The sequence below is a fragment of the Camellia sinensis genome, chromosome 6 (assembly GCF_055761805.1).
Source record: "Camellia sinensis isolate YWXY chromosome 6, ASM5576180v1, whole genome shotgun sequence".
Lineage (NCBI taxonomy): Eukaryota > Viridiplantae > Streptophyta > Magnoliopsida > Ericales > Theaceae > Camellia > Camellia sinensis.
The window spans coordinates 74,379,720-74,451,808 of NC_138966.1; the positions used below are offsets into that span (position 1 = coordinate 74,379,720).

Here is a 72,089-nt window from a genome sequence, read left to right on the forward strand (position 1 = left end):
ACAAAAAATAAAACATTCAATTTTCAGAAAACTAAATTCAAAACACTGAAATATATTATTGCCATGTGAGATTACAATGATATATTTTTTTTCTTTTCTTTTTAGAACAAATGATGGCACTCAAGCTTGGAAAATTATTCAATATTTTCGAAATACTATCGGTGTGTTTGGTTTGTATTTGTAGAGTAGTTATTGAGATAAAAAGTACGAAAACTTGTTTGGTTTGTCTTTTTTCAGAAATGATTTTGAAAAATTATTTTGGAGAGAGAGTTTTAAAAAAAAATGATTGATTTGATGTGTATAAGAGAGAGTGATTTTGGAAAGTAGGTAACCAAATAAAATTTTAAGATTTTTTTTGAAAAAATTTGTTTGGTTTAATTACTCTTGAAAATTTATTTGTAGAGAATTTTTCTCAAAAAATTTTCTCAAAAATAAACCAAATAAGGCCGTGTGTCGGTAAGCCAATCATTATTTATTATGCCTTGTCATGTCTCTTAATTGCCTAACATAATACCCTACATACCCATTTCTTCACCAATTACAATATTACGTATTTATACTTTGAAATTACTGAGTAATTATCCTCAAGCTCACAAAATTTGTTTCATAAGCCTTCGTTTGTGATGTGGGTTGGTTTTTTGCTTTTTAACTATTTTAATCTAGAGCTAAAATGTCTTATTTGGGATAAATTTTTTAACTTTTTGACTTTTATGAGAGAAAAAATAAAATTATTATGATTTAGATGTGATATTTTATTTTATTAACTTTGTAATATATTTTATCTTTTTATAATTAAAATAGTCAAAAAAAAAAAAAAATAATAAAAAATTTGCATTCTTTTTGAGAGGAAAAATTGTATTCCAAACATCACCTAACAATGAGTGAAAGTATTTGGGATTCCGAGGTATTTCATCATTTGATCCACAAATAACAACAAAAATATCACATCAGAAAAAGTAGACTCTATTTTTCATTTTTTATTTATTTTTGGTAAAAAGTAGACTTTATTTTACCTTATAAAGGTGAGACTTTAAATCACTTTCTTATTTTTTTTTAATGTAAGGTACTAAGAGTTCGTTGAGACAATTTGAAATAGTGATTCCGAGCGTCTTCACATGAAGATGCAAATATTTAGATTTTTTTTTGGTTTTATTTTTTGGTTTTTAATTTTTAGCATTGACTGATTATTTTATTTTTCTAAATATATGTATATAAAAAGATTAATAAAATACAAGGGCAACAAACAACAAACTGGTGTAGTTACACAAAAATACCTAACCCATGCCATGCTCACTAGTTGGATGGAATCTTAAACAATCTTCCTCCATGTCATCTCCCTCTTACTAGAAAAAAAAAATAAAATAATAATAATAAATATGCACAATTTGATTGGATGCAGTCAAGTTGAGAGATTACCTAGTTAAAATTGTATTGAAAATTACCTAATTACATCCAAAATTGACTTACAATATAAACTTATAAAAAGAACTAAAAATTTAGATAAATTACAATGACACTTCTTAAGATTTGATTCAATTACATCTCACTCATTAATATTTTGGAAATTACATTCTCATCTCTGTAATTAATAGTCTCATTTTACAAACCATCTACTTATATAAAAAATAACAACTCCTAATAGAAAAATAGTAGAAATTATATTAGAAAAAAAAATAATGCAAAAGAAATGAAAAAAAAAAAATAAAGGAAGTAAACCAAAGTAAGAAAAGAGAGAGTGTACAAGTTCAATATATTCATTCCGTCTAAATAATTACAATGGCAAGAGAGTTAGTATAATTTTTCAAACGTTAGAGAGTGATATGTATTAAATCCAAACCTCAACGGGTGTAAGTGTAATTTATCCTAAATTTTTAAAACAAAGTTCTACATGACCAAAACAAGTGTGTTACATGCCCAATACTAACTAGATATATAGGGGTATTTTAGGAAGATGGTTAAAAGTCATATTTCAGCTTTTAACTTATTTTAGATCACATGATCTCTCTCATTTTTTATATATATTTTTAAAAAAAATCAAAAAAAATTAAAAAATTAATTTTTAATCATATTTCCAAAGTAGGCCATAATACACAGATGTGACCAAAAAAAAAAAAAAAAAACCTTACTTGCGAATAAAGATTTTTTGAAAAAAATAAATTGAAAAAGTTAATTGAAAAGCTGAAAGGAGTAGTCATGTTTCAACAAAACCATGTGGTGCCCTGCCCATATCACTGTCCTTTGAAGTCTTTCCATAAATACATAAACCAAACAAAATTCAAACCAAAACATATAACCCCATATATATACAAACACCTCTGCAAACCTTCCAACCACCATTGCACCCCACTACCCACCCACCACATATCTGCAAATCTCTCTTAACAATAAGCTGAGCAGATACAAAAAGAACCCAAAAAAATTATAAAAAATGGGCTATCAAACTCAGATCTCTACACCCAATAGATAATCTCTGCCTTCACCTAACTTGCACATCATTTGGCTTTGCCTCAAACCCAGAAGAGAAGAGAAGAGAAGAGAAGAGAGACAGAGAAACAGAGACCTTACAAGTTGCTTTCAGGGCTACCTATGGGTTTTTGGTTTTATGGTATGTCCAAAGCTCTGTTTCTCTTGTGTCTCGCTGCTTTTTTTTTTTTTTTTTCCACTTTTCTTGTTCTTTTGATGTTCATCTCTTTTAACTTTGTCCCAAATTCCTTTTGTTTCTCCGAGTTTTATGAGGTTCTTCGAGGATTATCTGACATGGGTTTTGTTCTATATTCTCTATATTGTTCAGTTTTCTGATCAAAATCGGATTGGCCATTACGACATTTTGATCTTCATTGTTCTCTGATTTTGAACCTCTGTTTTATGATCAAAAAATGCATACAACTTTGTCCCAAATGTTATGTTATCTGATGATTTACGTGCTTCAATAGCTGTTATATAGTTCTCATTTCCAAGTCTATATATCTATGACAGGGCTTCAATGTTCTTGCTTCTTTGCAAATTGAGGGTTTTGTTGAAGACTGTTTCAATTCAGTTTTTTGGTGAAAGTTGACTATTATATATAGTCAAAAATCTGAAAAGAGACCAAAAAATTATTTTCCTTTGTGGAGAAGATGTTGTGTTATTGCTCAGGAGAGCAGAAGTTGGAAGAACCGGCGCCGGAATCACCGGAATCGCTGGCGACACGGGATTTCTCAGCAAGTGGGCTTTCGTCGAGGACCGGGGACTGGGACTCAAAACTTGAAGATGCCCAAGTGGATGAAGCTGAGTCCACTTTGAAGGAGGCTCTCTCATTGAATTATGAAGTGTGTTTTATCTAAATTGTGTTTGTGAGACTTCTCAATCAATGTTGCTAATTAGTACATTGCGTTTTACTGGTTTTTTATGGCATTGAATTTTGGTGTTTGGGTTGCAGGAAGCTAGGGCATTGCTGGGGAGACTTGAATACCAAAGAGGGAATTTTGATGCTGCCTTTCAAGTGTACCGGGGAATCGACATTAGAACTTTGTCGCCGAGGATGACTAAGGCTATCATGGAGAGAACCCGGCAACAAAAACCTCGTTCCAAAGGCAAAAATGTGTTGTTAGGTGTAATGACACTGCATTCTGTGAGCCTTCTTCTTGAAGCAATTTTTCTCAAAGCAAAATCATTGGAGCAGCTTGGGCGATTTAAAGGTATATCCATTCTCTCTCTTGTGACAACTTATTTATCGGCCTATATCACAACTAAAGAACATGAATACTTCAAATGTTATTGTTTTTCAAATAAATTTTGAATGGGATGAATAAGTATGGCCTTCCAATTTGTGGGAATTTGTTGTCCTAATGAACCAAGCTACTCGGCTTGAACTCGTGTTTGGCTTGTTAAAAGTTTGTTCAAGATCAACTCGGTAAGTTGGTGAATATATTTTTTAAAACTTGTTAAGTTTTTAAACCAAGTTTGCATAAACTACCGTTTGGCTTGATAAACATAAATACACTATAAAAAACCAAACGATTTCAGCTCGACTCATGTTCAACTCATTAAAAGCTCATTCAAGATTGATTTTTTTTGTAAACAAGTCAAGTTTGAACATATTTTGAAAATCGTTAAGTTTTCAAACCAAATTTGAACGACATACTACTCAGCTCAACTTGGCTTGCGGCCCTAGTTGTGCCAGATGGCTAATTATTTGTATCAATTTAGTTCTTTGGGTAGAATTCAGGATGACTGATCAACTGTAGACTGCAATGGTTTGAACGTTTATTGATATGTTGCATAGATTATTCACATTTTTTATGTTTTAAATTTATAGAGGCTGCCGAGGAGTGCAAAACAATTTTGGAAATAGTTGAATCGGCATTGCCTAATGGAATGCCACAGGACATTGGTGAAGACGTTAAGCTGCAAGAGATGTTCCACAAAGCACTAGGGTTGCTCCCCAAGTTGTGGATACAAGCAGGTTTTCTCGATGAAGCGATAACTGCATATCGACAGGCTTTAGTCAGGCCTTGGAATTTGGACCCACTAAGGTTGGCCGGTGTACAAAAAGACTTAGCGGCCACATTGCTCTATGGAGGTGTTGAAACAAGCCTTCCACATCAGTTCCAACTATTGGCTTCAACCACCCCTAAAACTAACACAGAGGAAGCAATTCTTTTGCTGTTTATCCTTATGAAGAAGGTGTTATATGGTGAAATAGAGTGGGATTGTGAAATTATCGATCATCTGACTTTTGCACTCTCCATGTGTGGGCAATTCGAACCTCTAGCAGCGCATGTGGAACAGGCCATTCCGGGTACATACACTCGAGCTGAGAGGTGGTACTTTCTTGCTCTTTGTTATAGTGCTGTGGGTCAAAATGAGGTGGCATTGAACCTTCTAAAGAAGGTTTCAGGGTATTCAGAAGCAAGGCACGAACCCCACTTGCCTTCATTTTTGTTGGGGGCAAAATTGTGTTCACAACATCCAAAACATGCTCGCAAGGGAATAAACTTCGCTCGTAGAGTGATTGATTTATCAAGTCATCGAAATGGGCATTTCTCAGATCAGGCTCACAAATTCCTCGGCATTTGTTATGGGAATTTAGCAAGAATTACCGTTTCAGATTCTGAAAGACTTGGCTTTCATAGAGAAGCATTAAATTCGCTAAACCGTGCTGCTCTAATTGGTGAGGAGGACCCAGAAATAATGTTTAGCCTTGGGTTAGAAAACGCCACGCAAAGGAATCTGAGTGCAGCGTTTGATAATGTAATGATGTACTCCGATATGGTATCTGGAAGCTCGAGAAGAAGTTGGAAGCTATTAGCTCTAACATTATCTGCTGAGCAAAAAATCACAGATGCTGAAACTGTAGTTGATCTTGCTTTGGATGAGACTGGAAGGATTGACCAGTTTGAACTTCTTAGATTAAAAGCTGTTCTTCAGATTGCTCAAGAACAGCCCAAGCAAGCAATAGAAAGCTACGGAGTTTTGCTAGCTCTTATTCAAGCACAAAAAGAACAAAGTAAGGACTTCGATTCTGAGGTGCGTATAATCTGAAATTTCTCTAAAATATACTAGTATACTTCATAAATTTGTAATGTAAAATGATTAAACTAAGGTTTGATTGGAAATCTTTTAAAAAAGAGTATTGACTTATAATTATATATTTGGGTAAATTACACTAAACCCTCCTTAACTGTGATCCATTTTTGAGTTACTCGCTTATGTTTAAAACTCGAAAATTAACTCCCTTCAAGTTTAACCTTGTGACACTAAACCCCTTCCATTCGTAATCTGATAGGGTTTAGATGAAAACATGCCACATGAGCACCATATGACGTATTAATTACATTTTTAAGATGAAACTACCCTTATTCTTTTTACCAGTTTAAGATGATATTCTTGAGATATTAGATTAAAGATGGAAAAAGTTCACTTCCATGACCTTGCAAACACCAGAACAGGTAGTGAAGTAGGTGGTGATTGGTTGTAAAAGAAATTAGGTGCTGATTAGGAAGATGCTTATAAAGTTATAATTAAAGGGTAAAAGGTAAAATAATAATTTTCGTTAACAGCGTCAATGACATTCCGAATTAATTATATACTTGAATGGGGTAAACTGTCGAATTTTAAACGTTAGGGGGACAACTAGGAATTGGGTTATAGTTGGGATTTGCTATAATTTGCCCTATATATTTCATATGGTGTCATTAGATTTGTTACGACCCCTCGTGTGCATGACTTATTTATGCAAGTAGAGCGGAAAGGAATTCCAAAACAATATTTTCTTAGGTTTTGTTTGGTTTAAAGATTTGGAAAGAGATTTGAAAGGAGAAAAGAAAAAAGTGAGTGAAATGTAAATAAAACATATTTACATTTCACCTAGTTTCATACATATTTTTCTTTTTTCCTTTTTCTTTTTTAAATCTCTCCCCAAATTCATGAACTAAATACAGTCTTAGGAAAACACAAATGTATTTGTGTTTGGTTTTATTTTTGTGTTTTGCAAAATAAAGAAACTTGTTTGACTAACTTTTTGTTTTTTAATTAAAAAAAATCCAGTTTTTAGGAAACATAAAGGAGTTGTTATTGAATTTTTGAAAATTGTTTTCATGTAAAAATAAAATGAGTCATTATTTTTTTATTTTTTGCTAAGTAAAAAATGAGTCATTATTTTTGTCCAAAAACACGAAAAGCATAAACGATGAAAACAAAAATATAACCAAACAAGTCCTAGGCTATTTCGCATTTTCCTCTCAAAATCTTTTTTTTAAAAAAAAAAAATCCAAGATCCAAGTACAGCTTTATTTTGAAGTAAATAAAATGGTGTGTGCTGAACAATGTTAAAGCAAGGACTCACTACAGTTAGTCCAGCGGTTGCAAGATGGTAGCAGGACTGAATGGGATCTACGGAATCTGTTGCAACATATATGTTATTTTTGTAATATGTTAGATTATGTTTGTATTACTAAGGTTTCTAGACAGCATGTAAAGGTGGCTCATGTGTTGGCAAGAGTGGCCTTAACTGATAGTTGAACTCTGTTATCTCTTATATATAATATTATATTGTTATTTCTCCAGAAAAATAAAAAATAAAAAAATTGGTACAGCCTTGGGAGTTCTGGTGTACTGGTTATGACATTTCTCCTTGAGCAATCTTAGAAGAAAAGTTGTCTCTCAGAATTTTCTTTTCTTGCACAGCTATTGAAGGAAAGAATATTCGAAATGGAAACTTGGCAAGATTTGGCTAAGGTCTATACAGAGCTCGAGTCATGGCCCAATGCAGAAATTTGTCTAGGCAAAGCCAAGTCGCTTGAATTTTACTCCCCTGAAAATTGGCATACAACAGGTTCGACTTCAATTCCAATTCAATGAAGTTCTTTATACATGAATGTACAAACAGAAAAGCTTACCTGTATGATTCTTTGAACTCATTTACAGGTACTTTGTTCAAAGCTCAATCGTTATACAAAGAAGCCCTTGTTGCCTTCACAATTGCATTGTCAATAGAACCCGATTATGTCCCAACTATTGTTTCAACTGCAGTTGTACTGATGAAAATGAGCAGTCGATCTCTCCCCATCGCAAGAAGCTTCTTAATGAATGCTCTGCGATTAGAACCCACGAACCACGATGCATGGTGGAACCTTGGATTGGTTTATAAGATGGAAGGCTCAATGCAGCAAGCAGCGGATTTTTTCCAAGCTGCGCATGAGTTAAAGATGTCAGCTCCTGTTCAAAGCTTTGTATGACTGGTAAGGCAAGTTTGAAGATCAGCGAGCTTTTTGTGATGTTTCAAGAATCTAATGCCCAAAAGATTCACCAGATTGGTTCACCAGAGAAAAGTTTATAGTAATCAAAGATTTTGTATATTGATTTATCAAGGTGAGGGACATTGGATTGAATGGAAGAAAGAAGTGTACTTACCAGGTCTTGTAACATCAACCAACCCACACTGCAAGAAATGTATTTATTGATAGAATTTGTTTGGGTTATTTTCTTCTGAATCAAATTACATCTAAAAGAGTGGTTAAGCTGTAAGAATTAGAACTCGTCCATGAGGAATTAGAGTGGTTGGCACTATCATTGTTCAAGGTAATCAAAGGAAAAAGCTTCCATTCTCAGCCGTAATGTACTCCTTGGGCTCAGCATGACACAAGTCCCTTGAAGAAAATTCGGTTGCACATTCATAACCGAAAAATTAAATCAGAAATGATAGTAGGTCTGACCATAAAAGTTCTGAGTATGACAGCTACTAACTACAGAATTCATAAATGGGATCATAAATTCCATACTTATCTTCAGGCTGTCATACTACACTGACCAAAGTGGCTTGCTGAAAGTTGGGATGTTATAAAACACAAACCACACAGAAATCACCTTCTTTTCATTCCAATTTTCAACTACATTTAGAGTATGCACTGCTATTGTTGTGTAAAAGCCGTTACAAAGAGGAATGAAAACGAGAGCAGCATATAAAGGTGACAGTAAAGTTCAATTCTTGAGAGAAATAAAAGTGATACACATTGCAGAAAACGGCAGAACACATCATTTAGATTGCTGTGTTGGAAATTTGGAACAATTTCATTCTCCATTTGAAAGACTTGGATAAAGGTCGCAATGGCTGCAGTGTAAACTTAGCTGAAGAAAGATTCAACATCTACAATAATTACCTTGCTAGATCCCATCATCCAAAGGAGAAATTAGAAGGAAAAGCAACTGAATTCTATCAACAATATGATGGAGAATGATATAATCTACAAGAAAACAAAGAAGAAATGGTAACAAATTTTGCTGTACAGAGATCAGACCTGGACCACAGAAGCATTTGCATTCAACTTTATTTTCACAAATTTTTCTATACAGAGATCAGACCTGGACCAAAGATGCATTTTACATTCAACTTTATTTTTCTGTTTGTATTACATAATTATTTATTCCAAGTAGATCTGGACAAAAGAACCATTTACAGCAGACGCTTTGAAGGCTTGACGAACACAAGAAGACTAATGAAAGAGAGATTAGTACTCTCAAACACTGCAAAAACACAAAAACAAAACCAGTGAGGATCACTAACTTTTAGAATCATTAACATACTCTTCTCTTCTATTTTGCAGTCCATTAAACTGATAAATTTGACTTTCTGCTGTGAGTTACCATCTATAGAGCTTATCTAATTTTGGGAATTGCTAGTTGGATGGAAATTGTAGAGAAAAGACAACCACATAATATTGAATAGCATGCCCAATAGTTCCAATGAATGTGCTGATATTGTTGCATCAATGTCGTGGTTCAAGGATACATTAAATGTGGTCTATGATTTCTATCCAACTATCAAGAGCCTAAGCATTTAACAGGTGAACACAGAGATAACCTTCCCATACTTCCATATAAGAGGCAATATTTGGTTGCTGTTTTTATAAGAGCAATATAATTGCAGCTCTAGAGAATTGAAAATAATTCATTAAAATACAAACAATAAGATTGGAAAAATGAGAAACCATCTCTAAATATTCAAAAAATTTATGGGACTAGTGGCTAATGCCGCTGAACAAATAAGAAGTGCTCTTGAACTGTACGACACCATCTTATTTCTCATATGCCCAAAATATGATGACCAATAGTTCTTAGAGATAGGCATGCCTTCAATGAGACTGAAAGAAAGCAAATATCTTCCTAATTCCCTTTTCTCTTTTATATACCAAAAGCTCATATAAAATTTGGCCCCAACAGAATTCCCTTGAGCACACATACTATTTGGACTTGAACAAAATCGTTCATTAAGTAGCTGGAATTTATTTCCCTCAATTAAAATATGATTTTTCACATAACAAGACAGTTTTTTTTTTTTTTCAAATTTCACTATTTTTCTGAAATATATGAAAGAATATTTTCATTTTTTGGTATAATCAGAGAACACTTAGAAATAATTTAGTAAGATTTTTTTATTATGACATGATCGCAAAAGAGAGATCGTGAACTTTCCACTTGATGAAGTTTAGAAGTGAATATGTGAATGACAATTTACCTATCATCAACTGTCCAATAGCATAAATTGAATCCGACCTCCAATTAAGGCATTTTCAGTTGTTTCTCATAGTTGAATGGCAGGCAAGTACTATTGAATTCCTCCTTGTACACATTTTTGAGCAGCGAAACTATGGTCAGCTTATGAAAAATGGATAATGCATCTAAATCACCTAAGTTTGCTATAGTAATTTGCAAGACCGACAACTATGAAGCATGAATATTTCTAGAAGAGAGTTGTATCCATATTGGACACAATACTCCTCGAATATTCACGGATACATATCTGATATTTCCTAAATATATCTATAATTTAGAAGTAATTTTCATTAATTTAAAAAACATATTGGGTGCCTTTTAGATACTCTTAGATCATGTATGCGATCTATCTCGAAACTAACATGTGGTATTGCTTGCATTGCATTAGAATACAATTGTTAAAATGAATACAAGAGTAGCTTTTATTACTTTGCTTACTGCTTAGATAAGAAGAATTGGGAAATAGTGAGATTAAATCCTGGTTCAAGTTCATTTAGCCGTAATATAACCTCAAGATTTCTTCTGTGAATATATCATAAGTTTGAAATGGAGAATATTTGGTAGATAAATAAAGAAAAAAATATTTATGACAAATTTCCCTTTTTTTTTTTAATAAGGTAAAATTTATTCAAGAAAGAAAGTATAATACAAGCCCAAAGACAAGCCAAAAAAAAAAAAAAGAAAAGAAAAGAAAAGAAAAGAGAGCTAAATTCTACTGCTCAAGATTCTCAATCGAAGGTTCCAAGCTTGACAACATCCCTATTAGAAGGAGAACTATGCACCCCAGCCCATGAACAAATTCTATCCCTCACATCTGTTTCCACAGTACGGAAAACAGCACAAGCATCAGAAGCTTTATTGCTAAAAATCATATCCTTTCAAGCCAAATATGATATATAGCAGCAGAAAGGGCAAGCTTAAACTCTGTAGCCTTGAAGCTCTTGCCTCTCAAATTTGAGATGCACCCTAAGAAGCATGGATACGGACACGTGACACGACACGAATACGACACGGACACGCCGACACGTTAATTTTAAAAAAATGCAGGACACGACACGTGGAGGACACGCATGAAATATATAATTTTATATATTTATTATATATTATATATATGAATATATCATTCAAAGATAATAAAAAATGCAATATAGCACTATTTCCTATAAATTTATATGGTTTTTGTTTTATTATTGTATCTTAAGTTGTTTTGTTAATTAGTTTCACATATGTATAATCAATAGAATTTATACAAACATGTGTTTAAACAATTGACACGTGTGTCCTTCAAGTGTCCAAAGAGCGTCCGGGTCTTTAAAAATATTTAAAAAATAGGACACGTTTTGAAGAGTATCGGACAAGTGTCCTAAGAGTGTCCAAAGAGTGTCGGTGTCCGACACGGACACGACACGGATACGTCACCTTCTTAGAAGTGTCCGTGCTTCTTAGGATGCACCAGTCCTAATCAGCAGACCAGTTCATAGGCACTCTAGAGACCTGAAATCTCCTCAAAACTTGCCCCCAAATCCAACCAGAATAAGGGCATTAAAAAAAGGGGCGATCATGAGATTCATATGACAAATTGCAAAGAACACAAAGAGAAGGAACCTCCATTCCCATGCTCAGGACTAGGCAAAAAATCAGCAGGGGGTGTTCTCAATAATATGAAGAATAGATCTGTTTCTAAGCCTAGGCCATCTCCAATGATCATTCCTGATAATGGAAGAAACCTTAGCAAGTAGGGAATTTCCTAAATTCCTAACCACTCCTTCACCATAGATTTTATACAGAGCGCCAATTGGATGCCAATTATCCAACTATAAAGAGTCTCACCTCCATCCCCAATCATATATCTGATTAAAGGCTGAGCCAAGACTCTTAATTTGAACAATTTCCTAATTGTCCAAGAAGAATCTTGAGGAAGGGTCATATGCCACAAATTCTTATGCTTGATTACAAAAGTGTGAATCCATTTAACCCAAAGAGTGTCTGCTTTTTAACTAATGGCCCACAGATGTCTAAGCATGTAAGCTTTATTCCAAAGCTTTTGAGGTTCGAAACCTAAGCCACCTTCCAATTTAGGAGAGCAAACAAAATCCCAACTAACTTTAGCACCTGTTTGCTTCAAAGCAGTCCCTGTCCATAGAAAATATCTAATTACTCCTTCAATTTCCTTTAAAATCCTTTGATGCAAAATGAAAAGAGAGCACCAATAAACCTGCATACTCCATGGAATAGATTGAGCAAGCTGTAATCTACCACCAAAGGACAGTAACTTATTGGACCAGCTTTTAATCCTCTGAAGAATTTGTAAACAATCTTCATGATAAGACAATCTAGAAGAAATGAGTGGAACCCCAAGGTATTTCACAGGATAAGTACCAATAGAACAGGCAAAATGGCACATAAGACATATTGTAACTCAGCAGCCACACCAGAGAAAAACAAAGAACTCTTTCGCAAGTTAGGCTGCAGAACAGAAAAGTGATAAAAATCATCCAAAGCCTCCTTAACAATGGAAAGGGATTCTTGATCAGCACCACACACAACAAACATATCATCAGCAAAGGCCAAATGGCTAATTGTTAAAGCAGCACATTTAGGATTATAAGTGAAGTTTCCCACTTCCATCTTATTCCTTAAGATAGCCAAAAAACCCTCCATTACTAATAAGAACAGATAATGGGAAATAGGATCCCCTTGCCTAAGCTCTTTAGCCCCCATAAAGTAGTACACTAACTCCGCATTAATAACCACAGAAAACTTAGCTGTAGAGACACATATTTGAACCCAACTAACGAATTGAAATGCAAATTCCATGACAAATTTCCCTTTTAATTTATACATGTATAAAGATTCATATAGATTTTATATATTAGTAGTGTATCTTCAATCTATTTATATTCAATTTTATTAGGAATTGTTGCATCAATATATCCATACGGTGTCATACCCATATCCTGTATCTCATATCCATCCATACTTTAAAGATCAATAGTATGAAATAGTTTCCGTGAACATGTTGGACTTCTAGAGGAGATCATACCGGGTTACAATAGAATCTTTGAACAAATTGTATCTTTAATCTTTGCACCAGGTACACGTGAGAGGTGTTTTGGGCAGCTTATGCAAATCTCTCAAGCACCCACACCCACACCAACACCACTTTGGTTTGGTATTTTGTTTTACCCAAACATTTTCACGTTTTTATTCATTCAAATGACATAAATTGTTTTCTTATGTAATTCAGTAGCAATGACTACTTAATTGGTCACAGTTTTGGCATATGGAATTGTTTCCTCTGTTAGTTGTCTTTTGAAGATACCAAATTGAGGATCATAAACATCTTGTCTTTGACTGTTCCTTCATTGGACGGACATGGAAACAACAAGGTCAAAAGTGTAATGTTCAATGGCCAAGTTAAAATGGAAGGACCTGGTTGAGTGGGCAGCTACACAGCTGAACGGGAAGAACATGATCAAATTGTTGTGCCAATGCTTGCTTTCGGCCACTGTGTACATCATCTTGAAGAAGCGATCATGAATGTGAGAACTAGACTTTGTCGTCTCAAAGGTATAAGCAACAGTCAGCCAAACACTTGGTTACAACATGAGTGGGGGCATCCTGTCTCCATTTTGTGGCCAATATCTAATAGAGCCTTTGTCCTATGGTAGATATTAGACTTTGGCTTTGTATGCAGGACAAATGGTAGTAGCTTTGTTTCTTTTGTCTTTTGTTAGTTTCATATGGTTACACATGGCCTTTTACCTATTGGATGGTCCCCATGTCTTAGATGGTGTCTATCCTTATCTAGCTTGGGGTATGCCCCTTATACTATGATACACGGACACAGACACGGGACATGACACGGATAAGCGGATACACAAATGTTAAAAAAACGGAGGACACGACACACTGGGCACACGTTCACTATATATAATTTTATTTATTTATTATATGTCTAAAATTTTAAAAAAAAAAAAAAAAAATCATCGGAAGGTAATTAATAAACATAATACCCAAAAGATTTTAATAAAATTTTATTTTTTTCTTCAAATAAAATAAAACTAATTTGTTCTATGCATTTTAGGTTCAGCAAACAAGGGATACCCAAAAAAATAAAAAAAGGGCTACTCAGAAGAGGAAAAAATAAAAACCGAAAACAGAGAACCAAGAGGAGAGAGAAAAGAAAAGAAGAAAAACGAAGTTAAGAAAAGAGAAACAGAAAAGAAAACAAAATTAAGAAAAGAGAAGAGAGAAGCATAAGCAAAATCGAAGAGAAGAAGAGAGAAGTAGAATCGAAGAGAAGAAGAAGAGCTGAATTGAAGAGAAGAACAGAATTGAAAAGAAAGCGAAGAAAAACGAAGAGAATAAGAAGAATACCTCATAAGTGCCTTCGATCGACATCTTTGAACATCTGCAGGGCCTTCGATAGTTTATTTTTCCTCGCGTATCCTCGTGTGTCCAACTGACAAAATTCAAAATTCAAAAAAAAGGACACCTCTTGTAGAGTGTCCGACACGTGTCCACTGTGTGTCTGTGTCCAACACGTGCACGCTACCTTTGGAGAGGTGTCCGTGCTTCATAGCCCTTATATGATGTATCTATGCTCTTTCTTTTAAGTATTTCTTTACTTTCCAATATATATATATATATATATATTGGTCACTGTTTATCAAATTCTAGTCTTCATCCTTCTAGTCAATACGATAATATCAATGGAAGATAAATTAATTGCATGTACAATCAATTGATTGAAAGCCTGCCGTGAATGATTTTTGTGTGCAATCAAAGAAATGTAGGTCACAGTTGTTGAGAAACATACAAGACGAAATTGTGGCCAAATGCTACATGATATAGCGGGTGATCATACCCACAAAAAGAAGAATCAAAGATTGCATAACATTAATTAATCGGTTGCAAGAATACACTGTGTAGAGATGCATAAACTCACAATAAGTGGTTGCCGTTGAGAAGAGAAAAAGTTGAATCATTCATCCCACCTGCCACTGCATCCACAGAATTAAACAATAAAAGTTCAAATCAACGTATATTAATGTGATGAAGTGCTTATAATTAGGGGGAGAATAGCATCATAAGCAGGTGGCTGCCAACGTTGCAGACCACAAGGACAAATAATATAACAAGGTATTGATGCAGTAAACAAATAGCATCAATTAATACTAGCAATCAAGCAATACCTTAAGAACTGGTTCGCCTTTGTTAGAGTTTGCAGATTGCTTTGCAGCTGCTGCTAGCTGTGCACGTGCAGCTTTTCCTGCAGCAGACTGATCAAATTGCTCCTGCCTGCAATTATGGTCATAGACAAATGTCGACCAATACAGCACAGAGCAAATAGATTTTCATTCCCTGTTCTTCTCTCCCTGTCGTTTTAATTAACTATAGAATGTCTAAACAATGTGAACAAAAACTTCCCACGCATTCTTGAATATAACAGTAATGGAAATGCAAGCCTCATGCCAGCCGCCCTGGACATTACACACACTTTCATGGTATTTATTGACAGCAAGCATTCAACACACAAATGTAGTCCTTACCTATGTTACATGGACTCTTCAAAATAAATCAAATACCCATGTTGGACACCTGACACTCCAACAATGGTATGAGATATGTGCCGGATACTTTTCAACGGATACTTCTTATATAATTGTGTATATCACTATTATTATATGTAAATATTGTTGTATAATTGCTATAAATATTTTTTTTGACATTGTAAATTACATATAACACCATTATGTCCCACATAATTAAAAATATAAAAATATGACGCTTTTTTGCCGAGTCGCGTACCATTAAATTATGATTTGGTGAGTCTGATCTCTACATACATAGCTACATCTGACACTCATACCCGAGTCCATGTAACATAGGTGCTTACAAATGGTAATTAACATGTAATTTTGGAACGCATGCATTTAGTATTTATGTTTTTGGCAAGCTATGAAGCACATATATGGGTACAAATGCCAGTATGGGTACATTTACGGGTACGCAAATACAAAAAAACTAGAAGAAAGTAGGATACATGTACAGCCAGGCTACATCAATAAAATAATATATACTTGAATTGTAGTAGTGCATAATATATAACAATTATAAACCAAATGCAAAATATATATATATATATATATTTAAAGCAAGGTACAAACCAGAGTTCAATATTCATTATTGAATTGTTGACCACCAACGCATCTAAAAGCTTAAGCAATTAGAGAGAAGGGCAACTTTATTATTTATATTATATTCTCAACATTCACGCTCACATGTGGCTAGGCTTTTCTTCATAGCAGGCCAAACACGTGCAAGTATTTTAATTATTGGGTAGGCAGTGAGATTTGAACACATAATCTATTGTTTGCTCTAATACCATATTAAATTGTTGATCATCAACCCATCTAAAAGCTTAAGTTGTTAGAGAGATGGACAAATTTATTAGTTATATTATATTCTCAACACTCATGACGCATCCGAGCCATATCCATGTCATACCTGAGCAGTACTCAACGTCTAATTTTTTTTTTTTTAAAGTAATGGATATGTATTTCATGTATTTCAAGGCCAGAGTTACAATATTGAGGGTTTTGTTACAAGATGTTTGAATTATTAGAACAAGGAAGCCATCAGTAGCATGGCCTATTTATATTGCACATTTTGGCTAGCTTCTTGCCATACTTCCGCGCAAATCTAACGCTACAGATAATAAGGAAAGCGGGATATCAGAGTGGAATTTAAAAACCAACAAAATAATGGTTCCTTATATTCCACATTTCTTTTGGTCAATGAATAAATACCATTCCAAAATTATTTTTTCCATATTAAATAAAAGGGTCTTAAGGGGAATACTCATAGAAATGAAATTGTTCCACTGCCCTTCCAATAGCAGTCAAATTTAATATCCTTTCGTTGGAACAAAGTAACCACAAAGCCATAATAACTTTATAAGATTCCCAAAACTCTTAAAATCAATCCTACAAAAGAGACACAAATAGTCCTTCAAACAGAACAAAGAGAACTCTTGAAAAATATCCGAATTATCCATATTTTCCTGAAATTGAAAAATAATTTTTTCTGTGGTTTCATTCGATCACTGAATCTCGAAATCCCAATGATAATATCTAGATAAACCCTAACAGAGTTATACCCAACATAGCAATAGTTCCAAATATGAGCATGGTAAGACAACAAACTGGAACATTTAACAATATTCACATCAAGACACGATCAGCGATTGAGTATGAGACTGATATACAACGATATGGATACATATATTAGAGAGAGAGAGAGAGAGATTGCCTCTTCTGGGCGGCATCGGCAGCTTTAGATCGAGCTTCTAGAGAGGCTAACCGTTCTTCTTCCTTTCTCTGTTGCTTGCCACCATCGAAGCAAGCAAAACACCCCATCTCTCTCTCTCTCTCGTTCCCTTTCCCCTTCTCTTTCTCTCCCAATAAAGTTTGTGACGTTCTGATTTTGACCTGATTCGGATGAATAATGATATATGTAGTGGCATTTGGCATTCGTATGATTTTAAATATTAATTCCTCGTATAAAATGTGATTAATAATAATATTATAACATTAATTAATATATTAATATGTATATTAATGGGAGATAATGTTAGGAATATTAAATTTTCTACCAATTAAATGTTTTATATAGGTGTGAAACTCGTAATATTAATGAAAAATGCTAGAGGGTTTAAATTTTTTATCAAATAAATGACTAAATATCTCACATGAGTGTGACCCTACACCCACACTCATGTGAGACATTTGAACATTTATTTGATAAAAAATTTATAACCTTTAGCATTTCCCATTAATGGGTGTAGGTAGCATTATCAAATTCAAATTAATCCACACGTGTTCACTTTTACGTAGAATTTAAGACTTGCCACGTCATATATTTGAGTACTACGTTGATAAATTTTGGATTTTTAAAAAAATAATCAATATTTGAGTACTATATTTGAGTACTATGTTGATAAATTTTGGATTTTTAAAAAAATAATCAATATTTGAGTACTATGTTGATAAATTTTGGATTTTTAAAAAAATAATCAATATGCTATATTATTTAGTGATAATGTTGTTAAAAACTAATAGAAAAGTATTTCATCTTAGTGATTTAATTAATAAAAAGTATGGGGACATATTTTTGGATTGTTCAAGGGGTTGAGGTGACCATCTGAGATGCCATGTGAATGAGCCATATACCAAGGTTCTTAGGATAGTGTCGAGACATGTTGCGGTAATATTTAGTGGGTTTGATTTGAATTTTTTGAATTAAGTTTTTTGAAAATTGAGATTGTGTTTGGTATAGTTTTGTAAATATAATTTAAGAGTAAAAGTTGTATTTTGAATTTGTGAGTTGTGAAATTATGATTTGAGTTGTTTGGTTATGGTTTTTAAATTGAGTTTTGAATTGAATGTGAAATTGAGTTTTGAAAGTTTGATTTGACATGTGAAGTAAGAAAATTTGTTTGGTTATGAGTTTTGGAAAGACTTTTCAAAACTTAATTCAAATTGTTATAACTCATAACAAAACATTCTACTTTTACACTATTGAAAATTCTGATCAACACTCATAACCAAACTCTTTTTAAAATTCAATTAAAAAAATTTATTATTAACAGAAAATAACATTAATCAATTTTTTAATTGAAAATACTACAAAGGAAATAATTTTTTTTAAAAATAAATATTCAAAAAATTTAAATCATAAATATTTATATAATTTAAATAATCTAAAAAATTTAATAAGTAAAAAATTAAAATAAATATTCAAAAAATTTAAATGGTAAAAATTTAAATAATTTAAATATTCAAAAATTTTAAAATAATGTTAATATTTTAAATTTAAAAACAACTCTACACTTAAATCGTAACCAAACATATAAAAAAAAAACTCAATTAAGAAATTATTTTTAAAACTCATAACCAAATACATAATTCGAAACTCCATACTACTTTCACAATTTTACACTCAAATGGTAACCAAATACATAACAAAAAAATTAAAATATTTAAAAATATTTTTATAAACTAGAGTTTGAATTTATCTTTTTATAAAATATTTTAAAATTTTAAAAATTAAAATCGTAATATTTTGAAATTAAAATATTTAAAAATATTCAAAAAATTAAAAAATTAAAAAAATCGTAACATATTTAAATATTAAAATATTTAAAATCTTAACAAAATTAAAATATTGATTTGAATTAAGTTTTGAAAAGAATTTTGAATTATGTATTTAGTTGTGAGTTTTGAAAAGTAATAATTATGTTTTGAATTGAGTTTTGAGAAATGAGTGTAGAATTATGATTTGAAAGCTCAAAACAAACAATACACTCAAATCAATGGGTGGAACTATAATTTGAGAGGTTTACCAAACGGAGCCTAAAGTTTTTTTATTTTCGTGTTTTTTTGTTTTTAGTGAATATTTTTAAAATTTTAAACAATTTTTTTACTTTTTTAAATGCACCTTATTTAGATGCATCTAAAAAGTAAAAAATTTGTGAAAAAATTAATAAATACATAAAAATATAAAAAAATGTACTGAATTCTCATATTTGTTTTTGTATTTTTGGTATTTGGTGAATTTTCAAAAAGTTTTTTTTTCACAATTTTTTTACTTTTTAGGTATGCTTATGTTAGGTATGTCTAAAAAGTAAAAAAATTACTTAAAATATTAAAGAAAATTTAGTAAAAACACGGAAAATAAGAAAACAGAATTTCTGAAAAGTGTTTTTGGAAAAATGGAACCAAGCAAGCTGATTAGAATCTGAGATTGTCTGATAGAGGGCAAGAGTCCTAAGTAAGTTGAGACTCCTTGTTTCGATAAAGATGATACTCTTAAGTGTGATCATTCTTATTTAGTTGAGAGTCTGAGATAAGTGTTATATTTGAGTCTTATGAAGTGATACTTTTAGGGGACGAGGGCACTATTGGTTATAAAGTGAGGCTGGGTGTAAGGTATTATTATTGTGAATTGAGTACTTGAGTTGATATCCTGTGAAATAAATTACTGACTTGATTGTTAGAGTGTCTCTGGGTGGATGAGCCGTTGCGATATTTCTTACTTTATTGTGTGTAGGTGCTTGGCTTAATCTATTTTTCCGTGTGCTCTCTAGTTAAGTTCCTTAGATTTCGGCAAAGAAATCAGTTTGGTTGTGAGGTCAGAAATCAACACCCACAATTTGACACAATTTGTGGGAACTTAGCAGGAATAGATAGCCAACGTCGGGTAAGAAGTGAGAGTTGGGGATGACATGTACAGCAAGGACGAAAAGTATGTTGATCTAAACGCCGAAGAAGAAGACAATGATGATGAAGTACAAGAGGTAAACCCGGAAGTGAACAACGCCACTAAGGGCTGTAATAGCCCGAAGAGGGGCAACCAAGAGGAGTATTACAACGAGAGCGATTTCCAGGCGTGGAAGGTCTGATGCATGCAAAAGGATGACAAAGTAAAGAACCTGCCAAACAAGCTGGCGAACCTGCAAATTGTTGTGAACTTCACGATGCAGAACAAGGTGATGTAACCGGTGTTGCAATTACCAACATCACCAACGGCTGCTGTAAAAGTCGATGCCCAGCAAACAATGGTGCCAACTGTCCCGCAGCACGGAAAGAAACCTGTGATTCAAATCGGTGATCATAGAACACCGGACGATAGAGTCACGAAGAACAGATTCTTAAAGAATAAGAGAGACATAAATTAAGGGATCTTAGCAGATTAACGGACAGGGTCCTTGCCCCGATGAAGTAGTAGACGATGAGAAGTCCAAGAGGATACATCCTAGTATGAAAAGCAGCACACTGAAGAGGTTGAATTCGGTCGATAGCCGAGCCCTCTGATGGACGAAAGAGGACTTGTGGGATTACCTCCAAAGGAAGAGGATAGTGCCGAGGTTATGTCCACAGTGCAGTTGAGGTCACCGGTCTCAGTGGAATTAGATGTGTTCGAGGCACCTAAAAGATTCACCATACCAGTGTTACATGATGGTAAGTCCGACTCTAACTTCCATGTCGATTTATATTTGAATGCTATGTCTCTGTGGAGTGGAAACGAGCAACTGTTGTGCAAGGTGTTCCTGTCGACATTTGGTGAAATTGCATATGACTGGTTCCTAAAACTACCGAAAGGATTAGTTAAGAGTTGAGAAGGCCTGGCCAAGATGTTTGTGGCCAGATTTTTGACTAACAGGTTACAGCCTTTGAGGCTCGATGCCTTGTTAGCATTAAAGATTGACGATGACGAAAGTCTCAAGGCTTGAGCCACGAGGTATTATGAAGTTTACAACTAGATTCTAGCACGTAACCAGGAGCTAGTAGTCGTTTCTTTTAAGAACGGTTTGGAGGATGACTGGCCATTTTGGCAATCTTTTGCAAAAACCCTCTCAAAAATCATGGAGGATCTAATGTCAAGGATTGAAAAGTATACACGGATAGAGAAGGACAAGAAATCAAAGAAAGAAAGTACAGTAAAGCAGGAGAAACGAAAACAACTCACCAAAACATAGCCGAGAAGGAGCCAACACAGATAGGCCTGAGTTGGGGTTGAAGGGCATACAAGTCGTGAGCACAGTCTTCAAGATCCTGATCTATAGGATCTTGGAAAGAATCAGAAATTAGCCTTACTTCATGCCTCTATAGAAAACCCCAAGGGAGTTTATGGACAGATTCCTTGCGAAGAATTGTGCTTACCACTATGAGTAAGGGCACATGACTCAAGGATGTCGGGCTTTGAAGCAACATCTATAACAATTTCGATTTAGACCCGACCCATTTCTTACTTTTGAATCTGGGAATCCATGTCCCTAACTATTGCTTATCTCATTTTTATCTTGTTACTAGTGGAGTTTGATTATTTGGGAGTTATGGTTGTGTTTGAAATAAGTTGGGAGTTAGTTTTTCAAAAGAGTAGTTATCCAAATTTTTGCCAGTTCACTCGAGCGGTCTTTCTTACACTTGAGCGTTCTTTTACAATTTGAAAAACTACTAGAAGTGTGGTATCTTCGCTCTAACAGCCTTTCTTGCGCTTGAGCGTTCTTTCGCAGGTCTGAACTTCAGGAAAAGGGTCATTATGCACTCGAGCGGTGTTATTTATTGTGTTTGACGTTCGAGCGGTGTTTTGGTCACTTAAACAGTTTGCACGTATATTAGTCCAAGAAAATGATATTTTGAGTCATTTTTTCATTCCTTTCTCTTTAAACTGTGACGTCCCGAATCTACACTATTGATTGTAGTCAAGGGAAAGTCACTAATGAGTCCTATGGTCAATAGCCAAGTAAGATCCCAGATCGCCGGAGGAGTCAAATTAGCCTCCCTTTTAAGTCCGGCTTTCTTAGGCAGCGCACTACCCTTTTGATAGATCTTAAAAGGTATTGACACAAGGTCTCATAAGCAACGATAAGGTGTATACATATAAATATTAGAATATAAGTACATAACAACCACAAATATCCTTAATTTCAAAAGCTTGTTCCATTACATTACATCCCAAAAAGAAAATTTAAATCTTCATATGAGTCTTACAAAATATCAAAAGGAAATTTCTAACTTTCCTAAGATAGCCAAAAGTCTTCGAAGGTTTCAGGCTCGTTGTTTCCAGCTATAAGTTCCTCTTCGGCACCTGGCATGATACGCCGTGAGCTTTGAATGCCCAGTAAACACATACACACCCCATCCATTTTTCCTAGTCTAATACACAATCATAAATATAACATCAAGTAGTAAGGTATGATACTCAACTAAATAAACAAAGGGTTACAAGTTAGATGTTAGTAAACTAGAAATTCCCCAAAGAGATTTCGTCCTCCCAACCACAAGAATCGGACGCGGATTATTCAGTATGCCCCCTCTTTTGCTGCTTTGTTGCAGAACTAACCTCGGATGCCTACCAACGGTTATATACCACGTAGCGCCAACTGCAGGGCCTCAAAAGAGACGGTAAAATAGGGCCTTGCCCAAATCCCTCCTCATACCAAACCACCTAGGGTCCGAATATAACCGCTCCGTTCAAGGGTTCCGAAAATCACTTGCGCAAGACTTTAAATTCCAAATAGGGACTGCATCCCAACAATCCATACATCACACATTATCATCCTTTCATTACTCAAGTGCTTGAAAACCCAATACCATCCCAATTAAGTTTTCCGTTGAGTTAAATGTTTCAAATCAAGGTTAGACCAACTTAACAAGATAATAATATCCACATAAGTATGCATCATTAAGATGAGGAAGATAAAGAATATAACCATAACACATATAATATCATGCCAAGATATGATCATAAGCTAATAAGCATTTTCATGAACTCAAGAGTATAAAACATCCATGCACAACAAAATTTCCAAATTCAATATCACATAAGGATTAGAATGAAAGGACTATTTTAGATTTTTTATCGGACTCGGCCTTCCTATGGTTTGAAGAGAATTTAATCTAGTTTCTAGAACATATTTCGAAAATGGGATAGCTTTTCTAGATTTTGAGTTATTTAGAAAGCACTCCAACGCTGTCCAAATTCGTCGACCGTTAAGAAAATTTGATTTTCTTGCAAACCGCTCATTGTTTTTCAATGAAACTAATTTTAGTTGAAAGATAACTCCTTAAGGAAGATTTTGACATAAAATAAAGGTCCAAAATATTTTTTTACATTTTTTTAAAAAGTTTGAAAGTTGGCTGCGAAAACAGATTTTTAAGGCACAATACCCAAAACAAGAAGGTTTGTGAGAAAAGGGATCCACTAAGGGAAAATTTTCATTTCTTTTGTGATGAAAACATGCTGACTAACATATATTAAACTCAAAAAATTTTCTTGAAAGTGTGCCTTTGGAAAGTTTGAGAGATTGGTATGAAAAAAGATGGGTTTGTGCCGAAATGGGAGAAGATACAAGAGAGGTAGAATCAATGCTCAACTCGTAGCATTTTTAACACAAGTAACTCATCAATAACACATCTGAAAACATTGCTTGGAACCCTTAAGAACATGTATTTGAAAAAGGAAAATGAAAGAGAAGGTTGTGTTGTGGCTTACTTGCTAAGCTTTGAACAAGATGGCTCTCCTCTTCATTCCTCTTCCTCTCAAGACTTCTCTCTTGCTCTCCTCTCTCTCCTCTAGGCTAAATGTGCGTGTGAGTGTGTTGTTTGTGTTTGCCAAGCTAGGGAGTGGTGGTATTTATAGGCAAATTTTGGTGTAAAAAGACAAAAAGGCCCTCTAGTTGGAATTGGATGGAAATGTTAGGATTTACTTGGAGTCTAATGGAATAGGAGTGATTAGGGAGGTTAATCATGGGATTAGGCAATATCTAGTTGGTCCCTAGTTGAAATGAAACTAGTATTGGAAACAAAACCCTAGGTCTAGGGGTACTAGGTGTTAGGGTTCCTAGAATACCATGATTACAATTCTTGAAAATAGGTTCCTCACACTTACCTAGGGTGGCCGGCCATTGGGAAGGGTGATGGGCTTATTTTTTTATTCAATTTAGGTACTAGGGACACATCTCCCAAGGTATATATATATAGATCTCAATTTGATTGATGGTACCTATAGTATAAAGTACATGTACTAGTTTTTAGGGCAAATCTTGAAATTAATAAAAGAAGTGAGGGCTTGGAATAAAACTTATGTTTTGGAACCTTATTTATGTAGGATTAAATTAAATTAGACTAAGGAACCTAATTTGGCTAGGATATTCCTGTTTCGATAAAAAAAATGCTAACCGACAAGATTCGAAATAATTCAAGGAACTGAGGGGCTTTAAGAAAGTAATTCAAACATTAGGGTCTTTAAAGAGAATACTTTTTTCAGGGGGTTCACATAAACATTTCAAAAACCCTAAATCTTCACTTTTTCTCTCTCTAGTTCTTACTTTCAAGCTTCAAATACTCTCAATCTATTGGTTTCTTCACCCTAGCCCTTGGAAGAAAAAAGGTAGAGCACGTTGATGGCTTCATTTTAATCGGAGGAGTTATCGTTTTCAGCTCTGCCAAACTTCAACTCTTATTCTCTCTTGTTTTCTACTTTGAGGTAGGGATTTCTTCAACCTTTGGTATGATTCTTACCTTAGTTATTTGTCTATTGAAAGAGTCTAGTGATTTGAAAATTTTGAGGTTAAACCTAGGGTTTGGTTTTGAATTAAAAAGGAAGGGTTTTCAAATGGGTTATTGAGAAAAGTTGTGGGAATGTGTTTATTATTGGGATATGTTAAAATGGCGGATTTCTTTACTTAAAATTGATTTTGTAAGTAAAGGGTGGTTTTTGTTCTAAAATTATGGATATTTGGTTTTGTGAAAGAAAATGAAAAATGATGCTGGGTTTGGTAAGAACTAAACAATGTATATGTTTATGATGATGGTGGAGTTAGATATGTAATATCACTCGCAATTTGAAAATGAAGAGATTATATCTATTGTTCAAAAATTATCTGTTGTATAGAAATATTTGTTTTGGGCTATCGGTGGAGGATGACCTTGATTGTTGTAGAAAATGCATGAGGATTAGGTGAATTAAAACTAATCATTCATTCATCTTGCATTGAGCATTGTTACGTACTTAAACATTGAAAATATTTTGTTTTGAGAAAAAATGAGTGAACACTTTGGTGAATCTGGTTAGGAGGTGTGGTTGTGGTTGTTATGTTGGCCTATGTGTCCTTGGTGAAAGTCTAGAAACCTGCGCGATTAGGTACCGATCCTTCCTGTTAATATCGATAAAATGGCTTTGATAGCACTTTTATAGCTTACTGGCAGATACGTACCTAGAGATTCCCAGTGTTTTGTATCCACTGCCTTATTTTCTGTTATAAAATGATTATTTTCATGAATTAATATATAATCTGGCACTGTTTGGTTTTGAGATAGAAAATGTGGAATGTTTGACAAATGACATGCATGTCCATTTACCTTATGACTTTGTTAAGATTCATATATTACGTTAAAGTATCTCTACTGGGTTTTGACTCACCCTATGTGGAAAACAACTTTCAGGTGCTGATATATGCCTTCACCAATGACATAGCTTGGGAGGACTTGTAGCAAAGGGCTTCCTTTTTTTTTTTTTTTTTTTTATGTAATGATTTTTGTATGAGTCTTAGGCTTTAATTGTATTGAGTTGAACTCATTTTGATGTAACCATGTATTGCCTTGGAAAGATGTAGCCATTAGGGCATATAATTACTTAGATTTTACTTTTCTTTTAATTTGTGTATCCATGTCATATGCTATAGATTCAGGATCTAGGATTTTTGAATGTATACCGCATATGTCATCTTTTATATCATCAAGTTTATAAATAGAATATAAGATATAATGTCATTGTTCAATTGTAAGGAATGTTATGTGATGAGCTACTATTATTATTTTGGGATGTTACAAATTGGTATTAGATCGAACAGGTTTAAATACTTTGGGATCGTGGGATGTGGCTTTTACCACAGTGGGTTAACTCGCTAGATGATATTAGAAGTAGAACTGGTATGCTATGTGATAACATGCTTATGTGACTAAATGATTGTGAGATTTAATTTCTAAGATATTGATTTGGTCTACGAGTTTCTACAAGTCCTTTAGAAGAGCACCTGATCATTGCTATTTCTAATTGAAACTCTGGCAATGTCGTGAGAAGCTTACTATCTAGAAAGGAAGTTCATTTGTGTTTATATAATTAAGTGCTTATATGGAATGGATTAATTGTTATCCACCTCATTAGGATATGAGTGCATTAGCTTTGGCACATTTGTAAATGTGCTAATATGTTGTATTACCTTTATTAGGATGTCAGGACGTAGATGTGGTGGTGGTAGGCGTGGTAGGCTTAGGCGGCAGGAGGTGTTCTTACTGGATGATATTCCAGTGCAGAAAGAGAGAGTTGGTTAGGCCAATGTGGTCAAGTCAGTAACTCAGCAGGCTATGGATGCTTTGGCCCGTAAAACGGTTGGAGCTTTACGGGAATCCACAGACATTCTCAGAGCTGAGAATCAAGTCCAGCGCCCATGTTGCTGAGATAGGGCTGTCTTTTCTGAAGAGGGAGTTCTTTCGGTTGAATCCAGAGGAGTTTTTGGAGATTCGAATGAGCCACTGAAGGTAGATAAGTGGCTTGAGCAAATGTTGAAGACGTTTGAGATGCTTGGCATCGAGGGCGACAGTCAGAGGCTGACCTTGGGATTCTTCCAACTGAAGGGAGATGCAGGTTAATGGTGGTAGTATGCACAAGGGCGCATTGGAGTGACTTGGGAGGCCTTTGTCAACGCCTTCCAAGACAAGTTTTTGCCTCCTACTTCTAGGGAGAAGTTAAGAGATCAGTTCTTGAAGCTTAAGCAGCTGAATGCACCTGTAGCCGAGTTTGAGGTCGCTTTTACTAGCCTCTCTAGATTTGCACCGGAACATGTAGTGACAGAGGAATGTTGTTGTATTGAGTTCGAGAAGAGGTTGAGGACCGGATTCCTTTTCAAGGTGGTCGGGTCTATGATTAGGGATTATGGTTGCCTTGTGGAGGCAGCAGCTCATCTTGAGACTGTGATCTAGGCGGAGGAGAAGCAGATGAGGGGCTCTAAGTAGAGGAATCAGGAGGTTTAGGGAGAGACTTGGGACAACAAAAGGTAAAGGGTTCCACCCCACAACAGTCCCAACCAGTACAGTTCAGATCCACTTTTCTTGTACCAAGTTCTGGTTCAGGGTGCGGTAGTCAAAGTGGAATCATTAGTTTCAAGTGTGATCACTTGGGCCACAATTCTTCAATTTTCCTGCAAAGAGTAGGAGGGCAATAGTCTGTACTGTCTTCGGCTTGTTCTCAGAGCCAAAGTTAGGGGAGAGGGCAGCCGTCTACCTATTATCAGTGTAGGCAGTCGGAGCACTTGATGAGGTTTTGCACTCAAGCAGGTGGCTGGTTTGAGGTAGACATAGAGCCATTAACATACCTATTTAGCACAGGCCTTGCGAGCCACTTAGGGAGCCTCTTTAGCTCAATTAGTGTATCAGTCCTATGCTCCAAGGGGTGAGCAGGTAGAGTACAGACCCACAAGGCTTGTGTATATTGTTACCATGCCAAATTAGTTGCCAGCATCTTCTATAATAAGAGGTAGCTTTTTGTTGTTCAATTCTATTGCCAATGTGTTGATGATATTGGTGCATCTCATTCCTTCATTTCGTTTGCATCCACATCCGCTTTGGGGTTAGAAGTGGCTCAGTTAGCGTCTCTGCTCATGGTAGAGTCACCAGTTGGGGGTAAAGTTATCTTGGACCTAGGATGTCGCGATTGTGAGATGGAGGTTGCCGGTTGCCGACTTCCTTTTGCTTTTGTATTATTAGACATGTCAGGTTTTGATGTCATTTTAGGCATGAATTAGTTGTCTTCGTATCGTGTTGTTATAGATTGTTACCGTTAGAGAGTTACTGTGTGCATCTCGAATGGTGACTATTTTTATTTTCTGGAGGACTGAGCTGATAAAGTTTTGTCGCCAGTATATGACTCACATGGTTGGGGTGAGCTTAATTGTTTTCTTGCAACTTTCTTGGGTAACGAGAATGATGTGGTCTGAGTTAATTTGCTGAGGGTAGTTTGTGAATATCCAGACATCTTTCCCGAAGACCTTACTAGTTTTCCACCCCACCGAGAGATTGAGTTCTCCATGGATTTAGTGCTCGGCACGGCACGACACCGATTTCCATGGCATTGTATAGATTTACACTCGCCGAGTTGTATGAGTTGAAGATTCAACTCCAAGAACTATTAGGTAAAGGCTTCATTTGTCCTAGTACATCACCTTGGGTAGTCACCAACGCTCTTTGTTAAGAAGAAGAATGGCACATTGCGATTGTACATTGATTACCGAAAATTGAACAGGGTAACCGTTAAGAACAAGTACCTATCACCACGTATAGATGATTTATTTGACAAGTTGAAGGGGTCTTGTTGCTTTTCTAAGATCGACTTGAGATCTGGTTATCATCAGTTGAGGGTGAAGGAGAAAGATATTTAGAAAACGACATTCTGTATGCGGTATGGCCACTATGAATTCTTAGTCATGCCTTTTGGGCTAACCAAAGCACTGGCTTCGTTTATGGATTTGATGAATCAAATCTTTTGTGAGTTCCTAAATCGTTTCGTAGTCGTCTTTGTTGATTACATCTTAATCTACTCACTCTCTGAGGAGGAACATGAGGAAAACTTGTGCTTAAGTTGTTTAGAGCGCACTATTTATATGCTAAGTTCGGGAAGTGTGAGTTTTGGCTAAAGAAAGTTAAGTTCTTAGGCCATGTGGTATTTAGAAAAAGGGTGACAATAGACTCTTCTAAGATAGAAGCAGTGCAAGATTGGGAACAACCTGAGAATGTCTTTGAGATTCGGAGTTTCTTGGGCTTAGCCGGGTATTACCGATGTTTTGTGAAAAACTTCTCTAGATTGGCATTACCATTGAATAGATTGACGAGGAAGGGGATTAAATTTGTGTGGAGTGAGACTTGTGAAAAGTTGTTTTAGGAGCTTAAGGTTAGACTCACCACTACTCCAGTATTGATTATTCCATAGAGGGGTTTGGGTTATTCAGTTTATTGTGATGTGTTTCGAGAAGGTTTGGGTTGTGTATTGATGTAAAAGAAGAAAGTGATACGGTATAGTTCATGACAGTTGAAAACACATGAGAAAAATTATCCTACTTACAACCTAGAGCTAGCAGTGGTGATTTTTGTCTTAAAAATCTAGAGGCATTATTTGTATTGTGAGATGTTTGAAGTGTTTTCCGATCACATGAGTTTGAAATATCTGTTTTAATAGAAGGATTTGAATTTAAGGCGGAGAAGGTGGATGGAATTTATGGAGGATTATGACTTTGAGTTATACTATCATCTGGGAAAGGCCAATGTGGTGGTTAACTTCTTGAGTAGGAAATCCGTAAGGATTGTAGCTAGTATTGGCATCCGAGAACGGGAGATGTTGGGTGCTATTGGCGAGTTCGACTTGTATCTTGGCGAGTCCGTTGAGTTAGTTGTTCACTATTGTTACACAACTTACACTAGTGAGCCGAGTTATAGAAGCACAATGGGGTGATTGTGAAGTAGAGGTTATCCGATAGAAGATATCTAGTGGAAAGGTAAAGAAGGGCTTGAATGTGTATTATGACTCGAGTGTGAGGTATTTGGATTGTCTTTTCGTGCTAGAATCTTGTAGGAATGAGGTACTTTGAGAGTTCCACCATTCATTCCTTGCGGTACACGCGGGAGGCACAAAGATGCACCATGGCCTTAGCCACCAGTTTTAAGTGGGATGAAGAGAGACGTAGCCTTATTTGTTTCGAGGTGCCTTACTTGTCAACAAGTGAAGACCGAGCATCAACGACCAGCGGGCTTGATGCAACCCTTACCTATAGCCGAGTGGAAGTGGGAACATGTCATGATGGATTTTGTTATAGGTCTTCCGAGGACTCAACGGGGTAATGACACTGTGTGGATAATAGTCGACCAATTAACTAAATTAACACAATTTGTACCTATGCGCACGAGTAACTCGATAGATTTTCTTGCCAACCTTTATGTTAGGGACATAGTTCGACTTTATGGGATCCGTGTGACTATCGTTTCGGATAAAGATCCATGTTTCACGGCTCAATTGTGGTAGAGCCTATATAATGCCTTGGACACTAGATTGACGTTTAGTACTGTTTATCATCCTCAGACTGATGGGCAGTTTGAACAAACCATTCTCATCTTAGAGGACATGCTTCGGGATTATGTCTTGGATTTTAAGGGGTCGTGGGAGAGGCATTTACCTTTTGTGGAGTTTTTCTGTAATAACAACTTTTAGGCAAGTATTGGTATGGTACTGTTTGAGGCCTTATATGGCGGAACTGTGTAGATCTCTAGTGTGTTGGGCCAAGGTGGGTGACACACCTATGTCAGGTCCTAAATTAGTTCGGGAAACGACAGAGAAGGTCACATTTATTTGTAAGATGTTGGTTTCAGCTCAGAGTTGCTAGAAGAGATATGCCGACCGTAGAAGGAGACCTTTATCTTTTGAGGTAGGAGATCACGTATTCTTGAAAATATCACCGAGATGGGGTTTAATGAGATTTGGGAAGAATGAGAAGTTATCTCATAGATTTATTGGGCCTTTTGAGATTCTAGAGCAGATTAGAGAGACAGCTTATCGTTTGGCCATGCCATCCCAACTTTTTAGAGTTCATGACGTGTTTCATATTTGTATACTTCAGAAGTATGAGCTTGATCCTTCACACGAGTTTTGAGAGACAGCTTATCGTTTGGCCATGCCATCCCAACTTGGGCCTTTTGAGATTCTAGAGCAGATTAGAGAGACAGCTTATCGTTTGGCCATGCCATCCCAACTTTTTAAAGTTCATGACGTGTTTCATATTTGTATACTTCAGAAGTATGAGCTTGATCTTTCACACGAGTTGGATTAAAGTGAGTTAGAGGTAGATGAGGATGTCTCGTACGATGATAGACCAATATGGGTTTTAGATACTCGGGACCAAGCCTTGTGAGGCAAGACCATTTCATTGGTTAAGGTGTTGTGACGACACCATGGGATTGAGGAGGCAACTTGGGAGCGTGAGGTAGAAGTTCGTGAGAAGTATCCGAACCTATTTGTTAATGTTTGAGAATTGTGTTGAAATCTTATTCATGTAGTGAAATGTAAACATTGTAAATGTTTTGGAAAGTTGAATTGTAATGTTTGGTATTGAACAACTCTGTTTATCCTTGTTACAAGTATGAATGATCCATGTTTTGATCTACATCCTGTGATTGCTGGTTTGTTTTAAATTTCAGGGATAAAATTCCTTAAAGGGGGAGATTATAACGATTCCGGTTTAAACCAGATTCATTTCTTGCTTTTGAATCTGGGAATCCATGTCCCTAACTATTACTCATCTCATTTTTATCTTGTTGCTAGTTGAGTTTGATTATTTGGGAGTTATAGTTGTATTTAAAATAGGTTGGGAGTTAATTTTTCAAAAGAGTAGTTGCCTAGATTTTTGCTTGTTCACTCGAGCAGTTTTTCTTGCGCTCAAGAGGTCTTTTACAGTCTGCAAAACTACTGGAAGTGTGGTGTCTTCGCTCGAGCGGTCTTTTGTAGGTCTGAACTTCTAGAATAGGGTCAATGTGTGCTCGAGCGGTGTTTTTGGTCGCTCGAATGGTGTCACTTATTGTGTCTGACACTCGAGTGGTACTTTAGTCACTTGAGCGGTCTACGAGTATATCAGTTTAAGAAAAGAGCATTTTGAGTCATTTTTCATTCCTCTCTCTCCCTAAACATTTCAAAAACCCTAAATCTTCACTCTCTCTCTCTAGTTCTTACTTTCAAGCTTCAAATACTCTCAATTTATTAGTTTCTTCACCCTAGCCCTTTGGAGAAAAAAAGGTAGAGTATGTCGAAGGCTTCATTTTAATCGGAGGAGTTATTGTTTTCAGCTCTGAAAAACTTCAACTCTTGTTCTCTCTTGTCTTCTACTTTGAGGTAGGGATTTCTTCAATATTTGGTATGATTTTTACCTTAGGTAATTGTCTATTGAAAGAGTCTAGTGATTTGGAAATTTTGGGGTTACACCAAAGGTTTGGTTTTGAATTGAAAAAGAGGGATTTTCAAATGGGTTCTTGAGAAAAGTTGTGGTACTGTGTTTATGATTGAGATATGTTAAAACGGTGTATTTCTTTACTTAAAATCGATTTTGTAAGTAAGGGAGGGGGGGGGGTTGTTCTAAAATTATGGATATTTGGTTTTGTGAAAGAAAATGAAAAATGATGTTGGGTTTGGTAAGAATGGAACAATGTATATGTTGATGAGGATGGTGGAGTTGGATATATAATATCATTCCCAATTTGAAAATGAAGAGATTATATATGTTGTTGGAAACTTATATGTTGTATAGCAATATTTTTTTTGGGCTATCGGTGGGGGATATCTTTAATTGTTGTAGAAATTCTATGAGGATTAGGTGAATTGAAACTAATTATTCATTCATCTTGCATTGTGTACTTAAATATTGAAAATATTTTGTTTTGAGAAAAAAAAATGGTGAATACCTTGGTGAATTTGGTTAGAGGGTGTGTGCGACACCCCTAACTTTAGTAAACCATGTTAGGTCCCTAAAGTTTGAGTTATTATAATGAAGCCCTTAGTTCTTTGATTATTCGCAAATTAAACCCTAGAACCGAAAACGCATCACGGACGAACCCATACAAACCCTAATCGACCCTGGAAGCTTTGAAATCATTTCTAACACTCTAATATTAATGATTTAACTCTCAAATTTTAGATTAATCTCTCTAAACCTTAACTTCCAATTTTCATAGTTTTCGTTCGGTTATTCACCTTTAAATTCAAAGCAAGATAATAGAAATCGAATTATTTTTCCTAACACTAATTTATTAACTCTACACTTGAAATATATATTTTAATTGAGCCCAAGCCCACATATTTTTCTTCAATCACATTTTGACCACAAACTAGTACCATTACACACATACACACACACACACACATATATATATATATATATATATACTTGTACCTTTCTTAAAAAAATAATTTTGTACACAAAACATCTTCATATATATATATATATAAAATCAACAAAAATCTCCCAAAATTCCTTGCACATGGCCAGCCACCCTTGGGAAGAGAAATTGATATAACTTTTTCAAACCATATCCATGAAATTAAGGAAAAAGTTTGCTGATACACCTCAAAAAGATGGAACCTTGTCTCCACATCAAGTTCCATCCTAACTACAGCCCAACTAGATCATGATTAATTTCATAATTAAGGCCTCTAAACTTCCACTATTCTATTGGATTCAAACTAAATCTAAAACATCCCATTTAATTCCTACCAAAGGGCATTTTAGACCTTTCACACCAATTTTTCTATAAAAGCAACCCCTCCCTTAGCAATTTACATACAAGAATACACACACACACACACACACACTATATTCGATTGAGAGAAGAGAGGGAGGAGGGTGAGCTTGGTGGAAAATAGGAGAGGAAGTGAAGTTTGCTAGCAATTCCAACAAGCTTCAAGTAAGCCATAACACAATTCTCTCTTATTTTTCCTTTCAAATAGATTCTCTTAGAAGTTTTAAACATTCATTTCATATGTGTTTTGATGGTATTCTTGTGTTAAAAATGAACGGAGTTGAGTTTTGATTCTACCATTCTTGTATTTCTCTGAATTGGTATAAGACTACCTTTTCTATATCAATCTCTCAAAATTTTCAAAGGCACACCTTCATCTTAAATTTCTAAGTTTAATACATATTATTTAGCATGTTTTCATCACAAGAGAAGTGGAAAATTTCCCCTTGTTGACCTCTTTTCTCACCAACTTTCTTATTTCAAGAATTGTGCCAGAAAAATCTGTTTTACAGCCAACTTTCACAAATTTTAGAAAAATGTAGAAACATCTTCTGGACCTCAATATTATGTCAAAATCTTCTTTAAGGAGTTATCTTTCAAGTAAAATTAGTTTCAATGAAAAAGAGTGAGCGGTTTGTGAGAAAATCCGATGTTCGTAACGGTCGACGAGACAAAACTGGAGTATTTCTAAAATAACTAAAAATCTAGAAAAGCTTTTCCATTTTTGAAAAATGTTTTGAAAACTAGATAAAATTCTCTACGAACTGTAGGATGGTCAGGCTCACCAAAAATCTGAAATGGTCCTTTTAATTTCAATCTTTAAGTGGTTTTGAATCTGAAAATTCTGTTTCGCCTTGGTGCGATAGCAAATGAGAGTGTAGATTTTATCAAAGTAAGATCAGAGTTATTTTTGGAGATCCATGGAGAAATATCGAGATTAGAGTGTTAGCGACAGAGGAGATTGATTTGAGGTAATTCAACTGCTATACAATATGCTTCCTTTAAATCTCTTTGCAAACAATGTTATTTTAATCACCTTCAATTTGTACTCCACTTGACGATTTTGATAATTTGATAAATTCTATGGAATTATTCCTTGTTGATTCGTTTGATTACTCTAGTCATTTGATAAACTCTGTGTAGTTATTCTGTGTTGGAAATATTGATTTGTCTAGCTAAATGACGTGGAAATGCTCTGTACATGGATTGAGTGGACTTTGCCAATATGCTCTATACTAATAGCCCGGGTAAGCGGTTCTACTTAGGTGAGGGGGGTGAGGGCGGTCACTGGTCATGTATTGAGTAGGAGTGGGTATTTGGTCCTGAATAAATTATCATATGTCGAGTTGACTTGTTTGTGCAATTTGGTAGATTGCTTGGTATCTCGAATTGAATCATTTGTGTAATTATTGGATCCCTGTGAATTTATTCTTTGTTCGAGCTTTGTCATTCCTGTCGTATTGTATACTTCTCGAATTAATTTGTTTTTCAGGTGCGGAGCAATTTAGTGGAGATTGGATTTGAAGTTTTAAAAAGATTATTAGAGTTAGATATTTTGGGGTCACCACTATATGTTGTTGTTGTTATTATTATTATTATTATTATTATTATTATTATTATTATTATTATTATTTTTTGTGGAGATTTGTATAAGATATATTTTGGATACATTTGTGTAATTATTTTGGAGATAAATTTGTATTTTTTTTGAGGTTATTAATTAGTTAGAGGTTTAAATTTGAGGCCGAGTTAATTTATTAACGGTCCGGAAGTTGGGGCGTTACAGTGTGGTTGTGGTTGTTATGTTGGCCTGTGTGTTCTTGGTGAAAGTCCAGAAACTTGTGCAGTTAGGTGCTGATCCTTCCGGTTAGTACCGGTAAAATGGCTTTGGTAGTGCTTGTATAGCCTATTGGCAGGCATGTACCTAGAGATTCCCAGTGTTTTGTATCCACTGCCCTGTTTTCTGTTATAAAAGGATTATTTTCATGAATTGATATATAATTTGGCATTGCATGGTTTTGAGATGGAAAATGTGGAATGTTTGACAAATGGCATGCGTGTGTATTTACCTTATGACTTTGTTAAGATTCATATATTGCGTTAAACTATCTCTATTAGACTTTGGCACCCTATGTGGAAAACAACTTTCAGGTGCGAATGATATGCTCCACCAAGGACATAGCTTGGGAGGACTTGTAGCCAATGGCTTGCTTTTTGTTATTTGATGTAATTATTTTTGTGTAAGCCTTGGGTTTTAATTGTATTAAGTTGAACTCATTTTGACGTAACCAAGCCTTGCCTTGGAAAGATGTAGCCATTAGGGTATGTAATTTATTGGATTTTACTTTTCTTTTAATTCGTGTATCCATGTTATATGCTATAGATTCAGGATCTAGGATTTTTAAATGTATACCGCATATGCCATCTTTTGTATCATCAAGTTTATAAATGGAATATAAGATATGATGTCATTGTTCAGTTGTAAGGAATGTTATGTGATGGGCTATTGTTATTATTTTAGGGCTTTACAACATCTGAAGGACCTTGTTAGGCAAGGACACCTGAGGGACTTGGTAAATAAGGAGAAGAAGAGAGAAGAATAGGCAAAGCTGGCCTAGGCGCTGTAGACACCCCATTTTTGACCGTCCTCAAGACTTGGACGTCACCGTTTGAACACTCGGTGATTATCCATGTTTGTGTTCGTCTTGAGTTCCCGGAAGTCTTGGCTGCGCACCTTGCCTCAGGATCTCTCGACCTGACTGTTCCGTGTTTGGTTTTGGCACCAAAAACTTGTGTCTTTGCCTTGAAGGGCGGGAAATGGCTTGTTGGCCATCCCCACATTCCACCGGCCTTCCCCTAGCATCACCGGCTGTTTAGGGGTGCCACCGGCCCTGGTTTCATAAAATCAATGGCCGGTAGGCATGATATTCTGCCGACCGGCACTTTATTTTGCCGGTGACATCTTTTGCTGGCCGGTGTGACTCCTTTGCACCCTTGAGGCATGGTGCACGCCAGCTGTACCAGCTGGAATGCACCATCACTCCTCCCCGTGCAGTTTTTGGCTGGTGTGAGCCTTTGAACCCCATTTCCTTCTAGAAGCTTGAACCCTTTGGCCAAGCTTCCCCAAGAAGCTTGGCCAGCTGTTTTAGCTTCTCCAAGAAGCCAAGACTCCTTTGCACCCTTTGCCCCTTTCATTTAGCTTCCTTGAGAAGCTTAAGTCTTGGCCCTTTGCCTATTTAAGGAATGATCCTCTCCCTTTGTTAGGGGTTAGAGCTTTTGAACCAAAAAACCAGAGCTTTTATATCTATACATCTGATATATCACTCTCTCTCTATATATCTCCCTCTCTCTCATCCTTAGGATGTGTTTGGAAGCCTAAAAGTGCATTTTGACCTTACTTTTGCACTAAAACACACACCATTACACCTTGCTCCGAGATTGAGAGGCATTGAGGGTTGTTTGTTGAGGTTTTGGACTGATTTTGATCAATAGAGAGTGGCTGGATCACCTGTTCTTCAAGGCTTCTTCAAGGGTGAGACACTTGCTTTAGTTTCCCCAATTTGCACTAGTTTTCTACCTGTCTTGCATGCTGATTTAGGCTTTGTGTTTAACATGAAAAAGTCTTGTATTTTTGTGCTTAACATCTTTCATTAAGGGTGTTTTGGCATTGGGGGTCGAACTCCTCCCCTTAGGCCTCTTTTGGCCTCTTTTGGTGCCCTTTTCTATAAGCTTTGTTTACTTTGTTGTGTTGGTCTCCTCACCACTGAAATCCAGTGGATTTTCAGCGGTGATGGAGTGATTTTGAAGTCTTGTGTAGGGGAGGGACACCCCTCTTCCCTTTGTCCTTCTTTTACTCTTGTTTTGGCTTAAAAGGGGAACATGCATGCTTGATCATTTTTGGCCCCATTTCAGAAGTTTTTTGGGTGTTTTGGGTCATATTATATCTCTTTCCAATGGTGGTTTGTTGGCCCTTAGCATGCATTTTATACTTGCTTTGTAATTCTCCATCTTGCCTAGAAGTGTGCTAGGTGTTAAGCCTAGCATATCCTCTTGTTTTGGCTTTGCTTTGTGAAGTATTTGGCCATGTTTTGTCATGCTTAAAGTCTGTTGGCCACTGATTTTGTCATGTTTGGCATGCTTGATATAGTTGCTTTGCATTTTGGCTTGTAAGCCTTGGTTGTGTGGGTCACCAACATGCTTAGCTTAAGCTTGCTATCATCATTCGGCATCATTGTAGATCATATTTCAGTCCCTAATCCATGCTTGTATGTTTGTCTTCATCATCTCTTTATGCTTTGAAGGGTTGTCCTTTTATGCCTTGGGAATGGTCATTGTGCATGCCCATGTGTTTAGATATCAGGCTGCCATATCAGTGGGTTTTGAGGGCCCTTTTTGCATACTAGAACTCTGTTTTCTATTGAAAAATTCATGCCATGTTTGCTTGGGATAAGTATTGAGTGATGCTCCCTTTTGGTGGTTTTGAATGCCCTTATTTTGGACTCATTCCTTGGCATGTTTTGACCATGACCTTTGCATGCTTTAGTCTTGTTTTCGAGTCCCTTGGGACTGTTTTAGGTCATTTTGGTCCTTTAAGGTTTGGTTGACATAGCTTTGGTTTGACCTCCTTTATTGGCTTCAAGTAGTGGTCCTTGTTGCATGCCTTACTTGCATGATTTGTTCGATTTTGGCATCATCCTCTATTCATTTTCAGAGCCTAGCATGTTGGTTTAATGCCCTTTTATATCGCTTTTAAGTATGCTTAGAATTGTCCCCTTTCATGCTTAGGTGATGGACCTTGATGTGTGCATGCTTGCATGCATCATTTGTGCTCTTGTACATCATTTCGGCCATTGTTTATGGCAAGGTTGAGGTCTGCCATTTATGGTTTAAGTCCACCATCGCATGCTTATCATATGCTTGTTGCTTATTTGGTTCATCATATGTCCCATGCTAGCTTTATGGCATATTGATCCATGTTTGCATCACATTTGCATCTCATATGACTAGCATTTTGCATACCTAACATGATAGATTACATCACATTTGACATGTTTTGCATCTTAGTATCATGTTACATTTTGAGTCATGTTTGCATAACATGCATTGCATTTCTTAGTTTGGGGTGTCAAACCAAGCGTGGGGGATGAGGGGTGTTTGTACTTCGAGTGACAAAACACACCTCAACCCTCGGCATGATAGGCTCTTGGTCCTCATTTGTGTGTTGCATGCATTTGTACATCAAATTGCAACCTTGGCTCCTGAGGCTATCATGCATCAAATGCACGATTGATAGCCCGAGGGTTAAGGGTCATACTCCCTTGAGTCCGTTACATGATTGGGAGAGTAGCCATGCATACACTTGCTTGAAATTCCATGCCATACACTGTCTGTACTTGTTGCTGTCAAAAACCAGATTCTGCAGGAACTTTCTGCTGACCGGCGGTGTTCAGTGCCGACCGGCAATCCTTCCTAGGCCGATAGCTTCATAAACAGCCGATGGATATTCTCAATGGCCGGTGGACATTTCCTTCAGCCGATGGTGTTCCACAGTGTTCAGGGGACCTGTCCCAGAACTTTGGCAATTTTCAGAGAAGCAGGGCAGTGTAAACAGTGGCGGCAGTGGTATGGTACGGACTTTCCGGGCAAGACAGGTTCGAGCATGCATCATTCGCGCATCCCGAGGCGGGACTGTGGCCACCTTTCTTTTTGCATTCATTCTGTTAATTAATTAGAAATTTTGTAATAATTAATGTGTTTATTATTCGGACTGTAATATTTATTCGGATCCTCCGAGTGAGGGCAATTGTGTAATAAGTGTGCGTGAGTGTGTGTATGTCTTCCAACCCCACGTCTTTCTTCCCTTTTATTTACCCGCTTATGATGGTAGACTAGGGCATGTTTAAATTAGCATACCTTATGCTATGCATGCGTGCATTCATACATTTGTCTTGCATGCACCGGGCTCGGAGCATCATTCTAACTGCATTTGTATTCCAATTCCAAATTGAATACGTGTTAGTTGTAGCATTTCACATGTCATTGTAGATTAGCCGAGCCTATCTTAGTTGCATTTTGCATGTGTTGCATTAGCCATCTTAACATGAACTAGGATCATGCATGTGATTACTAACTGGTTTCTGTTTTGGCTTGGAGTACTAGGTAAGCATTTATGCTTTAGCATACCGCATGTGTGTGAGTGTTGCCATGATAGCATGATTACCATGTGGCTGGATGCTTATGTGATAAACTGTTTGGATGCTTGTGGGTGAAGGTTGGATTGTCTGAGTTGAAAAAACTCATTGAAATCCGTATTTTAGCCTACTTGCGAGTAGCAAATTCCAAAACATTTTTCCAAAACAAACGGATATGCAATGCTTATTACCAAATTAGGCAATCTAGTCTATACTTCCATGCTGTGCGCACAACATAGTAATTCTAGGCTAATAACCGGATAAGAACATATAACGTTTTCAAAATCGGATATCATGTTTAGTAGAGGCCGATCTCGGATCGGGCGAGAGGGGGTGCTCATAGCTGACCTTCCCCAATCGTACCCAAGTTCCCGAGCCGAGGCAACTTTGGTGATGACGGACACGTGGCCTTTGGCACCGAGTCAGGGTTTCCTAAATTTCCCAAAATAAAATATTTAGGTAGCGACTCTATTCTGGCAAAGCAGTCCATGTTTGGCACTTCTTTTCAAAAAAAATCTGTTTCTCAGAACGATTTGCCGGATTTGGACTCTTTGTTTCAGATTAAGAACCGTGACACAAAATCGAGTCCGAACTGTCGCGAAGGCCTCACGTGGGCGCGTCTACAGTTTCTGGCGACTCTGCTGGGGATTTAGAGAGCTTGACTCGAACTCGTGATGTCCTGTTTTGATTTCATTTATGTGTCTCTTTGCATTGCATGTGCATTGGTGTGCCTAGGACACCGTGTTTGCCATCTGCCATTCCTGAACGGTTTGCTGGAGGCTTGTCTTGTCAAGACATGACCATAAGGCTGACCGGTTATGGGCTCTGACAGTATGGGAACACAAACCCCGGTTTTACCGGGGCACCCTTTTCGACCATTCGACCTAGTGTATATCGAAATCCATAGTGACCATTCCAAACTAGGACAGGTTGCTCGCCCGATGTTAGGTTGTTTGAAACTGCTGCGTGCATTGTGGAACCCTAGCTCCTGACAAAATAGGATAGGGAAACCTTACCCCAACATAGGGGTGTTTTGGCTCTCTTTACTTGCTATGTCCTTTTAGAGTGTATCTCTACAGGGATGTACATATCAGTTTGCAAGATTGAGTATTAGGCCCGAGGGCACCAGTATCAGTGTTGTTGAGGAATCGATTATCTACGGGTATCAGGTTCAGTTTTGGGAATAGTGATTCTGGGGAACAGTGATCAGTATCGAGGAACAGTGTGTTCGGCTTACCAACTGTGTATTATGAATACCCAACTGTGCGTTGAATGTGTTTATTTTACGCCGTTGTGCTGTCCGATTGTTTGTTTATTTACTGCTTTATTTATTTTTTTACTAGGTAGTTTAGCACCATTGCTTCCAACCCGGTAGATATTCCCCAAGCACTCTGGACTAGAGGTCGTCGGCTCCATCGATTTGAGGATCTGGTAGACGGACAACCAGTGTACCACTCTCTACCCCCGGTTACTAGACGGAGGACCGTTAGGCAGAAGGCATCAGTACAACAGTCAGTTCAGAGGGCCTTATCTACCCCACCTGAGTTCAGTAGAGATCAGGGTCCTGTTTCACCTACAGAGAGGGAACATATACCGATAATTCAGTTAGAACAGAACAGTATGGCTAGTTTAGAGGAGATGGTGCGCCAACTCCAAGAAAGAATGAAAATGATGCAGCAGGATGCTGTCCGACAGGCAGAATTCGCCAAACAGCAGGCCACAGTTATGAATGAACAAGCAGAGTTAATCGTGAGGTTGCAGCAGCAAACCGGGGAATCTGCTTCACAGCAAGTCCCTCCCCCACTAAGGGTTCCGATACCCGAAGAAACACCGAATGCCCGGAATGTCCAAGAAGATACAGACATCCTAACGGGGCCGGCTCCGCCCCCGATTCTACCTCAACTATCCAAGGCACCCACTCCTATCAATCAACCGGATTCTCCCTTCGAGTTCGAGGTGGACCCCATGGCATTAAAAATGAGCAAGCTTGAAAAGCTGTTCAAGAAATCTCAAGGTGTGAAGTCCATTCCGGACATTGAGGACGGGTATACCGACGTAGCTGTGACGCTGCCAGATCGGTTTAAGATGCCACAAATTGATCGTTTTGACGGATCCAGGGATCCCATGGTGCACCTGCGACTGTTTTCAGACATCCTAAGGCCAATGGGCCTCACTAGACTACAGAAGCTATCTCTATTTGGTCGGACCCTGTCGGGTGTAGCGGCCATATGGTATGCCAAATTGGAGGATGATGTCAAGAGAAGTTAGGACGAGATGGCTGAGGCCTTCATCTTGCAGTACTCATACAATACACAAATCGAGATTACGACCCGGGATCTCGAGACAACGAGGCAAGAACCCAAAGAGAGCTTCTCAGAATTCATAACCAGATGGCGGGCTAAGGCTTCGATGATGACCTTAAGGCCCATGGACAAAGACCAGATTTGGATGATTGTGTGCATCAACCGAAGTTGATGCAAAAGATGATTGTACTCCCCTTCCCTACATTTTCTGATTTACATGAAATGGGGTTGCAGATTGAGGATGCCTTAAAGCAAAGCTTGATTGATAATGACCGGGAGCAACCCCGCAGAACTTTCAATCGTAACACTAACGCAGGCCCGAGTGGCACTACAACTACCAGGACCTCCGAAGTGAGTATGGTCACCACCAACCCTCCCCCGAGAACTATGGCAGCCACACCATTCTCCGGTGCGTCCGGAAGCAACCCACAAACAGCTAAATACCCTCCTAAAAACACCAGAACCTTCGCTCCGCTTTATATGCCCCTGTCCAAAGCTTTGGGGGTTTTAATCAGAAAAGGGCATCTGAAGCCCCTAGAGCCGCGGCCCTTACCAGAAAGACTTCCCGCTGCCCACAATCCAGCCAAGTATTGTGCATTTCACCAACAGCACGGTCATGACACCGATCTATGTTTCCGATTACGTCATGAGATTCAAGATCTCATTGATAATGGGGTGATTTTGCCTCCTGAGAAATCCAACGTTACTACGAACCCTGTCCCCACACATAACCAAGCTCCACCACCCAAAAGAGTCAACTTCATCCAAGCTGGGGTCATGCCTTACGACCCTAGCATCTATATCACTCCTTCCCACCTGCCTAAGCCGGAGGTGTTCCTTCCCGATTGCACCGACTTGTGCATGATGGACATCTCCATAATTCAACCCAAGCCAGCGGTAGTGGCTGCCGAGGACATGAGAGAGGAGGTCCCAAAGGAGAAGAGGATTGTTGAGCCAGAGTCTGCGGAATCTGGGAGTTGTGTTGAAAAGACATATAGTCCGAGTGACTACATTTCACCAATAGGCCGGAATGGACCAGATGTGGAATTTCCAGCAGGAGGAGAGCTGTGTGTGATCCAAGGGGATAGTCTGGGGGGAGGAATAGATGATTTAATGTCTGTGGAAGAGGACCTCGCCAAGCTCCAGTTTTACAGTAACCAAGATCCAGGTAACTCAGCCGTCAACTGGTTCGATTATAAGGAATCGACAGAGGCCACGGGATGGTTGGACGATCAGCCAGATGTGGTAGGAGAGTTTCAACCAGAACGAGGCCCGGCAGGGGTAGGAATGTCAGTAACAGCCGGGAGGGTCGAAGAACAGAGTGCATCGCCGGAGAGCGCCGGTGTCAAGAATTTCGCTCGGGATTGGAGCATTTCGAGTACGGGGATTATCGAACAGTCGGTTGCATTGACACAGTTAGAATAGGAAAGATTCGAAGATTCCGAGAGAATCAGGAAGGCAAAAGCCCATGTGGGGACTGAGACTGCTGTGAGCACAGAAAACGGAGAATGCCGCGAGCATAGGGATAAAAAGTACTGCGAGTATGAGAACAGTCATGCCAGAACCGGACAGGTGCCTGTCAGCTGCAGATGGAATGTGGTGGGAGGACGATGATCTACGTCTTGTCCACACAGACGAAGACTGGGGGGGTAACCAACCGGATGATACCTGGTATGTTGGCGAAGTCGATCACATGACTAGGAGTGGACGGTATTTCAAGCCTCCACACCTAGAACAGCCAGAGGCGTCTGGAAAGGATAGGGAGGCAGAGAAACAAAAAGAAAAGCAACTCGAGGATGAGGCCGTATTAAGACAATTGAAGAAGATACAAGCAGACATCTCCATCTGGGGGCTGCTTATGGCTTCTCGAGTACATAGGCAGGCTGTCCTTTCAGCCATGGACAAGGCCAAACTTTCGATAGAGACTACGCCGGAGCAGTTGGTCGGATTGGTTTTTCTTGGAGGAGCTACCCCGATGCTGACATTTTCCGACAAGGAATTACCACCCGAGGGGGCAAACCATAACAAGCCATTCTACATCTCTGTGGAGTGTAGGAATAAATGGATACCGGTGGTCCTTGTTGACACGGGGCCCGCCATCAATGTCTGCCCGGCAAGGACAGCCTATGCGATCGGTTTAAAAATCGCAGATTTTGTGCCAACAACCCAGGTGATTCGGGCATATGACAACACAAGCCGGGAAGTAATGGGAACGGTTAAGATTCAAACAAAGGTTGGGCCGGGATAGCATGAGATAGATTTCCATGTCTTGGAGGTTCCTGCAACTTTCAACCTGCTTTTGGGGCGGCTGTGGCTGCATCGGGTAAAGGCAGTTTCCTCCACCCTACATCAAGTGGTGAAATACCCCTATGGGAAGGGAGTAGCCATCGTCTTCAGAAATTCATCGATTCATCCGCCGCCGGAGGTATCCACGTCTGTTCTAGAAATCGAGCATGGCATGGAGGATGTGTTCATATCAGGTTTCACCCTAGCTGAGGCTCAGTTGTACAGAACATCATGGCAGCTAATGAAAGGGTATATGTCAGTACTCAAGCAGTCTATCTCATGAACAAGCTCTAACACATCCTCAGGATGGGATTGGGCAAGAGCGGCCGGAAGGGCGTCGTAGCATTGGCCGAAGTGCCACACAACCCTCATACCTTTGGATTGGGTTATCTACCCACCAAAGAGGACTGGATAAGGAAAGGAAAGGAAATGGCCAGAAGAGCTAGAGCGAGACAGATGGGGAAGCCTTTTGACTTAATGCACCGACCCATTCGGGGTACCCTAAACGGACGCTTCGTTCGGGAGGGGGAGGGTTTTCCGTTCTGTGGCTTCCCAGAGCCGTAGCTGAACGCGGAGAGGAAGCGCGTACCAGGGTTTGAGATTTTCTTTGACCTGCAGCTACCTGAGAATGACGTCGCCGAAGGGCAGGCAGACCTATCGGCTGAGACTGAACAGAGTAAGGAAATGCAGTCTGAGGACGCTGAAAACGAAATGGGGGTAGCGCTGGCATGTCTACTTTCAGATCCTCCGATCGAACAGAAGTACTTGGGGGATAACTCCTCAGTATGTATGATCGGGGATGAAGCGGCTGCGGGCCTACCATCAACTATTTTGGATGCATCCATCGCACCCTCTCTCACTTGGCAGTACGAGGAAGGATTTTTGTCCAGCAGCACCGGGTCAGGTAGTGAACCGGAATTTGATTCCACTGAGTCTTGTGAGTCGGAATCAGGTTCTAGCTCGACTGAGTCTGAGTCCGGTATTCCTGGGGGTGATAACCCAGATGCCACAGTCCTATCTAGGTCGTCATTTTCTTTCTCTTTTGAGTCTGTTGTAACAGAAGAATTGGGCGGCTTGGAAGTATCTAATGAGAATGATGTGGATGTGGTTTCTGAGTATTTTTTTGTGCCTTTGATTTATTGCTTAAATCAGGATTTTCAAAATTTTGATGAAAACGACGAGGAAGAAATTCCTCCGGTTTTGCAACGATTAATTGATCAAGAGCAGGAAAGATTTGTTAAACCCTTAATGGATGAAATCACTACTGTGAATGTTGGTACTGAGAAGGACCCGTAGCTGGTCCAGATCAGGTCCACGTTGTCTTCGGAGGAACGCGAGCGCTTAGTCGCTTTATTAAAAGATTTCAAAGACGTTTTCGTGTGGTCCTACGAAGACATGCCTAGAATCGATCCTGAGATTGTACAGCACCGGATCCCTCTCGACCCCGAGGCCCGACCGATCAAACAGAAGCTCATAAGGATTCGTCCGGATTGGGCCATCAAAATTAAGGAAGAGGTCACCAAGCAAATCGATGCAGGCTTCCTGCTGGTATCCGAATACCCGACTTGGTTGGCCAACATTGTTCCGGTGCCGAAGAAGGATGGCAGGATCCGAGTATGCGTGGATTTCAGGGATTTGAACAAAGCTAGTCCGAAGGACGACTTTCCCTTGCCACACATTGATGAATTGGTAGATTTCACAGCAGGACATGCTTTACTTTCATTTATGGATGGCTTCTCAGGCTATAATCAGATAGTAATGGCACCCGAAGACCGGGAGAAGACTGCATTCACTACCCCGTGGGGTACATATTGCTACAGAGCGATGCCATTTAGGTTGAAGAATGCTGGAGCTACTTATCAACGGGCAGCAACCACAATATTGCATGATATGATCCATAAAGAGGTTGAGGTGTATGTGGACGACATGATTGTCAAGTCCAAAGAAAGAGAGGGCCACTACACCGCCTTACAAAAGTTCTTTCAAAGGATCAGGGAGTTTCGACTGCAGTTGAATCCTCAGAAGTGTACATTTGGTGTTATAACCGGAAAAATGCTAGGGTTTCTGATTACACAAAGGGGCATCGAGGTCGACCCTTCAAAAATCAAGGCCATCTTAGAAATGCCACCACCAAGGACTGAAAAGGAGGTGCGAGGCTTTCTGGGTAAAGTGCAATTCATAAGACGGTTTATCTCAAAACTAACCTTGACTTGTGAACCATTTTTTGGTCTCCTGAAGAAAGGAAAGAAATTCCAATGGGACGGCCGATGTCAAGCAGCTTTTGAACATATCAAAGAATATTTACAGAACCCGCCCGTGTTGTCACCACCAGAGCCGGGGAAATCGTTGATATTGTACCTTTCAGTAACTGAGACTACCATGGGCTGCATGCTCGCACAAGAGTCAGAGGACAAAGTGGAAAGGGCCATCTATTATCTGAGCAAGAAGATGCTGGATTACGAGACCTGCTACACTCCGCTGGAGAAGGCTTGTTTGGCCTTGGTACGGGCTACCAGGAAGCTGCGGCACTACCTGTTAGCTCACTCTGTAATGTTGGTTTCACGCTTGGATCCCATCAAATATCTTTTCGAAAAATCGGCACTTACGGGTAAGCTAGCTCGTTGGCTGCTGTTGCTTTCTGAATTTGATCTGAAGTATGTAACACGCAAGTCAGTAAAAGGAAGAGCGGTAGCGGAGTTCCTTGCCGACCACCCGATTGAGGGGGATGAAGCGGTTGAGTACCTATTCCCAGATGAAGCCATTCTGCACATCGAAGATGAAACTTGGACGATGTACTTTGACGGAGCGTCAAACCAGTACGGGTATGGGATAGGAGTGTTGCTGATAGAGCCGGACGATTCCCGTATCCCTTTAGCATTCAAACTCTGATTCAAAGTCTCGAACAATGAAGCAGAATATGAGGCATGCATTGCCGGCCTAGAAGCAGCCCTAGAATTAGGGGCAAGACGGTTGGACGTCATTGGGGACTCGAACCTTGTTGTGTCTCAAGCAAAAGGAGACTGGAAAGTCAAAGAGGAAAAGATGATAATTTACCACCAGACCTTGGATTTGTTAATTCCTCGGTTTGAGAAGCTAAATTTCACCCACCTAGTAAGAGAGAACAACAGGTTCGTAGATTCACTAGCAACTCTATCTTCCATGATAGACATCCCGTCCGGAGTCCGGATGCGTCCAGTCATTATTGACCAGAAGTTTGCGCCAGCATATGAGTCAATTTCCGCCATAGATGAGGCTCAGGACGATAACCCCTGGTATTACGATATTTGGAACTTCTTGGAGAAGGAGGCGTATCCACCAGGGGCAAATACCAAGGATAAAAGGGCAATCAGAAGAATGGCTATTCAGTTCATCATCTGCGGGGGTAAGCTGTATAAGAGAGGTCATCTGGGAATGCATAAGCTCTGTGTAGAAGCTGAAGAGTCGAAGCGTCTGATGGAGGCCATCCACAGAGGAGAATGTGGGGCACATATGAATGGGGTAATGCTGGCCAGAAAGATCCTCAGACAGGGCTATTACTGGTCTACCATGGAAGAGGACTGTATCGGCTTTGTTCGGCGATGCCACAAATGCTAGATCCATGCAAACCGCATGAACATCCCGCCGTCAAAGCTGTACAACATGACGTCCCCATGGCTGTTTTCAGTTTGGGGAATCGATGTGATCGGGGCTGTTACCCCGAAGGGATCGAATGGGCATGAGTTTATCTTGGTAGCGATAGATTACTTTACGAAGTGGGTTGAGGCCCAATCTTATGCGGTGTTGAAGGCTTCACACGTCGCGAAGTTTATCAGAAACAACATCGTCTGTCGCTACAGGGTCCCAAACGAGATAATTTCAGATAACGGTTCCCACTTCAAGAGGGAAGTGATAGACTTGTTGGAAAAATACAATGTGGCTTTTCATAAGTCATCCACATACCGGCTGCAGACCAATGGAGCGGTTGAGGCTGCCAACAAGGATGTCAAGCACATATTACAGAAGATGGTGGAAACCTATCGGGATTGGCCAGATAAGTTGCCGTTCGCTCTGTGGGGCTACCGGACTTCGATTAGAGCTTCCACTGGGGCGATTCCGTATTCATTAGTCTATGGGATGGAGGCCGTCCTGCCTATCGAGATCGAGGTTCCGTCATTACGAGTATTGGCTGAGTGCCAAATAGCCGAAGTAGATTGGCAGCAGAGCAGGTTTGAGGAACTCATGCTCTTCGATGAGAGAAGATTGAAAGCACTGTACCATGTTCAAAGTTATCAGCGCAGAATTGCCCGGGCTTTCAACAAGAAAGTCAAGTCCAGGAATCTAAAGGAAGGAGATTTGGTGCTCAAGGACAACCGAGCTCCCATCCACGACCCAAGGGGCAAGTTCAGACCTAATTGGACTGGTCCCTACATCATCAAAGCTATCTGGTCAGGTGGAGCTGTGGTCTTGATGGACCTAGATGGTCTAGAATTTTCTCAACCAATCAACATGGACAAGTTGAAGAAATATTACCCCTGAGAGGCTCGCTAGGCCGAAAACCCGAAAGGGCGACCTAGGCAAAAGTTAGAGCACAAAAAATTGGAAAATATAAAAACTAAGCTCGCAAGGTTGAAAACCCGCAAAGGGCGACCTTGGCAAAAGTTAGAGCGTAAAAGGAGAGTGAAAATACCCGAGCGAACCTAAGCCTGAACTACGTAAGGCTTGATTTCCATCTTTGGGATACGTAGGCAGTTTCATCCTGAAGTTCAGCCATAACACTTCCCCGATCAACTTTGTCTATTTGATCATCTCGGCCATCCTTGTCTATTCAGCGTTCAAGGGTTCGGTTATGGTCTCCGGTACAATGCTTTGCAGACTAGGGGCAACTTTCCGTTGCCATGCAGTGCCGCAGTACTCTTCAGACTAGGGGCAACTTTCCAGTTGTAGGGATCTGGGGTTGTGCATCTCGGTGACAGATCTCAGGCGTGTCCAATTTTGATCCACATCGAAAATGGTTTTGAGAAGTTTTAATAAAAGCTGACTTTGTTCAAAATAATCTTTTTACAACTTTGACCATCTTTGGACCAAAACGGGAAATTTTCAGTACCACAACCTTCAATTTCATTGATTTCAAAACAGAGTTCTCCTGCTCTTACATACAATCGAAGTTGCTTTTTATTACATTCATGAAGAAAACTTGAAAGTACTAATAAAGCAATAAATCCGGGGCATAGTCAAGTCAGGTGCTCCTGCGCCCCCTCCCAGAGCTGGTCGAAGCCTCTGATGCCAAGCTGGGCCCAATCTGTGCCTCTTCATTGAGCCAATCCACGCACTCGTCAGACAAAGTATAACTGAAAGTGGTAGCGGGGGCCAGGAGTTCTCTCGTCCTCCACGCGATGGCCTGCCGAGCAAGCTGTTCGCCTCGGGCTGGAAATGCAGCAGGATACTCTATCCCCTCTGGCGGGCAGGTCTGATCATGGCCGAATTGGCGTCGAATCCGGAATGGGAAGTAGAATACACAGTGAGTGAGACCAATCAATTGAATCCCAGTTTGCCGGGACATGTTGTAACTCATTGCCGGAAGGCTCAGCCAAGGACACCGCCAAGCAATACGGTCTGCGGATAAGCGACACATCCAAGCGAACCACCATCCCTCGTCAAGGGCATTGACTAGACGGTGTCGGAAGAAGTAGCCGCGAGCTGAATACGCTGGGCAAGAGTCCACAACCTGCAGTTTGTCCATCAACCATACCTGGGAAGGGATGAAAAATGAGAGAAGACATAATAGAGAGATGTACGATGAGATAAAAGTGAGAATAGGGTTTTTATGAGAAAAAACCGAGCTTGAGGGCCCAGTGATGTGAGCGATACATATGTGAGATTGGGTGGGAAGCATTACCTGTAGTAGTAGTGGACTCCCTGCTAATCTGGTCGTCTCACGACGATAAAAGGCGTCTAAGCCCATCAACGTCTCAGCCAGAGTCATGGCAACACAGCTCTTGCCCTCCTTCAAGCCTTGGGCAACCTCGGTCAGCTGGACACTAGACCCTCCGGAGCCTGAGACGAATAGAAAATGAGATAGTAGACACAAACAGAGGGCGTGTCGCCGGAAGCCTTGCCAACGATGGTTGTTGCGATCACCAGTATCAGAAAACCGATCGATCAAGCTCGGAATATCCAGCATCCCGTCACAAATCAGAGACCGAGCGTCACGCATACTGAGTCCACACATTTGCCCTAAGGATTGGGCATGGCCAAAATTAAGTTGAGGAAGAAGCTCCTCGTCGCGCTCGGACTCCATTAAGGCTCGGAAATCCTCAAAGGTAGGACATATCTCTAGCCCAGCGAAGCTAAAGACATGCGTCACCGGATTCCCAAACCTTGCCGCGGCATGGAGAAACGGAAAGTGCAACGGGGTACAACCCAGAGTGAATAGTGCATTTATGCCGAAATCCCGAAAGTTCAACTTTTCCGAGCCATCCAAGCTAGCAATCCAAGCTGTAAGATTTTGAGCAAGAAACTCTTCCATTAGAGAAAATCAGTGTGGAATTGAGAAAAACTACGAAGCTGAGGTTTTTTGTAGGAGATAAGGTTGGGTGGAGGACAGGTGTCAACATTCTGGTGATTCCTTCATTTATGGCCGGCCGGCCAAATATTGTGCCGACCGGCCATAATTTTTTTGCCGACCGAACAAGTTTCTGGCCGATGGCCATTTCTTCTGACTGATGGAAATTTCTTCTGGCCGACGGCCTCTCCCCCTGGCCGATGGTCTTCCTCCTTGTTCCCTAAGCTGTTTATGCTAGGGGTTGGGGAACTCTACCACCTCCAATCTCCCCTCGGTGATCGATTTTTGCGAAGTCACACCTGTCTGCTTATCAGGTTATTGTACATTTGCTTATCGAGTTGTATTTCACTCTCCTTAAGTCTTTGATTTGTTTATCGAGTTGTGCTCGCACATGTTTGGTTATATCGTGCCTTTGTTTTTGCTTATCGAGTTGTAAGTTGGTTCACTACCTGATTATTACGATGCAAGTACTCAATATTCCAAACAGGTTCAATTTCGTTCACATTATGGTGTGTTACCTTGCGATGCGATGCATAGAAAATTTGCAAACGCAACATCTTTTGAACAAAATGGTTGTTTCGTCCCCATCACGTGTTTTGTAAAATGTGTATTTTTTGAAAGAATAAAACCTGCCTAAGGCAGTACAATGTGCTTAAACTACCAGTAAAAAGGAAAGTAAAGCATAGAATGGCAGGGTAGCAAAGTGTCGGAATTGATACCAGTAAAACTCCCCTTGCGGTCAACGCGCCTTCTGCGCCTTTGTTCGGGTCAACTACATGGTTTGGCATCTTCATCACTTGAAACAATGCGAGAAAGCATACTTTTGAAACGTGGACCTTCGAGTTGACCTCAGGCCCCAACTTCTGCAAGCGATGCTCGATACGTACGAAGAACGTCCCTTCCCGTATCCTTTTCATGTCCTGAGGATTTTCACAAATCGCTTCGATTATGCTGTGTTACAAGTACTTTACATTCCCGCATCGTGGATAATATGTTTTTACTTACTTGTGCACATTCAACTCTTCTCATACACACTACTTGCGTAGACCGCATGTTTGCATTCAATTTCACTACTTGCGTAGACCGCATGTTTTGCTTGCGTAGACCGCATGTTTGCAATCAATTTCATTACTTGCGTAGACCGCATGTTTGCATTCAATTTCACTACTTGCGTAGACCGCATGTTTTGCTTGCGTAGACCGCATGTTTGCAATCAATTTCATTACTTGCGTAGACCGCATGTTTTGTTTGCGTAGACCGCATGTTTGCAATCAATTTCATTACTTGCGTAGACCGCATGTTTTGCTTGCGTAGACCGCATGTTTGCATTCAATTTCACTACTTGCGTAGACCGCATGTTTTGCTTGCGTAGACCGCATGTTTGCAATAAATTTCATTACTTGCGTAGACCGTATGTTTTGTTTGCGTAGACCGCATGTTTGCAATCAATTTCATTACTTGCGTAGACCGCATGTTTTGCTTGCGTAGACCGCATGTTTGCATTCAATTTCACTACTTGCGTAGACCGCATGTTTTGTTTGCGTAGACCGCATGTTTGTTCAATTTCACTACTTGCGTAGACCGCATGTTTTGCTTGCGTAGACCGCATGTTTTGCTTGCGTAGACCACATGTTTGCATTCAATTTCACTACTTGCGTAGACCGCATGTTTTGTTTGCGTAGACCGCATGTTTTTGTTTGCGTAGACCGCATGTTTGTTCAATTTCATTAATTGCGTAGACCGCATGTTTTGCTTGCGTAAACCGCATGTTTGCATTCAATTTCACTACTTGCGCAGACCGCATGTTTTGCTTGCGTAGACCGCATGTTTGCAATCAATTCATTACTTGCGTAGACCGCATGTTTTGCTTGCGTAGACCGCACGTTTGTTCAATTTCATTACTTGCGTAGACCGCATGTTTTACTCGCGTAGACCGCATTCTTATGTTCAATTTCATTACCTGCGTAGACCGCATATTTGTAATCAATTTCGTTGCCTGCATAGACCGCGTGCTCTACTTACATATCTGTGCCTTCACAGCATTGTTATGCTTCCCACTTGCTTTGCGTTGTCACGCATTTCGAGTACACTATTATGCATGTTGCTAACGATATTGTACTTGTTAAGTTTGTTTTCTTTGCAGGCACGATATTGTATGTACGGTTCATTTGAGGTTGGTGCAACCAGACGAGCCGCGCAGGTATTTGTATCCACCGAGTGAGAAGTATCGAGAATTGCATAATTCTCTTACATCATTTCTGCATTGTAGTGTAGTTTGGTATATGCTAGCTTAAAACTGTTGCATGTATGCTTCGTTACAGTTTTCTTTGTATGATCATAAGTTATGTCCGGCTCTGTGCATTGTCTTGCATTTTGCCCCTGCCTTCGGGCGCATACCTTGTTTGCCTTGCATGTTTGTCTGAGTCTTCGGCCTTGTCAAAAATGGGTCGTCTCTGGGCTTTGACATTCATTCCCGTCATTGTTATGACTTTTGAGTTCTGTCAAAGAGGGGCAACTGTAGACACCCCATTTTTGACTGTCCTCAAGACTTGGACATCACCGTTTGAACACTCGGTGATTATCCATGTTTGTGTTTGTCTTGAGTTCCCGGAAGTCTTGGCTGTGCACCTTGCCTCAGGATCTCTCGACCTGACTGTTCCGTGTTTGGTTTTGGCACTAAACACTTGTGTCTTTGCCTTGAAGGGCGGGAAATGGCTTGTTGGCCATCCCCACATTCCACCGGCCTTCCCCTAGCATCATCGGCTGTTTAGGGGTGCCACCGGCCCTGGTTTCTTAAAATCAATGGCCGGTCAGCACGATATTCTGCCAACCGGCACTTTATTTTGCCGGTGACATCTTTTGCTGGCCGGTGCGACTCTTTCGCACCCTTGAGGCATGGTGCACGCCAGCTGTGCCAGCTGGAATGCACCATCACTCCTCCCCATGCAGTTTTTGGCTGGTGTGAGCCTTTGAACCCCATTTCCTTCTAGAAGCTTGAACCCTTTGGCCAAGCTTCCCAAGAAGCTTGGCCAGCTGTTTTAGCTTCTTCGAGAAGCCAAGACTCCTTTGCACCCTTTGCCCCTTTCATTTAGCTTCCTTGAGAAGCTTAAGTCTTGGCCCTTTGCCTATTTAAGGAATGATCCTCTCCCTTTGTTAGGGGTTAGAGCTTTTGAACCAAAAAACCAGAGCTTTTATATCTATACATCCGATATATCACTCTCTCTCTATATATCTCCCTCTCTCTCATCCTTAGGGTGTGTTTGGAAGCCTAAAAGTGCATTTTGACCTTACTTTTGCACTAAAACACACACCATTACACCTTGCTCCGAGATTGAGAGGCATTGAGGGTCGTTTGTTGAGGTTTTGGACTGATTTTGATCAATAGAGAGTGGCTGGATCACCTGTTCTTCAAGGCTTCTTCAAGGGTGAGACATTTGCTTTAGTTTCCCCAATTTTGCACTAGTTTTCTACCTGTCTTGCATGCTGATTTAGGCTTTGTGTTTAACATGAAAAAGTCTTGTATTTTTGTGCTTAACATCTTTCATTAAGGGTGTTTTGGCATTGGGGGTCGAACTCCTCCCCTTAGGCCTCTTTTAGTGCCCTTTTCTATATGCTTTGTTTACTTTGTTGTGTTGGTCTCCTCACCATTGAAATCTAGTGGATTTTTAGTGGTGATGGAGTGATTTTGAAGTCTTGTGTAGGGGAGGGACACCCCTCTCCCCTTTGTCCTTCTTTTACCCCTGTTTTGGCTTAAAAGGGGAACATGCATGCTTGATCATTTTTGGCCCCATTTCAGAAGTTTTTTGGGTGTTTTGGGTCATATTATATCTCTTTCCAATGGTGGTTTGTTGGCCCTTAGCATGCATTTTATACTTGCTTTGTAATTCTCCATCTTGCCTAGAAGTGTGCTATGTGTTAAGCCTAGCATATTCTCTTGTTTTGGCTTTGCTTTGTGAAGTATTTGGCCATGTTTTGTCATGCTTAAAGTCTGTTGGCCACTGATTTTGTCATGTTTGGCATGCTTGATATAGTTGCTTTGCATTTTGGCTTGTAAGCCTTGGTTGTGTGGGTCACCAACATGCTTAGCTTAAGCTTGCTATCATCATTCGGCATCATTGTAGATCATATTTCAGTCCCTAATCCATGCTTGTATGTTTGTCTTCATCATCTCTTTATGCTTTGAAGGGTTGTCCTTTTATGCCTTGGGAATGGTCATTGTGCATGCCCATGTGTTAGATATCAGGCTGCTATATCAGTGGGTTTTGAGGGCCCTTTTTGCATACTAGAACTCTGTTTTGTATTGAAAAATTCATGCCATGTTTGCTTGGGATAAGTATTGAGTGATGCTCCCTTTTGGTGGTTTTGAATGCCCTTGTTTTGGACTCATTCCTTGGCATGTTTTGACCATGACCTTTGCATGCTTTAGTCTTGTTTTGGAGTCCCTTGGGACTGTTTTAGGTCATTTTGGTCCTTTAAGGTTTGGTTGACATAGCTTTGGTTTGACCCCCTTTATTGGCTTCAAGTAGTGGTCCTTGTTGCATGCCTTACTTGCACGATTTGTTCGATTTTGGCATCATCCTCTATTCATTTTCAGAGCCTAGCATGTTGGTTTAATGCCCTTTTATATCGCCTTTAAGTATGCTTAGAATTGTCCCCTTTCATGCTTAGGTGATGGACCTTGATGTGTGCATGCTTGCATGCATCATTTGTGCTTTTGTACATCATTTCGGCCACTGTTTATGGCAAGGTTGAGGTCTACCATTTATGGTTTAAGTCCACCATCGCATGCTTATCATATGCTTGTTGCTTATTTGGTTCATCATATGTCCCATGCTAGCTTTATGGCATATTGATCCATGTTTGCATCACATTTGCATCTCATATGACTAGCATTTTGCATACCTAACATGATAGATTACATCACATTTGACATGTTTTGCATCTTAGTATCATGTTACATTTTGAGTCATGTTTGCATAACATGCATTGCATTGCTTGGTTTGGGGTGTCAAACCAAGCGTGGGGGATGAGGGGTGTTTGTACTTCGAGTGACAAAACACACCTCAACCCTCGGTCACCGAGGCCCTTGACTTTGGCATGATAGGCTCTTGGTCCTCATTTGTGTGTTGCATGCATTTGTACATCAAATTGCAACCTTGGCTCCTGAGGCTATCATGCATCAAATGCACGATTGATAGCCCGAGGGTTAAGGGTCATACTCCCTTGAGTCCGTTACATGATTGGGAGAGTAGCCATGCATACACTTGCTTGAAATTCCATGCCATACACTGTCTGTCCTTGTTGCTGTCAAAAACTAGATTCTGCAGGAACTTTCTGCCGACCAGCAGTGTTCAGTGCCGACCGGCAATCCTTCCTGGGCCGATAGCTTCATAAACAGCTGATGGATATTCTCAATGGCCGGTGGACATTTCCTTCAGCCGATGGTGTTCCACAGTGTTCAGGGGACCTGTCCCAGAACTTTGGCAATTTTCAGAGAAGCAGGGCAGTGTAAATAGTGGCGGCAGTGGTATGGTACGGACTTTCTGGGCAAGACGGGTTCGAGCATGCATCATTCGCGCATCCCGAGGCAGGGGCTGTGGCCACCTTTCTTTTTGCATTCATTCTGTTAATTAATTAGAAATTTTGTAATAATTAATGTGTTTATTATTCGGACTGTAATATTTATTCAGATCCTCCGAGTGAGGGCAATTGTGTAATAAGTGTGCGTGAGTGTGTGTATGTCTTCAAACCCCACGTCTTTCTTTCCTTTTATTTACCCGCTTATGATGGTAGACTACGGCATATTTAAATTAGCATACCTTATGCTATGCATGCGTGCATTCATACATTTGTCTTCCATGCACCGGGCTCGGCGCATCATTCTAACTGTATTTGTATTCCAATTCCAAATTGAATACGTGTTAGTTGTAGCATTTCACATGTTATTGTAGATTAGCCGAGCCTATCTTAGTTGCATTTTGCATGTGTTGCATTATGTAGACGTCCCCGAACGCCCCGGGAGGAACGAGCTCCCGTTCCGTTCGATTGGGGTCAATACAGCTCAGGACTCTCAAATTGTCATGGTTCTAAGCCTGAACCAAAGAGTCCAAATCCGGCAAATCGTTTTGAGAAAACAGATTTTTTGAAAGAAGTGCCAAACATGGACTGCTTTGCCAGATACAGAGTCGCCATCTAAATATTTTATTTTTGGAGAAATTTAGGAAACCCTGACTCGTTCGCCAAAGGCCACGTGTCCGTCATCACCAAAGTTGCCTCGGCTCGGGAACTTGGGTACGATTGGGGAAGGTCACTTCGTGAGCACCCCCGCTCGCCCGATCAAAGATCGGCCTCTACTAACCATGATATCTATTTTTGAAAACTTTATGTGTTCTTATTCCGATTATTAGCCTAGATTTACTATGTGATGCGCACAACATACAAATATAGACTGGGTCGCCTGAATTGGAACAAAACATTTCATGTTTGTTTTTGAAAGATGGTTTGCTACTCGCAAGTAGGCTTAAAATGCAGATTTTGCCACCCTCGGGTGGGCTTAGAAAAGATGGTTTTGCCACTATCTAGTGGGTTTAAAACGAACAGTTGATGATTTATTCCAATCCAAGCAACCCAACCTTCACCCACAGGCATTCAGGTAGTTATATCACATAAGCAATTAGCCTCATGGTAAGCATGCTATTCATGGCAGTCACTCACACGCATGCAAGGATGCTAAAGCATAAAACTTACCGAGTACTCCAAGCCAAAAAAGAAGCTCATTAGAAATCCATGCATGATCCTAATTATACAGAAATGCCTAATGCAACACATGCAAAAATGCAACTATAGCAGGCTCGGCTATTCTAAACATGGCATATGAAATGCTACAGCTAACATGTATTCAACTCGGAATTGAAAATACAATGCAGTTAGTATGATGCGCCGAGCCCGGTGCATGCACAACAGATGAATGAATGCAAACATGCTATCATACTGTATGCTAATTGAAACATGCCCTAATCTAACCATCATAAGCGGATAAATAAAAGGGAGAAAGACGTGGGGTTGGAAGACATACAACACACACACGCACACTTATTACAGTTGTGCCCTCGCGCAGAGGGTCCAAATAAATAGTACAGTCCAAATAATACAGTCTGAATATAAACAAATTCCTAATTAATTTACAAATTAACTAAGAAAGCTAATAAACTGGCATGCAAGCCAGGGATTGCCTTGACTCTTCTGAATGATGTATGTTTGGGCTGCCTTGCGCGGAAATCCACTGGGATGTCCCAATTAGCCTTTGTTTTGCAATTATTCTTGGAAAGGGCGCCAAGCTCCGGAAGGTTGCTAATTCTTGATTTGCTGCAACAGAGAGCAGGAAAGGGGCATAGCAATGTATTTTCACAAATGTATGCATGCTTCGATCCTCGTGCCACCAATCACGCATCTCGATGCATGATGGCCGAGGAGTCGAAATGTGCAACTCAATACAGAATGAATGCACATGAAGACTCAACTAAAACCTAACTCCATCATGGATAATCCGGAGTGTCGGTGACTGGGGAATTGAGACACGTTCCGTCACTCGGAGTACGAAACGTACCTCATTTCTCGTGCCCAGGCTAACTCCTATCCCGAACACGATGCAATATGCATGACATGCATGAAATGCAAATAAGATACAATCCTAACATACACAATGTTATGGAATGGCATACACGCTGCACGAGGTAATACACAACCGAGCATACACAATGCTATGGATGAAATGGCATACGCAATGCAATAATGGGCTTACACCAACATGAGAGAGCCTCAGCCACACTCACATAGGAGGCCATCAGATGAAAACAAGACAACTCGAAATGCGTGCACGCGTGCACGTAAACCGAGGACCGACCCTCAGGCATCGAAATGCCACTCTAATGAGACATGGCAAAGACATGGAATATGGCATATGATAATGCAAAAATCAGAGGTAAAATGAGATGCAAAACAGCTCCGGAACCCGGTAAAATGAAACCCGATGCATGGAACGAGCCCCGAAACATGGATTTTGGCGCATGAAATGGCCTATAGCTATGCAATGCATGCATAATTTGAACATAGAATGAAAAGACAGAAGGAAGACAGCCCCAAGATAAGAATTTTTACAGTTCAAAGCATGGCCAAACAGTAAGCACAAATGGGACTAAATTATCATACAAAGATGGCTCTGCAAGGGAGGCAATGAAGCAAGTGGTAGATGAAAAGCCCAAACAGAAAAAGACTCTTATACAACACTGAAGAGGGACCAAAAATATGACTACTTACAGTTTATGGAAACCCCCAAAACAATATACAAGTATGCTCAAAATGCCATGCAAGATAGGGCCCAAAAGAGGTCAAAACACAAAGTATACAAAACATTCATCAAACAGCCAAAGACCCTTAATGAAACATGAAGAATGGGAAAAAATAAGACTGTTTTCAGTTCTGAAAAGATCCTAAAAACATAAGCATAATAGGCTAATAAATCATGCAAAAATGGGGACCAAAGAGGGATATAATGACAAGTGGCACATGGAGGTCCCAAACAGTGATGAGCCCTTATTCAATGTTGAAGAAGGGCTCAAAATAAGCCTATCTATAGTTTACATCATGCTCCAAAACAGATCACACATAGGCTAAAAATACTATGCAAGATAATGGCATACAAGAGGGATAATGAAGCAAGTGCAAGATGGGGACCTCAAATGACAAAATTCCCTTAATGAAACATGAAATAGAGCTCAAATAAAGGATATTTTCAGTTTTGTCCGGAGTTCAAAACAGCAAGAAAATTAGCTAGAAAAATGTTGCAAAATTAAGCTCAAAAAGAGGGAATTGACACTTATCCTTGGAGACCAACCCTTGGTTGCTTCTTGGCTTGAGAAGTGATGCCTCCTAGCTGCTAGAAAGCTCCCCAAGCTGCTGGAAATGGAGTAGTGGTGGTGATGCTAGGTGATGGTATGAAAATAGGGTAGGATTTTGGTGTTTTTGGAAGGAAATGAGAGAGATGGAGGGAGATATGCATGCAATAGCTTAAGGCAAAATTTTCCAACCCTTGGGACAGAGCTGGAGGCCAGGTATATAGATCAGAAAAAAGGGAGAAAAGGAGGGAAAAATTGGGGGGAAAACAAGCCAAGTTTCCCCCCAAAAGTTGTCCCCCGGATACAGGTTTTTTTTTGGGGAAACAGATACACAGCTGTAATGTACACATCCTGAGGAGCAAGGCCGGCCACTTTTTGGAGCTACAGGTGGCCGGCCGGCCACCCCCTATGGCCGGCCGGCCAAGGGTCAAAAGGGTCAAGAAGATTTAATGGCCGGCCACCACATAATGCTGTCCTCCCAGGTGCCCTTAACACAACCCTGTGGTTCTAAATTGTCAACTGTAAAACAGGAGAGAGAATAGGCCACTTTTAGGAAGGGTTCAAAAGGGTCAGGTGGAATTACTGGCCGGCCACTAACTTTTAGGGTCCTCCCATGTGTGTACAACACAAATATGTGGTTAAAAGTTCAAGAAAATGGCCCAAGGGTGTTCAACATTAGCTCGGAAGTGAGAAAAAACGGGCGTCGGAGGGCGCCGGAGGAATATAACTAGTTTCTGAAACAATTGCTGGCCTCCCACCCTTCTACGGCCTTCCTGGTGATGAAACAGAGGTACCTGCCCAAAATGAGCGAAAGCCGATGCAAAACGAATGTTCGGGGGCCAGAACATGCAGTTCGGGGCCCCGAAAATTGCCTGTTAAGCACCGAAAGTGGCACTCGACTACGAAGTGGGTCTCTCAGACCTCAGTGTCCCTCAAAAGGGAGTAAATAAGATGCATGCCAAAAACCGGAGCAATAGGAGATGGTTAAGCGGTCCCGAACCGAGGCACACGGCCTACGGTTCCGAAAAACCGGGAACCAGGCTCCGAAATGGGAAAAATGGCCTACAGCCACAAAATGTAGCCCACGGCCACTGAGAGATGGTCTACGGGACCTCTCCCTCCCCTCAGGAAAAGAAACAGAGAAAACTGAGTCTGGTTCACAAACCGAGGTAAGGCACAGAAGAGGGTTCGAAAATCCGGAGGCAAGGCTCGCAGCCGAGACTCTGAAACTTCTGGACGAGCGCAATATGCAATATCACCAAGCGCTCAATCGGTGACGTCTAAGTCTCAAGGCCGGTCAAAAATGGGGTGTCTACAGTTGCCCCTCTTTGATAGAACTCGAAAGTCATAAGTGACGGGAGTGAATGTCAAAGCCTAGAGACGACCCACTTTTGACAAGACCGAAGACTTAGACAAACAGGCAAGATAAATGGGGATGCGCCCGCAGGCGTGCCCGCAGGCAGGGGGCAAAGTGCAACCGACAATGCAAGAAGCCGAAGGTACTTCATGATCATGCAAATGCAGTAAGCTGTAATGAAGCACATATTCACAATAAATGTGACAGTTTTAAGCCGGAATGCAAAGCAACAACTATATTTCATACAGTTATGATGCAGTCTTAGCTAGTATGTGTGATAGATACACAAAAGTGAAGAGAGTGTGCTGAATACACTATATGAATAAAGTGTGATTGATACACCAAGTGAAGCAAAGTATGATAGATACACAAAGTGAACAGAGTGTGATTGATACACTGAAGGTGAACAAAAGTGTGATAGATGCGCTATGTGAAGAAAGTGTGATTGATATACTAAGTGAAGCGAACATAAAGTGTGATAGATGCACTTAGTGACCAAGTGTGATGAAAATGAACACAAAGTGTGATAGATGCACTTAGTGAATAGAGTATGATAGATATACTGAAAATGTGATCACGAAGTGTGATAGATGCACTTGGTGAACAGAGTATGATAGATATACTAAAAATGAACACAAAGTGTGATAGATGCACAATGTGAGCAGAGTATGATTGATATACTAAATGTGAACACGAAGTGTGATAGATGCACTTAGTGAACAAGTATGATGGATATACTAAAAGCGAACACAAAGTGTGATAGATGCACTTATGTGAACAGAGCGTGATTGATACACTAAAAGCGAACACACAATGTGATAGATGCACTATGTGAAGAAAGTGTGATTGATACACCAAAAGCGAACACGAAGTGTGATAGATGCACTTATGTGAACAGAGTGTGATTGATATATTAAATGTGAACACGAAGTGTGATAGATGCACTTAGTGAACAGAGTATGATTGATATACTGAAAATGAACACAAAGTGTGATAGATGCGCTATGTGAACAGAGTATGATTGATATACTGAAAATGAACACGAAGTGTGATAGATGCACTTAGTGAACAGAGTATGATAGATATACTGAAAATGAACACAAAGTGTGATAGATGCACTATGTGAACAGAGTATGATAGATATACTGAAAATGAACACGAAGTGTGATAGATGCACAATGTGAGCAGAGTATGATTGATATACTAAATGAATGAAGTGTGATTGATACACTAAACGAGAATGTATGTGATAGATACACAAAACGAAAGAAATGTGATTGATACACAAAATGAGAATGTATGTGATAGATACACAAAAGTGAATATGCGCATGGTAGATACACAAAATGAGAATGTGTGTGATAGATACACAAAAGTGAATGAAGAAAGTGTGATAGATACACTAAAGAAATGATCTTAAACCGAACTTCTTTGAATGAGCCGTACATACAATATCGTGTATGAATGGGAAAGAAACCTAATAGGTACAATGCAATACAATGCATGATGTTTAAGGAACGCAATAAACAAGCGTAGCGGCGCTTTTAGAAAGCACCTCATGGGGTGAGTGGCGATGAACCGCTCTACTCTGACGGGGATCTCCCCTCGTGCTCTTCGAACACTTACCTTCAACTTACAGTACAAAGGCTCTGAAATACTGACAAGGATTCTTCATGTAGAACACTTTGGATGCTGCCTTTCTTCCTGATCATATTCACAACTTTCCCTATTCTCCAACGGGGTGACAGACTAGGTTGGTTCAGTATCCAGAATTGAGGTGCATACACGCTATCTCAACCTATGGGGCTTCCATACAGATTTCAAGCCAAGGACACGCCTCTGGGTATTTAAACCAGACTTTAGTCCCGGAAATCCCGAACCTTTACGTTCTAGGCATCAGCCATTCGAACTCTAGTTTCCATCGTCGCAGTTGGTCTCCTAGGAACTCATTGCGAACACAGCCAAGATGCCTCTGGCGGGGAATGGTACTCAGGGAGAGCACTTTTGATCGCCATTCTGGCTTGAAGCAGACTTGATCTTGAGCTTGAGGTAGAGGCACACTCATACTTCGGAGCATTGGCAAGACTTAAAGAGGTACACACGGAATGTAGTCTCGGAACTTACTGAAGTTGGAACAAACTCAGATACCTGACATTTCCTCTTTTCTTTTTCTTTGTAGTCTGGAACCCATATAGCTTCAAATAGGTCCTAGTTTTGCTGTTCTGACATGACCTGGGTTGAACCCTGCGGTTTTATGAAAGAACGAATCTTGTTTTGCACAGATGTGGAGAACGGCACGGCACTCGGAGCACAAAACGATTTTATTTTGGAATTGATAAATGAGCTCTCGACCGGGTATCGAGCCTACGACTGAACACAGCAAAACGACTCAACAAGGAAATAAAAGGCACACAACCTAGACACATCGAGTAACACTCGAAATGACTCAAAACAAGAATCGAGATAAAACAAAAAGACACGACACTCAGACGTGCATAGGGAGCCTGTTTCACCGGGTAGTGTTTCCCACCCTTTCTCATTTGTGGTTCTCATATCACTCGGCCCTCAAGCTCTGTTTTTCTAAAAAAGCCCTCTTCTCACTTTTCCTCTTATCGCACGTCTCTCTATTCTTCAATCTCTCATTTTTCGTCCCTCCCCTGGGTGGTTGATGGATAAACAGCAAATTGTGGGCTCGTGTCCCTAGCATTCTGCTAGATTCTCTTTCTTCCACTCACAGCTAGTGAATTCCTCCCACGGAAAGGTTGCACTACAACTGGGTGTGTAGCAAGTCTGCAGCTAACATCAGTTGATGATGCTTTGCTGGGGAGTTTGGACGTGATAAGATCTGTCCAGATGATGGAGTGGAATATCTTGCCCCATTCTAGTTCGTGCTTCGCACTTTGCTTGTTACCTCGTTGCTTGGAGGAGGTGAGAGCTTTCAGCCCTTTGTTGTGCCCTTTTCTGGCGAATACGGTGCCCTTTCCGACAAGTAGAGTGCCCTTTCTGGCAAGTATTTTGGCAAAAGGGAAAAGACAGAACACCTGACTCAACTGTGCCCCTAGTTCATCATTTTGACCATTTTTTTGTTTTAGTTTTCTCCTAAAAAATTTTGACCAAAATGAGAGTTAGATTAACATGCTTGTTCGATTTTCTGATTTAAAATGATGCAAGTTAGGCTATGAGCACTGAGAGTTTTCCTTTTTTGGGTCCAAGAAATGGTCCAGTTTTGAAAAATGGAGTACTTTTTGAGAAGATTAGTCAACCTCAGTAAAAATTCTCAAAAACTATTTTCGCAAACGACCACTGCTCAACGAGCACGGAACCTACTCTTGAGATGCACAACCTCGGATCCATAGCAATGGAAAATTGGCCCTCGTCTGAAGGACACTGCATGGCAACGGAAAGTTGCCCCTTGTTTGAAATGACACTGCGGCGTTTTGAATGGCAACGGAAAGTTGCCTCTTGTTTGGATGGCACCGCAGTGCATTGTAGGCAGTCCTCAGAATGATGAACACAAACAGACTCTCAGATACAAAGAAGACAAAGATGACCAGAACCATCGCATGGGCACAGTCGATTTGGAAGTGTTTATGGCTGGACTTCAGAATGAAGTTGCCTACGTATCCCAAAGATGGAAATCAAGCCTTACGTAGTTCGGGGTTAAGGTATACTCGGGTATTAACCTCTCCTTTTTAGGCTCTAACTTTTGGCAAGGCGCCCGTTGCGGGTTTCGACCTTGCGAGCTTTGTTCTTCTTTTTTTTGTTTCAATTTTTGTATCTTTTCATTCTTTTTCGATTTTCTTTTTTTTTTTTGTTCTTTTCTTTGCATCTTTCTTTTTGTTCTCTTTCTTTTTTCTTTTCTTTTGCATTTTTTTTTTGCTTCTTTTTTGTATTTTTCTCTTGCTCTACCTTTTGCCTGGGTCGCCCTTCCGGGTTTTCGGCCCAGCGAGTCTCTCAAAGGGTAAAAGTGTAACGAGTCCATGCCAAATGGTTTTGAGATCCTGAAATTATCTGAATCCATGAGAATGGCTCCTGTTCTAGCTTCGTAAGCTTCTTCCGATCTTCTGATCTTCTTGATCCGACTCTCCTGGCCTCTTGTTCGAGGGCTGCTTCAAATTTGGCCACACAGGCCTCACATTGTAGTTGACCGTTGAACATTCTGAATTCAAGTTCAAGGTTTGGAAGCGAAGGGGTTGAGTCTCGAGGCTGAGAGCGATCCTAGGCTGCACAATCTCAGGAGCGATTCCACACAGGTCTTCGCAGGACCGCGTAAAACGTTTTGTTTTTGAAAGTTTTTAAGAAAGCGACAAATCGCTCGCGCTGAAGATAGTGTGAAACCAGTCTGGATCAAGCCAGGGTCCTTCTCAGTACTCACGCTAATAAGCATGATTTCATTCATTAAGGGCTTAGCACGCCTCTCTTTCTCTCAAATGATCAAAGTTTTACAAATCCCGAGGAATTCCTTCATCTTCGTTTTCACCGCAGTTTTCAAAAAAAAGTTTTGAAAAACTCAGGTCATTACAATGACTTCAAGGCACAAGAGAGCAGGCGGAACACACTGCCATTTCATTCAAACATTCTGGCACAATTGGCACACGGCCGTGGCAAACACAAGAGCGTGAAAAAAACCACTGCTGTTTCATTCAAATCTGTCGGCACAACTGGCTCCCTGGCAGAAACAGACTCAAGACAAAATGAAAAGACAAGCATAAAACAAAATGGTGATGCCTGAGGTAACACCCCTCGGAATCACCCGACTCCTATACAACAGGACTGACTCGATACGATAAGACAGACCCGAAACAAAAGAGACTGACTCAAAACAAAAAGACAGACTCAAAACAAAACAACAAAACTGACCCAAAACTCAAGTCAGAAAGCAGAATAAACAGCATTCACAAATGCTCAAAATAGTGCGTGCCATCCATCACATCTGGAGTAAACTGAGTACCGCCAGCAAGTGGTTCATCCCCCGATCACATCACATTATCCCCCACGAGTTCACTGATCAAGTGCCGATGGACTTTGCAGGACCTGGCGCGGTAATGACCCCGTTGTCAAACAGATCTTGTACATCATGGCGCAGACGAAAGCAACTGTCGGTGTCATGACCGGTTTGTTGATGGTAGGCGCAGTATTTAGTCTGATCATGCTTTGCAGGGATAGGATCGGGTAGGGGCTGTTGTTCCAACGGTTTCAGATGTCCTTTCTGGATTAAGACCTCTAGGGCCTTCGACAAAGGCATATGAAGTGGGGTGAAAACCCTCTTGACTCGAGGTGGGTACTTGGTTCCTTGTGGGCTACTTCCGGACGCACCGGTGAATGGGGTAGCTGTTTTTGATACGGTGGTAGTAACCATGCCCACATCAGAAGATCTTGCAGCTGCATCACCACTAGTGGTCGCATTCGAACTGCGGGAAAACACCCTCCTGGGCTGCTCCTTCTCCTGGTCAAAAAGGCCCTGCTTCATAGCGTCTTCGATCTGTACTCCCATCTCATGCAAATCTGAAAAGGTAGGGAAGGGGAGCACGATCATTTTCTGCATTAGCTTGGGCTGGAGATTGCGCACAATCATCCGAATTTGATCTTTGTCAGTGGGCCTAAAGGTCATCATTGAAGCCTTGGCCCTCCAGCGGGCTATGAATTCTGAGAAGCTCTCCTTCGGCTCCTGCCTCATCGTCTCAAGATCACGGGTCGTAATCTCGATTTGGGTATTGTATGAATATTGTGCGACGAAGGCCTCGGCCATCTCCTCCCAGCTTCGTTTCACTGAATCCTCCAATTTGGCATACTAGGTGACCGCAATACCTGACAGGGTCCTGCCAAAAAGGGAGAGCTTCTGTAATCTCGTCAAGCCCATCGAGCGCAAAACATCTGAAAACAAACTCAGGTGGACCATGGGATCTCCTGACCCATCAAAACGGTCAATGTGAGGCATCTTGAACCTGTCCGGCAGAGTTACAGCTGCGTCGGTGTACCCGTCCTCAATGCCCGAGATGGACTTTACCCCCTAGGATTTCTTGAACAACTTTTCAAGCTTGCTCAAATTCAACGCTGTGGGGTCGACCTCGAACTCGAAGGGAGAGTCTGGTAGATTGGTAGGTGTTTTGGATAGTTGGGGTAAAATTGGGGGCGGAGCCAGCCCTACCGGAATGTCCGTACCTCCCTGGACATTTGGCGCCTCCCCAGGTGCTGGAGCTCCTGCTGGGGGAGGAACTTGTTGTGAAGCGGACGCGCCGCTTTGCTGTTGCAGCTTGGTGATGAGCTCGGCTTGCTGGGCCATGATCACAACCTGCTGTTTGGCAAATTCCGCCTGACGGGCAGCATCTTGCTGCATGAGTTTCATACTTTCTTGCATCTGGCGCATCATTGCCTCCATCCCTGTCGTGTTCTGCTGATCCATCTGACTGACTGGTATCTATCCCTACAGTAGAAACTGAGACCTCAGCCTGACTGTTCACTGGTGGGGTGGATAAGGGCCACTGATCTGGTAACTGCTGAACTGGTGATTTGTGCCCGACTAGCCCTTTTACCCTGCCTCTGGCAAAGGAACACTGATTGCCCTTGAACTGAATCTTTGACCTGACAAAGTCTATCAGCACAAGTTCGATGAACCTCGGGGGATATCGGAGCCTTCTGAAGCTATGGTTCCAAGACTACCTAGCAAAAGAGAAAACAGACAGCACCTCAGCCTGATTTCACGATAACCCACATGAGCAAAGCTGAGTGAGTGTACTCTCTACTGAATTCTGCCCCAAAATTCTGCCCCAAATCTGAGTCTGATACCCACAGGTAAAGCTGACTTCCAAATACTGATAGTAATACCTGCAGGCCTGATGCCCAGACTTGCAAACTGATACATGCATTCCTGTAGAGACGCACTCTAAAGCACATAACAGATAAGTGAGAGCCAAAACATCCCTATGTTGGGGTAGGGTTTCCCTATCCTATTTTGTCAGGAGCTAGGGTTTCACTACGCACACAGCGGTTTCAAACAACCTATAAACGGGTAAGCAACCTGTCCTAGTTTGGAATGGTCACTACGGATCCGAATATGCACTAGGTCGAATGGTCAAAAAGGGTGCCCCGGTAAAACCGGGGTTTGTGTTCCCATACTGGCAGAGCCCACAACCGGTCAGCCTTATGGTCATGCCTTGACAAGACAAGCCTTCGGTAAACCGTTCAGGAATAGCAGATGGCAAACACGGTGTCCTAGGCGCACCAATGCAAATGCAATGCAAAGAAACACACAAGTGTAGTCAAAAACAGATATCATGAGTTCGAGTCAAGTTCTCTAAATCCCCAACAGAGTCGCCAGAAACTGTAGACGTCCCCGAACGCCCCAGGAGGAATGAGCTCCCGTTCCGTTCGATTGGGGTCACTACAGCTCAGGACTCTCAAATTGTCATGGTTCTAAGTCTGAACCAAAGAGTCCAAATCCGGCAAATCGTTTTGAGAAAACAGATTTTTTGAAAGAAGTACCAAACATGGACTGCTTTGCCAGATACAGAGTCGCCACCTAAATATTTTATTTTTGGGAAAATTTAGGAAACCCTGACTCGTTCGCCTAAGGCCACGTGTCCGTCATCACCAAAGTTGCCTCGGCTCGGGAACTTGGGTACGATTGGGGAAGGTCACTTCATGAGCACCCCCGCTCGCCCGATCAAAGATCGGCCTCTACTAACCATGATATCTATTTTTGAAAACTTTATGTGTTCTTATTCTGGTTATTAGCCTAGATTTACTATGTGATGCGCACAGTATACAAGTATAGACTGGGTCGCCTGAATTGGAACAAAACATTTCATGTTTGTTTTTGAAAGATGGTTTGCTACTCGCAAGTAGGCTTAAAATGCAGATTTTGCCACCCTCGGGTGGGCTTAGAAAAGATGGTTTTGCCACTATCTAGTGGGTTTAAAACGAACAGTTGATGATTTATTCCAATCCAACTAACCCAACCTTCACCCACAGGCATTCAGGCAGTTATATCACATAAGCAATTGGCCTCATGGTAAGCATGCTATTCATGGCAGTCACTCACACGCATGCAAGGATGCTAAAGCATAAAACTTACCGAGTACTCCAAGCCAAAAAAAAGCTCATTAGAAATCCATGCATGATCCTAATTATACAGAAATGCCTAATGCAACACATGCAAAAATGCAACTATAGCAGGCTCAGCTATTCTAAACATGGCATATGAAATGCTACAGCTAACATGTATTCAACTCGGAATTGAAAATACAATGCAGTTAGTATGATGCGCCGAGCCCGATGCATGCACAACAGATGAATGAATGCAAACATGCTATCATACTGTATGCTAATTGAAACATGCCCTAATCTAACCATCATAAGCGGATAAATAAAAGGGAGAAAGACGTGGGGTTGGAAGACATACAACACACACACGCACACTTATTACAGTTGTGCCCTCGCGCAGAGAGTCCAAATAAATAGTACGGTCCAAATAATACAGTCCGAATATAAACAAATTCCTAATTAATTTACAAATTAACTAAGAAAGCTAATAAGCTGGCATGCAAGCCAGGGACTGCCTTGACTCTTCTGAATGATGTATGTTTGGGCTGCCTTGCGCGGAAATCCACTGGGATGCCCCAATTAGCCTCTGTTTTGTAATTATTCTTGGAAAGCGCGCCAAGCTTCGGAAGGTTGCTAATTCTTGATTTGCTGCAACAGAGAGCAGGAAAGGGGCATAGCAATGTATTTTCACAAATGTATGCATGCTTCGATCCTCGTGCCACCAATCACGCATCTCGATGCATGATGGCCGAGGAGTCGAAATGTGCAACTCAATACAGAATGAATGCACATGAAGACTCAACTAAAACCTAACTCCATCATGGATAATCCGGAGTGTCGGTGACTGGGGAATTGAGACACGTTCCGTCACTCGGAGTACGAAACGTACCTCGTTTCCCGTGCCCAGGCTAACTCCTATCCCGAACACGATGCAATATGCATGACATGCATGAAATGCAACTAAGATACAATCCTAACATACACAATGTTATGGAATGGCATACACGCTGCACGAGGTAATACACAACCGAGCATACACAATGCTATGGATGAAATGGCATACGCAATGCAATAATGGGCTTACACCAACATGAGAGAGCCTCAGCCACACTCACATAGGAGGCCATCAGATGAAAACAAGACAACTCGAAATGCGTGCATCGGTGCCTGAGGATCGGTCCTCGGTTTGCGTGGACCGATCCTCAGGCACCGAAATGCCACTCTAATGAGACATGGCAAAGACATGGAATATGGTATATGATAATGCAAAAATCAGAGGTAAAATGAGATGCAAAACAGCCCCGAAACCCGGTAAAATGAAACCCGATGCATGGAACGAGCCCTGAAACATGGATTTTGGCGCATGAAATGGCCTATAGCTATGCAATGCATGCATAATTTGAACATGGAATGAAAATACAGAAGCAAGGCAGCCCCAAGATAAGCATTTTTACAGTTCAAAGCATGGCCAAACAGTAAGCACAAATGGGACTAAATTATCATACAAAGATGGCTCCGCAAGGGAGGCAATGAAGCAAGTGGTAGATGCAAAGCCCAAACAGAAAAAGACTCTTCTACAACAATGAATAGGGACCAAAAATATGACTACTTACAGTTTATGGCAACCCCCAAAACAATATACAAGTATGCTCAACATGCCATGCAAGATAGGGCCCAAAAGAGGTCAAAACACAAGGTATACAAAACATTCATCAAACAGCCAAAGACCCTCAATGAAACATGAAGAATGGGCCAAAATAGGACTGTTTTCAGTTCTGAAAAAAGCCTAAAAACAGAAGCATAATAGGCTAATAAATCATGCAAAAATGGGGACCAAAGAGGGATATAATGACAAGTGGCACATGGAGGTCCCAAACAGTGATGAGCCCTTCTTCAATGTTGAAGAAGGGATCAAAATAAGCCTATCTACAGTTTACATCATGCTCCAAAACAGATCACACATAGGCTAAAAATACTATGCAAGATAATGGCATACAAGAGGGATAATGAAGCAAGTGCAAGATGGGGACCTCAAATGACAAAATTCCCTTAATGAAACATGAAATAGAGTTCAAATAAAGGGTACTTTCAGTTTTTTCCGGAGCTCAAAACAGCAAGAAAGTTAGCTAGAAAAATGTTGCAAAATTAAGCTCAAAAAGAGGGAATTGACACTTACCCTTGGAGACCAACCCTTGGTTGCTTCTTGGCTTGAGAAGTGATGCCTCCTAGCTGCTGGAAAGCTCCCCAAGCTGCTGGAAATGGAGTAGTGGTGGTGATGCTAGGTGATGGTATGAAAATAAGGTAGGATTTTGGTGTTTTTAGAAGGAAATGAGAGAGATGGAGGGAGATATGCATGCAATAGCTTAAGGCAAAATTTTCCAACCCTTGGGACAGAGCTGGAGGCCAGGTATATAGATCAAAAAAAAGGAAGAAAAGGAGGGAAAAATTGGGGGGAAAACAAGCCAAGTTTCCCCCCAAAAGTTGTCCCCCGGATACAGGTTTTTTTTTGGAAAAACAGATACACAGCTGTAATGTACACATCCTG

At 40.1% G+C, this 72,089-nt stretch overlaps 3 protein-coding genes across 6 annotated transcripts; 1 reads left to right on the forward strand and 2 right to left on the reverse strand.

Annotated features, from left to right (window-relative positions):
• The first annotated feature begins 2,203 nt into the window (after nucleotides 1–2,203).
• Nucleotides 2,204–8,090, forward strand: LOC145788593 (protein NPGR1-like). 2 transcript variants are annotated; one of them, XM_082874002.1, is made up of 6 exons: nucleotides 2,204–2,605; nucleotides 2,977–3,308; nucleotides 3,419–3,677; nucleotides 4,298–5,508; nucleotides 7,168–7,315; nucleotides 7,408–8,090. In XM_082874002.1, the coding sequence occupies exons 2-6, from the start codon at nucleotides 3,117–3,119 to the stop codon at nucleotides 7,716–7,718; spliced, it is 2,121 nt and encodes a 706-aa protein (XP_082730128.1). In that variant the 5' UTR covers nucleotides 2,204–2,605; nucleotides 2,977–3,116; the 3' UTR covers nucleotides 7,719–8,090. The 2 variants fall into 2 exon arrangements, with proteins under 2 accessions (XP_082730128.1, XP_028080389.2); XM_028224588.2 differs by having other exon boundaries at nucleotides 2,334–2,605; nucleotides 2,977–3,332.
• Nucleotides 8,091–8,778: 688 nt separating this feature from the next.
• On the reverse strand, nucleotides 8,779–17,570 carry LOC145792702 (uncharacterized). 3 transcript variants are annotated; one of them, XR_014332465.1, is made up of 6 exons: nucleotides 17,350–17,559; nucleotides 15,231–15,336; nucleotides 14,984–15,038; nucleotides 14,413–14,497; nucleotides 9,995–10,098; nucleotides 8,779–9,003 (listed from the first exon to the last, which is right to left on the reverse strand). XR_014332465.1 is itself a non-coding variant. In XM_082874003.1 (4 exons), the coding sequence occupies exons 1-3, from the start codon at nucleotides 17,568–17,570 to the stop codon at nucleotides 15,024–15,026; spliced, it is 342 nt and encodes a 113-aa protein (XP_082730129.1). In that variant the 3' UTR covers nucleotides 8,779–9,003; nucleotides 14,984–15,023. The 3 variants fall into 3 exon arrangements, 1 of the variants encoding a protein (XP_082730129.1); XR_014332463.1 differs by lacking the exon at nucleotides 9,995–10,098; XM_082874003.1 differs by lacking the exons at nucleotides 9,995–10,098; nucleotides 14,413–14,497 and having other exon boundaries at nucleotides 17,350–17,570.
• Nucleotides 10,761–13,010, reverse strand: LOC145793362 (uncharacterized). Its single transcript, XM_082876174.1, has 4 exons — nucleotides 12,983–13,010; nucleotides 12,412–12,797; nucleotides 12,248–12,328; nucleotides 10,761–10,907 (listed from the first exon to the last, which is right to left on the reverse strand). Exons 1-4 carry the CDS (start codon nucleotides 13,008–13,010, stop codon nucleotides 10,761–10,763), a joined length of 642 nt encoding a protein of 213 aa, XP_082732300.1.
• Nucleotides 17,571–72,089: the final 54,519 nt, after the last annotated feature.

What these genes read in the sequence shown, in the direction of transcription:
- LOC145788593 (XM_082874002.1), top strand. Translation starts at nt 3,117, where the DNA reads ATGTTGTGTTATTGCTCAGGAGAGCAGAAGTTGGAAGAACCGGCGCCG. An exon ending in GCAGCTTGGGCGATTTAAAG is followed by an intron (nt 3,678 to 4,297) that starts GTATATCCATTC and finishes TTAAATTTATAG; the next exon opens with AGGCTGCCGAGGAGTGCAAA. An exon ending in TGAAAATTGGCATACAACAG is followed by an intron (nt 7,316 to 7,407) that starts GTTCGACTTCAA and finishes ACTCATTTACAG; the next exon opens with GTACTTTGTTCAAAGCTCAA.
- LOC145793362 (XM_082876174.1), bottom strand. Translation starts at nt 13,010, where the DNA reads ATGGATGGATATGAGATACAGGATATGG. An exon ending in ATATGAGATACAGGATATGG is followed by an intron (nt 12,798 to 12,982) that starts GTATGACACCGT and finishes GTGTCTCTACAG; the next exon opens with CTAAGTTTTCTGTGGTTATT. An exon ending in CTATTCCATGGAGTATGCAG is followed by an intron (nt 10,908 to 12,247) that starts GTTTATTGGTGC and finishes TTGGCTTGAAAG; the next exon opens with GATATGATTTTTAGCAATAA.
- LOC145792702 (XM_082874003.1), bottom strand. Translation starts at nt 17,570, where the DNA reads ATGCCAAATGCCACTACATATATCATTATTCATCCGAATCAGGTCAAA. An exon ending in GCCGATGCCGCCCAGAAGAG is followed by an intron (nt 15,337 to 17,349) that starts GCAATCTCTCTC and finishes CCATAATTGCAG; the next exon opens with GCAGGAGCAATTTGATCAGT.